This window comes from Amblyomma americanum, chromosome 1 (genome assembly GCF_052857255.1).
Source record: "Amblyomma americanum isolate KBUSLIRL-KWMA chromosome 1, ASM5285725v1, whole genome shotgun sequence".
NCBI classification, from domain to species: Eukaryota; Metazoa; Arthropoda; class Arachnida; order Ixodida; family Ixodidae; genus Amblyomma; species Amblyomma americanum.
Genome location: NC_135497.1, coordinates 401202162 through 401264770, shown reverse-complemented (window position 1 = coordinate 401264770; position 62609 = coordinate 401202162). Strand labels below are relative to the sequence as shown.

At 55.9% G+C, this 62609-nt stretch overlaps 1 protein-coding gene across 2 annotated transcripts; it reads left to right on the top strand.

Annotated features, from left to right (window-relative positions):
• Positions 1-16214: 16214 nt before the first annotated feature.
• On the top strand, positions 16215-34202 carry LOC144102354 (uncharacterized). Of its 2 annotated transcripts, none has more exons than XM_077635649.1 (5): positions 16215-16586; positions 19167-19529; positions 20750-21128; positions 29175-29413; positions 33720-34202. In XM_077635649.1, exons 1-5 carry the CDS (start codon positions 16246-16248, stop codon positions 34159-34161), a joined length of 1764 nt encoding a protein of 587 aa, XP_077491775.1. In that variant the 5' UTR covers positions 16215-16245; the 3' UTR covers positions 34162-34202. The 2 variants fall into 2 exon arrangements, with proteins under 2 accessions (XP_077491775.1, XP_077491780.1); XM_077635654.1 differs by having other exon boundaries at positions 29278-29413; positions 33720-34065.
• The last annotated feature ends 28407 nt before the right edge of the window (positions 34203-62609 follow it).

The window sequence follows — 62609 nt, the reverse complement described above, 5'->3', positions numbered from 1 at the left end:
CTGAAAGCCTCGCGCACCAGCAATCTCCCATAATGAGTCGCACCGCGACGACATTGATGCTGAGCGTCTGTGACAACGGCGAGCTCTTATTGCGATCGCGCAGCAGTGCTCTCTGTTTCTTTCTTAAACGCTGCCGCAAAGTTTGAAAAAAAAAAATACGCAGAAACTCAGCCCCGTGCGCGCTTTATTCTTAGCGCGCAGTGTACCGCCCTACTACAAGAGGCGCTCAGTGTCACGAGTGTGTCAAAGCAGCGAGTGATGACGAGGTACTGGCGCCATCTTGGCGCCGCATTCTCCCTCCGAACAATCTGTACATAGACGTGATTACCGCTGGTCTTTATCTCCATCTCTTTTTCTCTCCCTCTCTCCGAGTGTACATCGTGTGATTTAAGAGACGTGCTTTACAGTGTGCATATGTCAGATATCATATATGTATACAAACGCATGAAACATTTATGCTCCGCGATTTCTACTTGAGAGCCAGAGTCTGCTTCCGTGTGTGCTGTGAGTCTGCATAGAAAAGCGAAACAATTTCATCACCGGTTTGCGTTGTGTTGTTTTGCACCCGGAAGTTGGCGCTCGCTCTCACACCGTCACCCGCTGACGCGTGGCAGAACTGCCACCGCCAGAGTTTGTAGCTGCACTCATCATAGTGTGCGGCAGTGCCGAAAGAAGTCCGGGGGGAGGGGGGGCAGTCGACTAATGAAGCGCGGCTGCACTGTTGCGGCGGGCGTCAGCTGGTGGGGCTTGAGGCGTATCGGCTTTTATCGACGGGGAGCCTTCGGCGCTCTCACAACCGGCTCGCACTTTTCTAGCGTGAGCTACACTGGCCGAGGTTGAGCAGTTTTGCGTGGCTCCTGGAAAGCCGTGCTGCGCATGCGCGAGGAGCAGTGACGCCACACGGCGCACAGCTGGCGCGCCGGAGCCACCGCCGCCCAGCGCGCCTCGCCGGTCTGCGCATTCCAGAGGAGTGCCGTCATAGCCGCGGCAGACGCACTGGCTCCGGCGCGTGCCCAGTAGTGCGCCTCCCTTGCGCAGTAGCCATGTCTGACGCTGCGCCGGAGCTGCTTGATAGCACCTCTCATTTTGTGCGCATGCGCAGAGATTTCAGTGAGGACTTAAAACAGGGCGTTTGCAGTGTGGCATAGCCATGGAGAAGGAGAGCGAAATTGCTGGTCAGCGGCAATTGATGCTCAGCGGCTCAGCGTAGCTCACGCTACGTATATCCTGGCATAGCCGAGCTAAGCCACCGCTAATTTTTTTTATGAGGAAGGCACGCTATCGACTCGAAGTTCGCATCGACAGCGCACGTTGACGCAAACAGTGAAATGGGCCTGTTTTCAACTGCGGTACTGTCTTCATTGTATCCTCACGGTACACTGTGTGTGGTAAGCGAACAAAATTGCTACTGATCGATTTTCACTAAGGCATTGATGTCATCCAGTGATAAGCGACAGGTAATGTAGGTGCATGTCTTTTTTGTTTTTTGTTTTACTGTTCCATGAGGTGCGAGATGTCGAACATTGAGGCGCATTGTCGGAAGCGAGGCTTATTTTCACCCATGTTACTGCATAGACACAATGCACTTGTGTTACCACTGTGGAGGTGTTTCATCACTCTGTGAAGTAAAGATATATATATAATTCAAAGTTGAAAACGCTTCATTTAGCCATAGATTTATTTTGAGTCGACGTTTCGGACAGAGCCTGTCATTTCTCAAGACTGCGGTTACAGGGGTCGTCTTCCTCTTCTTTAAGATTTGGCACTGGTACACATGTACGACACATGAACAAAAGAAACAAACCGAGGCAAAAAATACTAGAAAAGATACAGATAGAAAGAAAAAAAAGGGGGACAAATAAAAAAGAAAAACGCGCTGTCCCCCGCCGCCCACCCCGCAGCCGCGGGGAGCCGACCCGGGACGAGGGGAAAAAAAAGGAAAACACGGAGCGGGAGCGGATAATGGCTACCCATCAAGGGAACAGAGCGGCGGCGTGTAAGGTGCACAGGAACAGACGGTGGCGGGATAGCCCTAGACACAAAAGTTAGAGACGCGTGCGCTCGCGTGCCCCGACCATAAAGAGTAAACAAATAAACAGAATAAAATGCAAACAGGGCCGGTGCTTCCGTCATCTGGAACCACTTCGGCAGCCAGAGCCAAGGCCGAATCAGCGGCGCCGTGAGCTTAACTAGACTAGCTATATATATATATATATATATACATATACTGTACTGAACGAAATGCCTGTAGAGTAAGACGAAATAGTGCGAGGAGTATTTTTCACGAGTTGATAAGAGCCTGGTTGTAGCTGCGCGCATGTGACGCTATAGATGAAGCATCTCAAAGGCTTGTCACGCTTAGAGTGATCGAAGACGCACCAGCTTAGCTTCACTATATATTAGCTTCACTATATTCTATATACTAGTTCTGCGCACCTTAAAGCATGGTCTCCGACTATATGGATTCTAATTTCTCACACGCGGTCGGTTCCGCTGTCGCTTCTGTTTGTCTTTCTACTAAGGAGTTCTCATCGATATCTTTCAAGAATTTTACGCCAGTTTTGGTCGCCTCTTCTTTTGTGTGTTTTATTGCGTACACGTAGTTAGCGTCTAAGCAATATGAGGTCAGTGTAGACACCTCGCTGAGGTCCTCTTAGGGCAAGCGCGTAGTGGTAGCAGCAGCGTCCTTTATTTCATCGACAACTACTGCCTCTCAATAAATACATATGGCGGGTTCCAGTATGGATGCCCGCCTCACTGTAAATGTCAAATTGTGGCGGTCTTCAGTGCCTAAAGAAGCACATCGTAGCTACCAAAGGTTAAAAAAATACCATTATATCCCTACTTTGCCAACATATTCGCCACTTGTATTTCATACTGAACCCCAGAAAAAATGTCGATAAGAACGTATATTTCTAGCCTGTTTGTAGCGCCTTCAATAAAATTTTAAAATGGACCTTCTACTATTATGGCAACGCTGCGGGCAATATGCTTATCTGAATGGAGGACGTCTGGATGATGTCCTTGATTCATTCGTTTTAACGGGTCGCGTGCTTGTGTAATAGTGTGCTTGTACCTCCGGTCACGTGACCCGAATAAAGGCACTTTTGTCGGAGTGACTGCAACAGTGCCAGTCTCTAGACAACAATCGAAACAAATTGAAACCGTCTTCATAATTTTACTGTTTTCCTCATGGCTGATGAAGCGTTCTGGGAAGGAAAGAGATAGTTTCTTAAAGGCGAATACGTCAAACCGTTAAATCCTAGGAATAAGTTAATAATGGTATTCATCAGTTGTGCCGCACTGAAGAGTCCGGTAATAAGAAACACTAAAAATTAGAAGCGTCAATTAGCAACTTAGCCGATTAGTTAATCACAATAAAGGAGGAGGAGGAGGAGGAGGAGGAGGAGGAGGAGGAAAGGCAGGGAGGTTAACCAGACGAATTGCCGGTTTGCTACCCTGGATACTGAATGCAAATGCTTTTATTCTTTGCTATATATTTCTAAATATTTCTCATTGGATAGAATGGTTGCCCGCAACTAAGGACGACCTCGTCTCAAGAGCACTAATACAACGTTTGCTGCAATGGGTGCTGCGTGTATAATGATTGCATAGGTCAAGCTCTGAATGCACAGCTGTGAATAACTGTGTCAGAACAAACATAGCGAACCTTAGTCGTAGCCTTTTCGTGTGACTTCATGTTATTTGACACCTTTTAATCTATGAATATAAATGTCTTTATTGTGGCTGTGAGATGCACGCGGCAAATATTTTTCAACTGCAAAAATATGATTTGTTGAGGACAGCTTCCAGAATGCCACGTTTGCTAACTCAGGACGTCGCCGTAGAGAGGTCTCTTGTTAGTATAGCAGCCACGAAGATGCACCTGCGGGCCATATTCAGGTGTAGCCAATGATTATAAGTGTTCCCTCTAAAACAGCGGCATTCTGCTGCAGCGCCCAAAATTTCGGCTCAAGAACCAGCCCGCGCGCACGAAGCGAGCTATATCTGGTTTGAGGGCGCATTAATGATTCACCAAAATATTTCGTGGTTCCTGTGACGCGCACATTCTTTGCGGCACAGAAGGGAAGAACAGGGTGCCTGCAGACGCTCGCAAGTTCTAGCACGCCGTATTGCGGGCCCTCCGACAGAAAGTGTGCCCCGTTCTCGTTTCATCATCTGTGAGAACATCGGTTTGTCTCCTCCAAGCATCGTTTCTTTCACTTCCCTGTGTGCAGTTGCAGCATCTCGTATTGTCGGGAGCCCTAATCGACTTGTGTACATGCGCTGTAGTCGCAGATCAGCTTCACGGGGGCTGTGAAATCGGCTTACCACGCTGCTCCCGGGCACGTGGCAGCGACTTGCGATCCACGTTCATACTTGCTGCATTGCTCTCGCTGCAGGGTCCAGCGGAATTGCTGTTCGTTGTGGCGCATTCGTGGCGACGCAGTTGAGTGAGAAATGTGGTCACGTGTGGAGTGAAAATACTGAATGTCAGAATTGATGGGTGCCGTGGTGTAGTCGCGCATGCACATTACGTTTACCGATCAGCTATGTCTGTTCTCAGACGCCTGTGTTTACTGCTGGTAGCTGCGCCTCTAACAATGTAAAGGCCGCTTGCAAGAAAACTCACATGACTGAGGACCATATTTCACTCCAGCTCCATAAACATGGAATACGTTGAGCTTGTAGACAGTTCCTAAAACGTGGGCTAGCCTGACATTGTCTAGCTTAGGTTAATTTTTTGCCGTTTTTTTTTTACTTCCTAATGTAAAACTGTTCGCGTTTCTGAAAGTATTTGTTCCCGCGCCAACGTTTTTGTGATTTCAAAAAATGAGTGAAACGCGTTTTCTCGCTCATTGGGGTTTTGAGCGAAGGAATGAATTATATGGCAGGATGGGAATGTGGCGGAGTGGCTTAATTAAGACGCGGCACATAACACACCATACGCCGTCCGAGTAAAAGTCCGCTTTGAAATAACGTCTAGCACTATGAGCGGCATGGCTACTTTTCACTATACATTGGCTGAGGTCATGCCGTCGAGAAGCGAAAAATATTTCTCGAGTTTTATGACGACATGAACGATGCGAGGACCAGCCGCGAAAACTATCACTGACGAGTGCGACACAAGCGAATAAGTCTGCCGCTCAACTGTCCTGGGTAAGCGTAGCTTGGTTTGGGCTAGTTGGTAACAGTTCTTAGAAAACAGCGCAAAAAGGACACGGACGACACAGAAGTGGACAGGACAGGCGCTATCCTGTCCACTTCTGTGTCGTCCGTGTCCTTTTTGCGCTATGTTTTCTAAGAACTGGGTAAGCGGGTCTGCGAAAACTTGCGTCAGCGCTATTAAATTATATCCCAACGGCATACAACGTGTGCACAGTGGGTAGTAATATTTGCTCCTATTTCGCCGAGTGCTGTGGCTAGCCGTGCCCCTATTTGTTACCTTGTCATTGGGCTGATAATTTCCAGAGGAAAATGACTGTACACCCGCGACGACTCTTCGGCGCCTTGCTTGCAGCGAAGTCCCATGTGAACGTGGCGTGGGCAGGAATAGCGAGGTATGCCTTTTTGTTTGTTTTTGCCTGAATATGTGACTGCATGAGGGCCAATAAAAAGAATATATCACTCAGAGCACGCCGTCCCCTTAATACCGTGGGTTGCTCATTGACTGCCTGCGTGCGGGCACTGACAACAAAGATATGCGCAGCACATGGCAACCAGGACACCATGGACAGACAGCTGGGGTATACCAAGCAAAGATAGACTACGTTGCAAACCCTTTCCTAAACCATAAATAGCGCTTCAAAGTTCGCGCGTAGGATCGCGAATAGTGTCAGTTAAGAAACTCCGACGGCTTCAGGAAATTGGAAAAGGCGCCGCAGGTTTGGAAGTCTACAGTTATTCGCATCTTTGCGCGCAAATAGGTCAACTGCTCAGTATATGGCGCCTCAAATGGCTCACGCTATAGCTGTTTCTTACCCCAAGTATTGCCTCCCCTGCAGGCCCCAACTTCCCTGAACCCTGTGCTCATCTGCAGCGTTCGCTTTTGCCTTGCTCCGTCGCCATTCTATCCCCGTTAACCACAGCCCTCTACCGTGACGTGACGGGCCTGGCTTGCCTCGAACCAGCTGGCAGGCCAACTGACCTTGGTGACTGTGGCGCAGGACATCCTCGACGCTTTGTGTAAAGTTATTTTTTCTTCCTCCCTCTCTTTCACGGTCGGTGCGCTTTGTCTGCTAACTTTAACCCTTTCAGTTGAGTGGTGTCGCTGAAGGGAGCCTTGGCTGCAATAATTAAACGTTTGTTAGGGTCAATGAAAGCTTACTCGCCGAACAGTCGTTCGTGTGTGTGTTTCGGTGGAAACAGTAGGGTGCTGCAGGTTTCAGGGCGCCGTCAAACTGACTCGTAAGTGCGTAGCGCAACTGGCATCTGTAGAGCAGCACTTTTCTGTTCGCGTTCGTGCATTTTCCTAACCTAATGCCGAAGACTTTATCCCTTTATGAAAAGCACACTGGTGCAGCAGTCGACGAATCATAAGGAAATGCTACTCAGATGCAGGAGGTTTATCCCGCTTCCCATAAGATACAACACTCAAGGTCCTACCTGTGTAAAAATAGCTACCTATAGGACACGAACACGAAGGATTGCGAGGAAACTTACTCGGTCTACGCTGGCACAGACAGATGACGCCGGTTCATACAGTCGTTATAACCTTTGAAGATCAATGAACTCCGCGACATGATTTTATGGTGGCGGGAAAGCAAACACCGAGATGCGTCTAATTTCTCTAGCACGGTGGCCACAGCAAATGTCACGGGACACGTATACCGCCAACAGACGTCTGTTTATGTGCGTGGCTATGTGCGCTGCTTGGTCGCCCTGGTGTAGATATAAGCCGGGACAGCCATTGTTCCGTCCGCCGCAGCAACGAAGAAAGTCACATCTCTCAAAATATATATAGTTATGTGACTACCAATGACTGCTAGTAGAAAATCTTTAAATGTAGTAAGGCGTCTAGTTATATTGCAGAATTGTGTAACCGGGATTTTCTACAAAAGTGCGCAAATTAGCTCCTCTCCCCCGATCTCTGACGTAGGCAGCTGCTTATCATATGCTTGCGAAGAGTCTTTCGTTTTCACAGAATCTTATTTATAAAGGTTCCTGAAAGCCTTCGCTAATACACCCTTTACAAGAACAGTGTGCACCTTTAAAGCGACGAAACCAAAACGATTGGAGATCATGCACAGTAAATGAGATATGGGAAGTGGTGCCCACGTTGACACTCGTTTTAAGCCCGACCACGAGCTGTATTCGCCATTGGAGATTGTACCAATATCGCCAATGACGAGTCATACTCGTCCGGCCCGATGTTGCGCTGCCCCCTACGCCAAAGACGAGTTGGTAAAATGTTTCGGGGAATCCCGCAAGGTGGAGTAAATTTGTAATAAGGGAGTAATTACTCATTGACATCTACCCGAACGCAGCCATACGGCTACAAAGGAAAGCTACACAGCTTTCTCAGAAACTTCGTAGTTAAAGAAAAATTATTCCTGGCCCGGGGTTCGAGCCCGGGACCACTGCATCACCGGAGCAGTCGCTCTACAAGTTGAGCTAACCGGGACGACAAGCTTATGGTAGGGCGCGAGCGAATATATCAATAACTCGAAGTGGCAACAGTGTTGGTCAAATGTTTAGGGGAATCCCCCAAGTTGGAGTAAATTTGTAATAATAATTTTCCCCTAAACATTTCACCAAGACTGTTGCCACTTCGATTTATTGATATACACGCTCTCGCCCTACCATGAGCTTGCCGTCCCGGTTAGTTGAATTGGTAAAGCGACTGCTCCGGTAAAGTGGTGGTCCCGGGTTCGAACCCCGGACCAAAACGAATTTTTCTTTAATTACGAAGTTTCTGAGAGAGCTGTATAGCTTTCCTTTGTAGCCGTATGGTTGCGTTCGGGTGGATGCCAACACCCTATTCCAAAGACGAGTTACGGCCGGAAGTTGCGTGGCTTTCAATTTTCAACACTAGAGGGTGGTACTTGCTCATGAAAAAAAGACGTTTCGTGCCTTTAGCGGGTCTTTAAGTCTGACAACAGCCATTAAATAATGCCGGAGAAGAATGCCGGTAGTGGCGATATCCAGACGAAAAGAGCTGCTTCTTGGAGCAGCTTTAACAGCATGCAGCGTTGCTGACGCTCTAGAATTTGTCTCCGCCAGTGGCTCTGTATTCGTTTGCGAGCTGGAGACGGTTTCAGATAACGACAGCGAAGGCGACACCGCCGACGGTAACACGATGGGTAGTGCAGTTTATAACTACTGATGATGAAGCCCTGTTTTTTTAGGACGAAGCAATCCTTCTACACTTTGCAGTGTGTTAGAGCGTATCGGATCAAACACGTAAGGCGCATTTGAGTGCTTTGTTACGCATTACTATGGCATGCATTGAAGAAAAGCTGCCCTCAACAGAAACTATTTCTTCTTACATTTGTTTCCTAAATTCTAACCGAAAACCAATAAGGTAATATATTTCTAGGATGACAATTTTATGGAGAAAATTATGACAGCTGAAAAAAAATTGCTGATGTTAGCACGTTTGTTGGGAATTACTTTGGCGGCATCGGCGCGCCACCGCCCACTGCACTCGCTGCGCCGCCGATGCCGACGTTTTCAAACGGCGCGATCGGCACGCCCTCTAAACATGAATAAATATATTTTCCCCGAAAAATATAGCTGCGTTTGAGATTTTGTTTTGTCTTGTTCAATTCTTTTCTCTGTCTGAGGCAGATAATCATGTCAAGGAGATGAGCAATGAAGCAACACAAAACAGACGCGAGCAACCCTGCTCTCCGCCCGTCTACTCATGCGTATCGTCACCAGACAACGCAACGTGGCATTCCGAAACTTCTTCAAAAGCGTAACATGGCGCAACGAGAAGAAACAACGCTCTCAGAACGTTGGAATCACGACTTGTGGGTAGTAGGCACTGTAGCTGCGGGTGGAATCGGCGATATGTCCGAAAACGGTGTCAACGCATCGTAGCGTATCTCAGTTGGGGAAATATTCATCTGCTGCTACTGCACAAAATACTTTTTTTATTCCTGGAAAAGGCCGTTTTAAGCAAAGTTACTTTAACCAAATACTGATCAATATTCAGAACAAGTAATTTTACTAACTGTCCAGTCGGAAATGTTTGTGTTATAAATCTGCTCATTGGTTGACAGGTAAAGGGCTGAACCGAGCGAAACTTCGTGATAGGAGAGGTCTCTTTCGTTTTTACATAAAATATAATGTATAAACACAATCTCATTCAGAACAAGTAGAAGTACGATTAACATATCGAGTTTCACGTGCATCGGTGCCGTGTTTGCTAAGTTTTAGACGAATTAATCGACTCTGCACAATGGAAAAATAACTGAGTCCTAGCAAAAAAGAAAAAAATTGCGACTACGACGCAGAAAACAAGAAAGGTTCTGCACGTTCGTGGAACAAGAAATGTATAAACAGAATCAACAGACGCGCTTGATATATGTACCTCATTTCTGTTTAAATATGGCACCTAAGAAACAAGATTTGCAGAACATTTTGCTTTTTAAATTTATGGTTTAGCTTTCCACGCCGCCACCGCCGCCGTCGAATCAGGCCAGACCAGGCGATGCACCGCCGACGCCGCCGCCGCCGACTAGAAACGACCGCCACGCCGTCGCCGTTCAAAACCGACACGGCGCATACCTCTAAAAAATAAGAATGGCTGCGCCGTCTCTAAGAACAAGCATTCAACAGCGCGTTTCCCTTGAACCAAACGGCTGCTAACGAGCGCAGTTTTCTAGCGCCACCTATGCGAGTGGCACCAAACGATGCTGAAGCAAATGCTCCGGCTGACAGCAGATGGCCTAGCGTTGCTTCCTTAGAATAGTCGATGAAACTTATCCTGCGACTCTAGCTTAGAACATGAGTGAAGACATGCCGGTATGGGCGTCCCAGCAGGGCTCGGCCTGTGAGCCCCACGCTCACGTGCTCTCGCACAGGCACACTTGTACACGCACGTACACACGGGCATGATTACCTTGTGGGCAGCGCAGAAATTCAGTATTAGCGGGCTCGTGCACAGACGGGGGCACCACCAAGGAAGGACGTCCACACCCCTCACCTCCATGAGAGCTTCTCGCAGTGAGCTGAGGGAAAGGGAGGGTAAGCTGAACACCGACTAGACCTGCAGCGCCGTAGTTTTCCCTAAGTACCGTCGCGAGGTGGAGGCGGGTGCGCGTCGCAGGCATGCGCGCATGAAGAGAGAGCGCGCGCGAATTTGCGAACCAAAGGTCGCCACATGGAGCGAGCGCGGATGAATCTGCGAAAACGTAATTCGTGGTAGCCCGGTTTTCTTGCCACTTTAGTCTCACTTTCCCGCCTGTCACGACCGCCTCCAGACAGCAGCGCGCATCAACGTGACAAATGGGAGCGCTTCAGCCTTCGAGTCGGTGCTGCGCGCACCTGCCTCCAATTCGTGACGTCATGGAGCGGTCCCTACGGCCTTGAAAGGGTAGTCGGCGTCGATCGGCTAAGAAAAATCAGTGAGCACTAGCACGAGGGACGACGGCAGAGGTGGTGAGGTGAGGGTACGTGAGGCAGGGCAACGAGCACGAAGAGCGAAGCAGGAAGTCCAGAACCAGCGCTCCACAGCCGTTGAAACTAGTGATCTCAAGGAACAACGAATATTTTATTTCTCTAAGCTTTAGCATCTCTAGCAAATGATGTCACCGGCATTGTACATCAATCATTTGCATATCGACTACTTTGTGCCGTCTCGAGAGAAATTCGTCATTTTCCATAATTGCATGCTCTTCGGGCAGGGTTGCCGCCAATTTATTAATTTCTTTAAAGCATACGCTACAGTGCCAAAGCGTTATAGCAGGAAAGCGGAATAACAGCGAGAGTACAAAACAATGCCACCAAGGAAATATAAAGAAACAGGATTTTACTAGGAGTTACAAATCGAAACAAGACATCCAAATGTTCAAAACAACGTATACAACAATGTCGCTCCAAAGTGCAAATAGAAAAAAAATAACTGTCGCGGTCATGGCTGAGAAGTAAACGGAGAGCTGCATTCTGAGGCGCGTCCAGCGAATGCATCTTAGCTGCGTCAAAATCGGTAGGTGTCGATTACAAGGACGATTGTGGTGTGAACACAGCGATGTGAAGTAGTTGGTGTGTCCGGCACGCGCAGCGTATTCTTCCATCTTCCAAACGACAAACATAAGCAGGCCGCCTGTACCATTTTTCTCTTCTATCGCACGCGTCGTTCGCGTTATCTAGCTGTTAATTTCTGAGCACATATTCACCAATAGTAACTGCGGTGCTTATGCCACCAAATACATAGGAAGCTTTCAGAGATCCTGCGTTTTTATTAGCAAACTTCCTAATACTGAAAGTTTCTTTATTCTAAAAAAACTTTATTCTTCCTCACTTCCCTATACAACCTCCATTCTCATATCAGTGCATTTTTTTACCGCGGTGCATACTTTGGAAAGCATTCCTGAAATTTTTTCTTTGCTTTTGAAACTTGCTTCGTCACTGCACGGACGATGTATTTTTAATCCACATAGCTTTTCCTTGGCATGCGGGCCCTGATTTTAAAGAACAACGACAAATCGAGAAGATCTGGGTTGTTAAGAGAGTTGGAGGCTGCAAAACATAATAACAAAGACTCCAGTGGTGAGGGCGATCGCCATGGACTGTCCATTGTCGCCGTGAAGGAGCCATTCGTTCAAGTTTGAGCAGTGATGGTGTGCTGTCAGTTGCTCAAAAACGTCATTGGGGTGTTTTATTACAGCATGCTTCGGTTGCCAGAACCTTCTCTTCATCGAATGAAGTGACGACCACAATTACGTCTTCAGCGAAGAAGAAAATGGAGCATCATTTTGATGGCGGACACACACACCCGGGTACACGCACGCACACGCACGCAATTGCAGCAAACACGCACATGGAGAAACGCACGCACAGACAAGGGCTTCTTCGCGGAATGGCGCGGACCTTTAACTTCCAATGCAGACGAGTTTCGTGCCAGGCAGGCCATGCAGCAGGGCGAGTGAACGAAGTGTCAGCGCTAAGCAGCAGCCTCCTCCGTGTGAGATTTCCGACGTAAGACGGCTCTCGCCGAATCTTTTCACTAAGCCGCAGCGTGGCTTAGCTGATAATTTTTCTCTTCCTTCAAGAGGCGAGAAGCCTAGGCAGCAGATTTTTTTGGAGTGATAGCTCTAAAAAATGCAAAACTCGAGTTCCAGTCCGGTGTGCGTATATGCCATTGAAGTGACCTTAGGACTTGGCGATTTCATAGCACCAGTCAAAGATGCCGAAGCATACTTTGATTTTGGTCAATGCAATGGTGTCTCCAAATTAGGCTCGGGTCATTTCCAAACAGTTTCCCATCCCAGGCCCCAAATTTTGCCCTCCCAACCCCCGGTGTTTGACCTTCATCGATTTGGACCGAAATCAATGACTAAGCTAATTTGAATGTGCTCGATACGATGCAAGTCTCCAAACTTAACCCTGGTCACTCCTAGTTTTGACAAACCCACGAAATTTGATCTTCGATTTGGACCGATATCGACGTCCTGTCTAATTTAACTATGGGTATCACGATGGTACTCTCCAAATTTCAGCTGGGTCGCTCCCAATATTTTCCCATCCACACCCCGAAATTTGGCCTTCTTCAATTTGGACCAAACCATGTCTAGGCTAATTTGACCTTAGTCATTCCGTTAATTTTGCCTTGCTTTGACCTTTGAGGGGGCTTGAAATTTAAACGGAATCCAAAGCATGTCGTTCAAGAATATTCGCGTGATAGTCTAGCAAGAAGAGCTATTGCGCAACCCTCAATGGAGACTCACTAATGTGTTGTCTGCAGTGTTTCTGCCTTATATCAGGATTATGAGCCAAACCAGAGGCTATCATATGATAATCCTATTGAAGGGATCAACAACTTCAGCCGAGGCCAATGCCCAAAGCCGTTTTTCGCGGTTATCACTGGTGCTAAAGTTTCCAGTCTCCATGCCAGCAAATCAGGTTTCGACAAATCTCATGGACAGTGGTTCTCTTCAAGTGAGCGTCTACCATATAAAGCATTTCACTGCTGGTAAAGGTTGATTAAAATGGCACAGAATCGCAAAAATTTTGTCTTAGTAGGTGACTGATACTGGCTTATGCACATGACGTTCACTTAGGCCCCCATTTACTCCCTCTCATCATAAGTTTAGAGCCCACGAAATTCACAAACAGGTGATATGTGGCGAAGGTAGAAACAGTCCGAAAATCGGTCCGATGCGTTGGTTCTATGTATACCATAAGTGTACATACTTTTAAAGCTCCCCTCGTAAATGCGTAACATGAAGTTAATCTTTACGTTATTAGCCATTTGGGACCGCAACCACCTTACGTAGCATGCAACATTTTTCTTGCAGCGTAACATAAAATCTTCGCGGAATGAGTTCAGAACTGTCATCCAAACAGCACATTAAGTGCTTATGAGTTTATTACTCAGCAGTGCCAGCTGATGTAGGCAGCGTGAATAAATGACAAGAAAGTTAGAGCTGCTGAAAATTAGCATGAGCACCTTAGAAGATAGGCATCTTTACCAGGTGAGATGGAAGGTGATCCTCAAGGAGGTCCAGCAAAACTTGCGAAATGAGGCCGAGGGTGAAGAAGAGACCATGTTTTGAAGACGAGAGTGAAGGAGGAGTAACAAAAATGAGGCCATTTCCCCACGTCTGCTCGTGCTTCAGCACAAGACGTGATCGCTAAACAAGCGTTTTGTTAATTTCGATTCTTGAAGCATTTTAATGAACACAAACATGCCCGCTGAACAGACTAAACTGTACCATAACCGTATAAATGAGCGCTGGTTGAATGCTGCATCCATTCTGCCTCAACGGCCTCCGTTGCCAAGATATTTTCACCAGTTCGGGCAGCAGAGAGCATTATTTCAAGCCCTTCACCACTCCACCCCCCTCCCCTCAACACACATATCATTGCTGGAGTGCCGTCCTCGGCAAGTGAAAGTTACTCTTAGACACACACATCTGCTGTGCGTGCAGGGCTCTCTCTCTCTCTTACAACACACGCACACGTCCACGTTCACGCACAGGCACAGAACAGCGAAACTGAAATGTTCTACACTGCACCCATCCTCTGTGCTACGCACGCCACGTACAGAGGATGCGAGCAGTGTAATTTAACTGGAACCTCATATCGCCATGTCGCTATTTCCGCATCGTACTTTGCTAAAGAGATCCGCACAATCAGTTGCTGCCAAAAAATTCAAATTCAAACATGCATGTTGTATTTTTAAACGCTCTGCCACCGTGGGCAGAACGTTGAGCGTGGAGTTCTCGTTGAAATATTGTCGAAGGCAATCAGCGATAAAATTGGGCGAAAAAAAGGTGTTTTTATGAAGTTGCAAGGGATTGTAAGAACCGAAACTGTTTCAAGCTGACAAACTAAGTTTTCAAGCTTCATGGGGAAAAAAAGACCTCACATAGGGGTTTTTGGGTATAAGAGAGCGAAGTTTCGGTTACAGTGGGAAACATCACTGTGCTCTGCTCCTGGGTTTCGGTTCGGATCGTGAGAACGGCCTATACGGTTTGGTGTGTAGCTCCGATGAGAATGGTGTTCTAGAAAAAATAGAAACTGGTACGGTCGTCAGCAATGCAAAGCTGCAAATCCCAAGACAAATTAGAAGCCTAACAATCGTTAAAAGCTATTAGATGTAACTCAATTAACATGTCTAAGCTGTTTTCTGGCGGCCACCTCCGGCGACAATACGTTAACGAAGAAAACGCTTTTTAAACAGAAAGAGTGTATTTTTAAAATTACCGCGGGCAGACAGGATATATTTGAATTCGACAACAGAACGACATTAATAGCAAAACCGGACTGTCAAGTTCTGAAACTTACGTAATACGAAATTGGCTTGACTTTTTCTCTTGAGTATGTTTTTTATTTTTGCTTGTTGATGGTTTATAAGGTGCTGAATTGTGCATATCTATATTTTTTTATTGCATGCTCATTTTTTCGATCCCGAAAATATTGCAACCAGGACGATATTCCTGTATTTACGTCTCTTGTTCTCTGCATCACTCGCTGTCAGATCAAAGAAGTGGCACATAGGGCCCGCCAACTTCCTTCCTGCTTTGCCCGGATCCGAGCGAAGCTGTCGCATTCCGTTCTTTCCTCGGTGCCAACTGGTTACGCCTGGCACCGCTAGCTGGCAACGAGTGAAGAGAGAAGCGTTCAAACGCACGCCGCGACACCTGAAGCAGCTAATTTATCAAGCTATCGTAAAAACCACTTAGAAGGGGTAATATTTGGCGTCATTATGCTTAAAAGTGAGCAAAGTATACTATATGAACTGGAGTACTCAATCATTCGTGCTTCTCGTTCACTCGCGGAAGAAACTGATGTGATTTGTAGCGTTATTGGGGCGTAGTGCGCGTTGAGCAATTCGCATCGATGTCATATCAGCTGATCATGTAATTAAGGCGTAACCGTGGGCGCATAGTTGGGTGAGACAGGTAAGTAATGATGCGTACTCACCGGCGGGGCTACATAGCGTCCTTCTTTCTTTTGCTGTCGTAGTGTTTTGTTTGTTTACCACAGTTAGTGCTTTCAAGACTGAAATGAACCCGCTCAATAAATGTACTTGAAGGCCACGGCAATCAGAGAGCATAGAACAGCCGCGTAAACGTAGCTTCCTCTTTAGCAGCAATTTATTTTTACCCGTTCAATCCGTTTTTGTGGTGGCCTTGCTTTCCAATCTACTTCTGCTTTCGAATTTAACGGCGCAAGCAAAACAATTTAGGCCGTTTAATGTAGTGTGCAATGGAACCACCGTGCTCAGCGACTCCCACAGCATCGCGCACAACGGCGGGCCTGCCTTCTACACAATTATTGGGGCTCTAATTATTTATGTTCGTGAAAAATCCTTAGCCCTGTACTTCGGTTACAGCAAGACAAATGAACCGTCTTATGCTCCGTTAATACTAAATCGCCGGTGTCATTTCAGCTCGGGTTAAACTTTTGAGCATTTTTCGTGAGCATAAGTAAGGAAAATGCGGGCACGCGAGACAAAAGCACAGGCTGAGGCGAGGACAAAGAAAGAGCGGCCTGCTCCGGCACGCGCCACTCCAGTCACGAGGTGCGAGTCCGTTGGCAGCGACGGCGCAGCTTTCACTTCCGTTCCCAATGGCTTCAGCTTCGCGTCGGTCGGCCCAGCCGACGTCGCTTTCCTACGCGTCGGCGCACGCATCCCAGCAGCAGCCATGCCGGAGGCCACTGCCGGGCATCCTCAAAACTACACCGGGCTTCTTCAGCTTCCCCAAGGGGTCTCCCACTACCAAGACCCTACGTTTCCAGATACCATCGCCAACACCAGGGAGCCTGGCGCAGCTGTACGCGCAGGAGGAAGCCGAGCAGGACCTCGTGTTAGCCACTGGAGAGGCCGCGACTCGAGCGAAAACAGAAAAGAGTGATTCCTCGTCGCCACCGTCTGCTGAGGAGACCTCCTATGACAAGTTCCATTTGAGGTACTGTCCGCAGTCCTGGCGGCAAATAGCAGTCAATCCAGAGCGTATAACCGATGCGTCCCACCTTCAGGAAGGGCAGTCAGTCATTATTCAGATTAGAGCAGAAACAAACTACATAAACGTTATAAAATTATTCGTATTCGTCGCAGCGGCGCAGTGTCTGAGGCACATGTGCGGATGATTGCGAGGTCGCGAGCTGGAATCCTGCCTGGTTCAGCCACATTTCATTGGCGGCGAAATATAAAAGTGCCCATATGCTGGGTGACCTTAGCGAACGTTACGGAACCCCATGTCATCAAATTAATTTGGAACCCTCCACTTCGTTGTATCTTATAGCCCATTCAGAAGCTTCGAGGCGTTAATCCTCACATTTCAGTACAGGAATTCCGTCTCATGCTCGGTAAAACCACCAGACTTTTTCTCTTGTTTTGCAGCTCAGCCTCGGTATGCATTGAGAATGTAAAGCAATTTTCCTTAACATACACAGTTAAGACAGAACTTAGCCGAGCCTAGCACGCGACTCTAGGAGAAAAAGAGAGGAAGCTTTTCATATTTAGGTATCTTCCTCATAAGGTGGAGCTCTGAGTTCAGGGACCCATTGGCTCGCGCCATGACACTTGCCAAGACAGTCGTCGTTGCTTCTGTGGGTCTGAGCTTGTCAGTCCAGTCTTTCATGATGAATTTTAGGTAGAGGATTAGGGGGTAGCCAGAGGAATGCCGCATTCCCAGGTGCAGTGGCTGACTGTGGGTTTTGCTTCTCAAAAGGGACAGGAAGGGGATATTGTGTTCAAAGGGTTTAGAGGTAGTTCAGTGTTTCTGTTGGTGCCTCGCCTGGATTGGACAGCTCTTCCGATGGTGTCCAGTCCGTCAGCTTTTGGGCTATCGCATTTACGCGTTCATTACCATGGAGAGGAGCGTGTCCCGGTGCCCTCTGTGTAACGCGATGGTGGGTGGTGATGTGAAATTGCGGTGTGTGTAGGGCGTCACTACCCTGTTTGTCGGAGTCGTTCAGGCAGATTGTGAACCAGTGACCGCTGTGATGGGCCTATCTCGTGTCAGAATGGTTCAGGCATGGATAATGGACATGGCGATAGGACCCTCCTCGGCTGTGCTACTCTCCACAGTGGTGAGCGTGGCCGATGCCCGCAAAACACCTGCACTATCGAGCACAGCTAAACACATTACACGTCTCTGCGAGTAGCGGACCGCATCGGTGTATAGAATCGGCGTGTCAGTCACCGAGGCTCTTGCCAGGGCTAGTGATCTGGCCTGTCTCCAACCTTTATGAAAATCGGGGTTGTTGGGAGCGACGATATTATTGTTGTAGTTGTTTCATGGTGGCAGTGGTAAATGCCATAACCTAGAATGCTTTTTATGCATCGGGATATGCTGAGCAGACTATTTTAAGACGCATGAAATGTAAGTGACTTTTGTAACTGGTTTAGCACTGCAAAAAAGTGGCGATATTTTAGCTTTTACTCGAGCCCTAAACATGTATACGTTGAAAATAATTCTGTTGTCTTTTTTGACGACTGTGACAGACCGGTTGCTATTTCTCGTTTCTAAAAGCTAGACTTCAAAGTTCTTAGTCATCCGCAACTCTATGCATTGCCATCGAGTGTCACGTAAACGAGACTGGCGCGACTATTGCCGTTCGTGCATGGCTGGTCATGAGAGTGCTGTCGAGTGCCTGCGAAGCAGTGCGAACATTACTACAGCGGAATGAAAAGTTAAGCTCGCAACTCGCAAGTAATCTTTGGGCTGAGACGTCTCCTTCTCATGGACAGGTCACTCTGGCAGGGTGGCAACCGATGGAACGGCCCATTGTGCCGCTCACGTGTTCTTTGGATGGAGCTGTTCTAAACATGCTCTACAACAGGCGCCGTGGCATGGTCGCACGAATAGGTGCTGCTGCACGAGAGCACTGCGCGGAGCCTCTCAGTCATGTAAATCGCATGCACAGGTTAATATAATTACGGCTATAAAATATGCAGGAGAATTAGGCTTCGCCAACTGCGTGGCAAGTTGTGCTCAGGGTGGCCCGAAGCGATTTAACCAAAGTGACACAAGCTTCCTGGCTCCTCCTACATCGCAAACATAAAGGAGGGGGGGGGTTAAAAATTCAGTAAAGATCAGTGATCTGTGATCTGTGAACAGGCCCGATACTCAGTACGCAGTGCATTCTACTTGACGATTTCATATTCGATAAGAGTTGTTGGTTGAAGCCCGCAAAGGGAGTTGATGCATTTTCCGTTTTTCAAGCATATGCATTGTCGCAATCAAAATATTACGGATCGCGCGTGCTGAGAAATAAATGATTCTTACTCTGCCTCGTAACCCAGTCGGGTGGTACTGTTGCCCACGGATAAAGCATTCGCCTCCCCTCATACTGACATATTTCCGGCGACTGGATTACGTGCCTGGCCAGAAATATTTTTCCGCATGCTAACGTCCCGTAAGCATTTCGTCGGCACAGTACGTATCAGCTGTTTTTTAGGGCGCAGCTATACGTGTATCTTCGCCAAAATCGAACAATTCGCAAGTCTCTTGCACCTTATCAGGTGGCCCTCGCGCTTCCAGGGGCCATAAGCGGCGGCGCTCACCATCTCCGAGACGCCGGTCTAGCAGCAGCGCCAGTGGAGCGGACAGCGTGGTGCCATATTGGATGCCGAAGGAGATACAGCACTACTTTCTGCACTATCCGGACGACGGGGAGGAGGGCCGCGGTGCTGCAGGTGCGCCCTGCACGAAGGAGGTCCCTTCGGCGCTGCAGTGTATCGGCAGCGAGCAGCCGCCCAGGAAAGACGAGTTGGCTGGCTGGAGGCGGCTGGCGAGTCAGCCCCGCAGCGCGCTGGCCACACTTTGTTTCATCGCCGCCTTAGCTCTCATCTTCGTGGGGACGACGACCAATGTCTACGTCGGAATGGTGCACAGAGCCAGGGGGTATGCACCTTTTTAGCCCAGCCACGCGCCATGCTCAGCCATGCATGGCGCCGTGTCAATTCAGTCTCGCGCATTACGAATGGTCGTCAAACGCTCCCGAAGTAACGGCGGAATAAGGCGGATTGGAGCGCAGTCTCTGGCGCGCCGCAATAATGTCGGCAGGCGCGATTTTGCTACCACGAACGCCCAGCCGGCGCCCGGCACTCAGCGTTGCCCTTGGCTCACCGACGCGGCTTTGCGCACACTTTCCCCCTTTCGCTGGTCTCCTTGTAGAAATAGCTAAGATGCCTTGATGTCCGCTCGTCAAGACACCGATGAAATAACGGGGTTTTAGAAATAACCACACAGACGCGCCACCTGTCGACACTGCCGCGAAAAACAATGCTGTGGCGACAAGAGGCGCAGCAGACGCGGCAACGCGGTATAGTGCAGCAACATGAAGCCGACTATATCCGCGACGCCACGGCGGACACGCGTGCTTGCAGAATAATGGGAGGTAGCTTCTAGCACCACAGACCCCGGAACAGCCGGAGCGGCGCCACGGCGGGAGGTTCCATCAACGCGAATGTCAAATCCTAGCGGCACCTATCAGATGCCCTATCAAGCTGTCGCCATCCGTACCAACTAACCCGGCTCACCATTGCTCTGACGATCAACATTCAGCAAATAGTCAGCACAACGTCTGTTGCCATCTCGATGAAAGAGCATAACCATTGCTTTGTCGTATTTTAAACAAGTTTGGGTACGCGCATGCTTCATTCGTAAAGCGTTTTCATTGGCAAACTTTTGAACTGCTGCAATAATAAGCAAAACGCCGTATTATACAAAGGCAGCTTGTACAAATGCATTCTTGAGGACATAACGATATACAAATTGCGTCTGCCTTATTAGAGATTCAAAGTCTAATAACAAACTGAGCGTATTGTGTGTGTTGCTGGTGCAATGGTGTGACGAAAGCGTTCGAGCACGAATTACCAAACGAGTGCGAGCTGCCAGACGAAGCAGACTAAAGCGGTCATCTGTAGCAGGCGAAATATATGTTCGTACCTCAAGGCAAGCAGATATGTTTCCTTGCGCGTTGTACCATCGTGTGTCCCGGCGGCTAACATATTTGATATGAACCACGACCTCTTCTCATATTTTAACGTTCTAGCATCATAGAAAGCCGTAAAAGGCACTACAAGTTGTCTCTTCCCCTCGGCTCGCGTCAACATGCGCAGGGATGGCCGAACACCAGTGGTGGCCGGGGCTGGAGCTGGCGGAGCCGACAGCGCCGGCGCAAAAAAAGAGCCCCTTGGATCCAAGGCGGTGCCGCGGTCGATGGGCGACTACCCTGATGCGCTGAAGAGACGAAGGGCAGAGACTGCCGAGCCTACGCGTCGGCACGCGGTCGCAGCTTTCGACTCAAAGGAAGAGCGTGAAGAAACGACAGGTGGGGACGCTGAGATAGAAGGCAGAAGCAGACACGATGAGGTTGGCACAGACGCCGGCGACGACTTGCCGAGGCCAGTCACCATGGACTATATGGGCACGGCACGGGATGTCGCCGAAATCGTTCACGAATTCAGTAGCAACGAGGACGACGCGCATCGAAGCCCTGTAAGTTCCATGAGCTCATTGCCCTAATCTGCCTACCTAGAGCTTCGTGCTCCGGGGCCCCAGTATCAAAACATAATTCAAGAAGCGTGAAATGGCGCGAAAAACAAGGTCGAAACAGAATATACGGTGCCAACTACCAAATGAGTTCATTTCTTTCTGAGATAACCGCCTATAGCTGCACAAAAGTGACCATAACTAAAAACAAAACTGGTGTTTACGCAAGCAAGGATTTGTCTCAGTGGAAACCTCAGCAATCATCCAGGGATTACAGAATCAGGGTGTAGAAGTGTCTTATGTGAAATTACTGGAATATGGCGCTGGTTATGGCGCTCGGCTGCAGGCCCGAAAGACGCGGGTTCGATCCCGGGCGCGGCGGACGAATTTCGATGGAGGCGAAATTATAGAGGCCCGTGTACTGTGCGATATCAGTGCACGTTAAAGAACCCCAGGTGGTGGAAATTTCCGGAGCCCTCCACTACGGCATCCCTCATAGCTTAGTTGCTTTGGGTCGTTAAACCTAAATAAACCGAACCAAACCAATATGTCTATAACGACAATACAGCTACCATAGTCCTCCATAAAGTCGGCAATAAATTTCCAACGAGGAAGGGTGTTAGGCAGGGAGACACGATCTCGCCAATGCTATTTACCGCCTGTTTGACTAAGCATTCTGAAGCTTGGATTGGGAAAATTTGGGGATAACAGTTATTGGAGAATGCCTAACTGATCAGCGATTTGCTGATGACATTGCCTTGCTAAGTGCTTCGAGAGATGAACTGGAAATCATGATCAATAATTTAGACAGGCAGAGCAGAGCTGTGGGTGTAGAATTTACCATGCAGAAAACCAAAGCAATGTTCAGTGAATAGTCTCGCAAGAGAACAGCAGTTCGCAAATGGTAGCGAGGTGCTGGAAGTGGTAAGAAAATACATTTATTTTGGGTAGCTAGTTGCAGGATAAGGCTGGGGTGGAGCGCATGTGGCAGGTTCTCTCAGGTCATGAATGGCAGTTTACCAATGTCTCTGAAACCTCTCCCTGTATCCTTTCTTACTGTCCCCTCACCTCTTTCATTTCACTTCTTCAAACTGCCTGCTATCCTTAAATTCCGCGCACAAGTTCAGGTGCCGCTGCCGCAGTGATGGCGGATGCCGGGGTTAGCAAAAATCTTCTACCTTCCTTTTTGTTTTAGTCTCCATTAAACACTTACTACTACTACTATCCCTCAAGAGAAAAATACTGTGTCTTATCGGTACTCACCTATGGGGCAGAAACATGGAGGCTAACGAAAAGAGTTCAACGCTGCAAGCTATGCAAAGGAAAATGATAGATGTACCGTTAAGAGACCGAAAGCGGGCAGAGTGGGTGAGGGAACAAACGCGGGTTAATGACATCCTAGTCGAAATCAAGATGCAGGAATGGGCTTCGGCAGGGCATGTAACGGGAAGGCAACATAACCGCGCTGCCCTTAAGGGTAACTGAGTGGATTTCAAGAGAAGGCAAGTGTAGCAGGGGGCGGCAGTAAGTTAGGTAGACTGATGAGATTAAGAAGTTTGCTGAGATAGGGTGGCTGCAGCGGGCACAGGACGAGTTTAATTGGAGAGACATGGGAGAAAACTTTGCCCTGCAGTCGGCGTAGTCAGGTTGATAATGATTGAAGGAAAGATGAGATGCACAACAAACGCAGGAAAAGGCTAAAGAGAAACACGCGGGTAACGAACCGTTCAAAAAACCAGTCTTATGATGAGCGACTTGTGGGGATGGTTTGCTCATGCAAGTGGAGCCCCTGTTCGCAGTGAAATTGGCTTCTATTTCTCTCTCTTGTCTGTCTGTTGACCGACCATTTTTTTCCAAAAAGTAGAAAATCATTTGCGACATTTTAAATTTGTGTCCATGTGGCTACTATATCCAATTTTTTTCCTGCGCCTTAGGGTCGTTTCACATGCATACGATTTTTACCTGCGACACTGCGAATTCTGTCGGTCTGCGAATGGGGATGGCCGTCGGTCTAGTCGCAGACTGCTTGCGGTCAAGTCCCATCCGGTTGGAATTCGTGCGCATCGTTGGTGTGATCGGGCTGCGACTAACCATTGGGAAGCATCACGACGTCATGTCACGTGCGGTCACGTGTTGGCAGAAGCGGAGGGAGCGGCAAACACGGTGTGTTTGGGTTGCTGTGCGCGCACGTGGGCACAGATCGTAAATGTCCGCTCCTCGTGCTCTTGAAGGCACACGGGCGCGTGTTTCGATGAGCTACTTATTGATAAAGTGGCGCGGGGGCCACTTTTGCGGACCGCAAAATCCAATGACTCGAAAGAGCATGAACAAAGCTAGACTTTGGGAAGAAGTTAGAGACGCCGTGAGAGAAATCGACCCCAAAGGTGCGTACGAGTTCTTTTCGACCATTTTTATTTTAGTTACTTACTCTACTTTGTTAAGCGCAACATCGAAGTGCTAATCACGAGTGATTGTGCGGCCCCTCATGTGAAGTAAACGACAGCCGGCTCGGAAGATCGACGCAAGCAACATGTTCAGTGCACGCTGCATCGGTACGCAGTTGCATTTGCGGATTCTCGGCGTTTTAAACAGTGGTGTTGTGCATTGTTTGTTTAACGAGAACTTAAAAATTGCCAGTAGATTGTAGTACACCGAGCGCTGCTCAGAAAAAAAGGTATCCCCGACGACGTCTTTTCCGCTCACATTTTTTTCAGGCCTTTATTTGTTTACACACTGCGGCGGCCAACCACATACACGATACGTAGGCTGTCATTTCAGTTAAATTTCTATTCCTTAAACAAGAAAATTGAAACATACAAACACTAAACTTAATGATGACCGGCCTTGTTCATGAATGGGGACTGCACGCCTGTACCCGGTTTATAGTACGTTATATTTTCCCGCTAAGCGCGAGACATATGCATCCGAGTTGGTGTTGCGGTTACCGATGGCGACGAAATTAAAAAAATAGTCGCATGCTGTGAAATATCGGTACGCTATAAAGGCACTCAAGTGACCAGAATTATTCAGGACATTTGAAATTACTGCGGCAGCGCCGTTTTGTTTCCAGCAATTTATGTTCTTAAACCAAACTCGTCCCAAAGTCGTCCTAGTTTTGTCTTGCATGTGCTGTCATTGTTTGTGGTATGCTTTTTCACTCACATAAGGGAAGGCACATTCGGGGGAATATGACTGGATATTCATTCAAGATACCAAGAGACCCAGCAGTCACCGACACTAAGAAGCGGATATGGGAATGTTTCTTAGCCATATTTAGTTCATGTTCTCTGATTTTAATGGAGTGCAGTTCTGTCCGTTTTGTTTTACACAACCAACTCGGGAACACACTAAACAATTTATGGCATGTGTTGAAGAGCGTTTCTTCTTCATTTCAGATAATTGGTTTCATTTGTAACAAATTTTTATGTATTTTCAGTTACAGTTGAATGCGAACAAAGCAGATGAATGAACCTAAAATATATCTACCGCCGAAAACTTAAGGACATTGACATATGGACACATGGTTTTTTTCGGCGTTTATTTCTCTCTCAAAATAAAACGTTTTTTTGGACTAATTTAACGGTGAAACTTCATTTTCATCAGAGGTAAGCTGCCCATCGCTCTTTTCATTGGAGTCTTTGGTGATAGTGCCGCTTATTTACGAAATACCGCAAAACCCCTTTCGCTGGTTTGCTTCCAAGTAAATGGAGAATAAGATGACCTGCCTGCACCGCTAGGATTCAGGACATCGTTGTTGGCTACGCAGCGCTCATAAAGCCCCTCTATGGCCTGCTGTCCAAGAATTTGGTTTTTGGTGGTCAACACGCGGGTTTTGTTAGCACATATGCATGCGCACAAGCATATCGTGAGAAGAGAGAAAACCTCCCTCATGGGTGGCTTGACAAACTCTCATCTCCTTATACACAGAGGCTATGACAGACACAACACAAATGATATGGGAATGCAAAGGATAGGCAAGCGCTGAATTACAGCATTAAGCCAGTAAAAGTCACTGGACAGAGAATAGATACCACTCCACAAGTGTAATATATATGCATACAAATATTCCCACAGCAAACAAGAAGTCACTCCCTTCACACATGTCAAACAAATAATGCAAACATGCATAAGTACACGTTGTACGCTACATACACAACCTCATCTACCATACACACACATAGCCAAAAATGCCGGACCAAGTGAGCTATATGTCATAACATAGTCGCTCCAGAGAAACTCTGTCCCAAGTCTTTCCGAGGTTTACAGTCGCATCATGTTTCAACATCATGGCTAGTCGCCCAGAGAATCTGTGAGGGCTTGTGTGACAGCGCTATGTAAGTTGCGTTTGAGCTGTAACTTCCGGACTTTGCAAGCAACTACTGCAGAAACCATGGTTGGAGGTTTGTTTACAACTACGGCTGCTCCAACCACTCTGTAGTTACCACAGACTTAACCCTCTGTGACAGGCTCCTGCCTAGCTACATAATAAAATCCTCCAGCAGCTCTTTCCAAAGCCTGACTCGACATTTTCCAAGGCTTTAAATTTTGTTGCTCGCATGGAAAGCGTTGTACAACTGTTAAAATTAAAGAGTGAGTACTGAGCATGCAGATGGCAACAAAGCAACCAACAGAGGTTTCACATGTGACCGCAAGGCTCAGACAAAAAGGTAGCCACGGTTGCAACTGATCATAGTCACAGCCCAAAAACATGTAAGTTCAAGAAAGCACCATGTCATTACTCCTGGTAAAAGGATCATATTGAGAAAGCGTGTACACCAGTGCTTCTCATAGCCCTTGTAACATACATGGCATTGCTTTGATTGACTGTATATTTTATAACAGATAGCCGCCGCGGTGGCTCAGTTGTTGTGGTGCTTAGCTGCTGACCCAAAAGACGTGTTGATGGAGGCGAAATTCTAGAGGCGTGTGTAATGTACGATGTCAGTGCATGTTAAAGAATCTCCGATGATAGAAATTATCTGGAGCCCTTCATTACAGCGTCCCTCATCGCCTGAGCCTCTTTGGGACGTTAAACCCCATAAACCAAACTAAACTTTACAATAGACACACACACTGAGATGGAATAACTAAACTTCACAGGAAGTGTCTGTATGCTTGTTATATATTAGTGTGTGTGTGCGCGCGTGTGCGCAATGAAGTATACAGCACGTCAAAAGCAGTCACCAAGTAGGTGAAGCCCAGATGCAAAACTGCACATGCTCTTAAGAGAAGCCCTATTATGAATCATGACCTAAGGTCCCAGTCCAGCGGACGCACGTTGCCATGGTACAGCACCCTGAGGGCTTACAAAATAAGTCGAAAAAATATCCCTGGCTTCAGCAGCTGCCCTAGAGAAATTGTGGCCAGCAGGAGGCTGCAGGTCTAGCATGGCTGAGTCCCATCAGCGTCAAAGGTGGCACGCCACTGGCCCTGTGCAACATTCCCAAAGCTGTCCTTTTGATGGGCATACGTGACATCCATGTCGAAGATATCATCCACCAAAAATTTGTGCAGAACACAGGCAGCCATCACCACAAAGTCGACATTTTCGGGCTTCATGTTATTTGCTCGACTGAAAATCCAAAACCTCGAGGCCATAACGCCAACGGCGCTTCCCACGCAACTCCTGCAAATAAGTAGCACTGAGTAATACATGTTCCGAAGAGAGTATTTTATAGCTTCGATTACCTATCCCGGTTTAGGCGGCAGTTGAAGATCTGCTTGTGGTCTTCCTGGCACCTTCCTGAATATGGTCGCCGGAAATCAGGGCGAAGCTTAAAGGCCTCGTCGTAGATGAAAACATGTGGAGCGATTGCTGTTGATCCAGGCAGCTGTGTGTGTGTGTGCGGGGGGGGGGCAGCCCGAGAAGACCTCCCTTCAGGCACTTTCCAAAACTAGGAGGCACTCATGTTTTCCCCATCACTCTGCCGACCGTAGCCGCCAAAATTAACTGCCACAAAATTCAGGTTGCTGTCTGCAAGCGCCCTCAGTACGATGGAGTATGTGCCCTGCAAGTGACCGCAACCATAAACATTGCTTCTAAAGCATGACAGAGCAAAGTTAGTACCTTGTAGTAGGAGTACACGCTTGCAGAATTTGATGGGGCCTGTATCTGTATACGTTTCCCATCAACTGCATCCACGCACTGCGGGAAATTCCACCTGTGGCGGAAGCCAACAGCCACCTTTCTTTGGTCGCTTAGATATACCCGCGGCTTTCAAGTGTCTGTGGGAAGCGACCTGACCATTGGGTGTTTGGCAATCCGACCTCAACACTGGTGAGGTGCGTCGCAGCGATCTCTCAACAGCAGGCGACCGGACCTCAGCCCTGGCTGTCATCGGCTGCGATATGCAGCCAATGATGAGGATCGGTCGCCAAACACCCAGCGGTCGGGTCGCTTCCCACAGACGCTTGAAAACCGCGGGTATATCTCAGTGACCAATGACAGAGGACCAAATGAACAATGGACAGGTTATAAAACACGACCCCTGTTGGTCATGAAAAATGCCAGTTCATGAAAGATAAAATTCTAAACGCGCTAAAAAGTCTTCACAGCAGACGCCTGCCAAGCTGAGGAGCGCCCGGTATGCAGAGGGACGCGACGCTCTGCTGTATGACTTCGTGTCCACCAGTGGACAAAAAGTATGGTGGAGCTGCCATAAAAAAAACCGTAAACTAATAAGCTCCTGCCTGTGCCACTACGTATAACATGTTTTCCACCAGTGGACAAGCGAGATTTTAAAGCCTCGCATGTGGCTGCAATGGGCAAAACCTAACAGCGGAATGCTCAGCTACCGAGGTGAAATATTGGTAGCCTTTCTTCAAGCGCCATTCGATGCCAATAGGAAGGAGGTGTACAGAAAAGAGGGAAGTCTTCGTTAGTTCACACATGTCAAGAGCGCCTGAGAACCAAACACGGACCGAAAATATAAGTGACTGGCCAATCGTTTTTATCCTTCCGGCATGTCTCGACGGATTAGGAGGACGGAGAAAGGAGCTATAAGTTGAGCACCTAGCGAATTTTAACGCAAAATTTTTGATACGTTTAATTCCATGCACTGTCGTTGCGAAAAGTAGCATCCGGGTTTCGAAGCCCGCCGCTCTATCTTCCTGTGATACTACAGTGTATATACGTGCTAGGTGACTGCAGCCAAAGTGAGATTCTCCGCAAAATGCGCTGGATTATTAGTGCGATTGCAAAAGATTTCTCGACTCTCCACGTGCCAAGTTCAGTGATCTGGTTACAGTTGACCTGCCTGTTAGTCAGGGACCGCCGGAGAGCTGCATACATTGCAAATATACGTTGGGAAAGACCTCGTGAGTCCGCGCGTAAGGCTAGACGGCGAGAATGTCACTGAGACTGAAAACACGTGACCTCTCGCAGCACAGAGTCTCCAGTTTGTCGAATGCTTAAATTTTTTTGGACATGCTCTTAGCATGTACTGCAGAGACAGCTACTTAGACAGCAGGCGGGTGTAGAGTGTCTGCAAGAAATGTACAAAGCCAAGAATCAATCTGCGTCATAGGTAAATAGCCTCGTGTGTAGTACAGTTCCATGCTATCTATATGATGGTTGTATATGCAAAAGTGTATGTTTTTATGTATACATTCGCACTTGTGTTTGTGCGTATGTGTAGAGCACCACTCGACCGGGACTGTCAGCGTCGCGTTAACAAGAAATTGCAGCTATAAATTATGACTACACCGCCGAAAATTGCATCGGTAGTCGTTCCATCTGGCGAAATACGAATGTATTCCTACGAATATTTTTTACCCCAGCCGAGATTCAGAATAATGTGTTGAATCACCCCGTAACTTCAATATGAATTCAACATGAAATCTATCCAGAAAATGTGTTGAGAATGCTCAACTCTATCACCGTGGTTACTTTTCCGTTGACATTCTACGCTGCCTCAGCATTCCACCAACGCAAGACCTTCCTGGTCTCAACATGAATTCAAGATAGCATGTTTAGTCCGCTCAGAACTTCCACACGACCTTAGTACGCTTTGTAAGCTTTGAAGAAAAGGTCTAAGCAGCAATGCTCCGCAGGCACAGATGAGGGCGTCCTGCGGAGCTCTGATGTTCTCCTACTGCCCCAGTCCCCGGATAGAGTTTTACTACAACCCTGTGACCAACGCCTGCGTGTCCACAGCGTCAGATGGGGCGGGCGTCTGCATCCGAGGCCCAAACAAGTTCCCGTCGAGGCAGACCTGCCGGCAGCGGTGCATCGAGGACGGCCGACCCGCGAAGAACTGCCGCCATAGAGCCATCTTCAAAGAATGCACCAGGTATGATGGAAGCTTCATTCGATTCAGAGCTGGTTCACGGCACTAATCCTGAAAAAGTGTCACTGGTGCCAGCGCAGTGCAGAATCAGTTCTGTGATGCAGGTGCAGCGCGTCAGCAGCGCCGCAACTTATGTGCGACATATTTCCCTCGAGCGCGTGCAGGCAGGTCTTGTTATCTGCTCGCCGTGGAGGTGCTCAGTAGTTCAGTTCTCGCGTGTATTTGTTCTGTGCGGTCGCTTTCGTCGTCCATGGGGTTGACCATGGTAGAGAACGAGGACACCACATAGTTCCTTGTTATGGAGTAGTTCTACTCTTGCGACAGTGATTACGAGGAAACCGACTCCGTGCCGTCCTTTGCCGCAACTCACTTGTTTGTTTTTCTAGCATGATGTCCCCTCCATCCTTCAACAGATCTGCTGTTACCTGATCCACCCCAGCGGCTTTTCCCCTTTTCATTGCTTCTAAGGCTTTCTTTACTTCATCTTTCGTTACTGGCGGGATGACGCATTGCTGTGCACTGCTGTCTTTCTCATTAGCGCTCTGATTACATTGGCTACTGTACAGGTCTGTGCAGAACTCTTCGGCTACGTTAACTATCTTATCCATATTGCTAATGACATTGCCCTGCTTGTCTCTTAATGCATACATCTGGTTTTTACCTATGCCTGGTTTCCTCTTCACTGTTTTTAGGCTACCTCCGTTCTTTATAGCATGCTCGATTCTCTCCATATTAAACTTCCTTATGTCGGCTACCTTGCGCTTATTTATTAACTTTGATAGCTCCGTTAGCTCTATTTTATCGGTAGTGTTAGATGCCTTCATGTTTTGGCGCTTCTTAATCAGATCTTTCGTCACCTGAGATAGCTTCCCGGTATCTTTTCGAACTGTCCTATCGCCTACTTCTACTGCGCACTCCGTAATTATCGATGTCAGGTTATCGTGCATTGAATGAACATCAAGATCATCTTCCTCAGTTAAAGCCGAATATCTGTTTTGCAGCGCTATCCTAAACTCCTGTGCTTTCCCTCTCACGGCTAACTCGTTAATGGTCTTCTTCTTCGCTAGATTCTTCCGTTCCCTCTTCAAGTCTAAGCTAATTCTAGACCTTACCATTCTATGGTCACTGCAACGCACCCTTCCGAGGACGGCCACATCCTGAATGATGCCAGGTTTAGCGCATAGTATGAAGTCGATTTCATTTTTAATCTCATCATTGGGACTCTTCCAGGTCCACTTCCTGTTTTCTCGTTTGCGGAAGAAGGTATTCATGATCCGTAAATTATTTCTATCCGCGAATTCGACTAATAACTCTCCCCTGCTATTTCTAGAGCCTATCCCATAGTCACCTACCGCGTGTTCGTCGGCCTGCTTCTTGCCCACCTTCGCACTGAAGTCGCCCATCAGTACAGTGTACTCGATTTTACTCTATTCATTGCTGATTCTACGTCCTCATAGAAAAACTAGCCACCCTGTATACGCAATGCCTTATGACCTCGACTGTACCAGAAGCTTGGAAGAATGCAGACATTAGGACTTGAAAAATTACAGGCCGATCAGCTTACTATCCGTTGCCTACAAAGTATTTACTAAGGTAATCGCTAATAGAGTCAGGGCAACGTCAGACTTTAATCAACCAAAAGATCAGGCAGGCTTTCGTAAAGAATATTCCACAATAGATCATATTCACACTATCAATCAGGTGATAGAGAAATGCTCAGAATATAACCAACCTCTCAATATAGCTTTCATTGATTACGAGAAAGCATTCGACTCAGTGGAAACCTCAGCAGTCATACAGGCATTGCCTAATCAGGAGGTAGAAGAACCTTATGTCAAAATACTGGAAGATATATACAGCGACTGCACAGCTACTATAGTCCTCCATAAAGTCAGCAATAAAATTCCAATAAGAAGGGGCGTCAGGCAAGGAGACACGATCTCGCCAATACTGTTCACCGCATGTTTGCAGGAGGTTTTTCGAGGCCTGAATTGGGAACAGTTGGGAATAAGAATAAATGGAGAATACCTAAATAATCTGCGATTTGCTGATGACATTGCCTTGCTGAGTCACTCAGGAGGTGAACTGCAAATCATGATCAACGAGTTAGACAGGCAGAGCAGATCGATGGGTCTAAAAATTAACATGCAGAAAACCAAGGTAATGTTCAACAGCGTAGCAAGAGAACAACAGTTCACAATTGGCAGCGAGAGCCTAGAAATTGTGCCGGAATACGTCTACTTTGGGCAGGTAGTGACAGCTGATCCGGATCATGAGAGGGAGATAACTAGAAGGATAAGAATGGGGTGGAGCGCATATGGAAAATTCTCGCAGATCATTAGTGGCAGTTTACCAATTTCCCTCAAGAGGAAAGTGTACAGCAGCATAATCTTACCGGTACTCACCTACGGGGCAGAAACGTGGAGGCTAACGAAAAGAGTTCAGCTTAAGTTAAGGACAACGCAGCGAGCCATGGAAAGAAAAATGATAAGTGTAACGTTAAGAGATCGGAAGCGGGCAGAGTGGGTGAGGGAACAAACACGGGTTAATGACATCCTGGTCGAAATCAAGAGAAAGAAATGGGCTTGGGCAGGGCATGTAATGCGAAGGCAAGATAACCGCTGGTCTTTAAGGGTAACGGAGCGGGTTCCAAGAGAAAGTAAGCGCAGCAGGGGGCGGCAGAAGGATAGGTGGGCGGATGAGATTAAGAAGTTTGCAGGCAAAGGGTGGATGCAGCTGGCAAAGGATAGGGTTAATTGGAGAGACATGGGAGAGGCCTTTGCCCTGCAGTGGGTGTAGTAAGGCTGATGATGATGATGATGACTTGTTTGTACCGATCGCAGCCGAATTACGAAGTACTGAAAAAGCGTGGTTGCAATTGCTGCTTAATTTCGAATTCATGAGGCTGTTCAGACTCTATAGAGAGTCGTTCGAAGAACTTTCGGAACGCTTCAAGGCCCTGCATATTTTCCGACGCCTTCGGGAAATATGCAGCTCTTTATAAGCAGTTTAAAAGCTACCTCACAGCTTAGCGTGAGCCCCGGCACCCCCGTAGCCGCCGCAGAAAGTCCAGGCAGCGGAGAACCAGCAGCATCTGCCTGTATGCTATAGCGCAGTAGGTAGAGGTACCGGCGCCGGCAAAACACGCCCGGATTCGCCCTGCCCGTATTTTTCCAACATCCCACACACCATTGTTGCGGCTTCTGAAAAAAACCTTTTGTGTGAACTCGCACGCACACGGACGGCTTAGCTATCTGTTACAAGTAGCAGGTACAACAAAAAACACAGAACGTTACCTGCTGTCGCGCATACTTCAGCGTAATTTTCTCCCAAAACGACATAGGACCCGTTGACGGCAGCGAACACCTGTCTCAATTCATCTTCAATACTTACGAGCACGTTAGCGTCGTCTGCGCGTCGTCTGGTGAAAGATGTCTGCGCATGCACGACTTTTTTCACCTCCTTGGCGGCTGGTGCCGTGGTACCTTTCACCAAAACGGCACCCAAATCAATCGCGGACGGCGGTGCAGAGGGCGCTGTGTATCGAGGGCGTTGGTGCAGCGCATCATGAACCAGTGCAGGCGGTGCAGTGAACCACAACTGAATCGAATGCAGCTAGAGTTAAAGCCCCCCCCCCCCCCGCCCCCCCAGGTCACCAGCGGCCGCCGCCGCCACTCGCTTGTCTTTACATGTTTGTGTTTGAGTAAAAGAAGTGTGCGAATGAAGCAGCTATGTGCTAGATAGCGGTACAACTAATCCAGGCGTTGCCCAGTTATCTCAAACCTAAGCTACATTGCCGACACTTGCTGGCTCCCGTATTTCAACAGCGCGTTTTAAGCGCCTCGGTAGGTCGCAAGCTGAGTGGAGGCGGGCACTAGTCTTTAGAAGCATCATGCGTCTCGCCTTGCAGTCTAAGACTTATATTCATCAGCAAGAGTCAGTTACTCGCTTGACGGAGCTATAGTATGGTCAAAAATGTTTAAGAAGAATGCAGTAATCCATTGGAAAGCTAACCACATATTTCAGTTTCTGGCAATTGTTTGCTCCAGTCAGTTGGACGGCAGAGCCCCGTGCCTATGCTGTATTTTATTTCGCGCATTTTTTTCGCTCGATCGCACATGCTATGAGACATGACCAAACCCGTTGAACAGCAAAACAATTAGGGCGCCACCCTCTCCAATTTCTTACTGCACTGCCTATATGCATTGCGTTGTCCATGGGAGCGCTCAGTTTTCTTTTTTGCGAATCTGAAATTTCTTCATTTTACCTCAAAATGTACGAGTTTTCCGCATTCTGTCTTTTCGAGCAGGCAAGACGTCTCTCAGAGCTGGTGGTATCACAGCAGCAACCGCTGTCATCGGTGGACCTTCCCTAGGGGACGCTGCCCTGCCAGCGGCAGTGACGTCTTCACGACCTTCGGGGAGTGCTGGCGCCATTGCGTCAGCGACGAGCAGCACAGCAACAGCCGTGCCAAGTTCAACGAGCTTACTGGGGGATGGTTGTTGGGCCAGAGACGTGGCCCCCGACCTTGTCGTCTCCCGAGAACTGAGGTGTGCAGAGCGGAAAGTTTAAAATACGCCTACTTCGCGGACAGCAGTCCAAGGTCGGCGGCGGCCGGCAGCCGTGGACTGCGCTGCCATTCGGTGCCCGTGGCCAACCAGCTCGGCCACCGGTGCCTCGAAGGGGCCAACCGTTTTCGCACTGCCAAGGCGTGCCGCAGGACCTGCGTTACCAACAGTGGCAGACATTAGCTCCCGCGCATGCCCATCTCGCACCCCAAATGTGAACTTTCTTGCAAGCACGCACAGGCTTGTTTTCTGTAAAAAGAAAAAGAAACAGAGGGCAAGAACTTCCAGTCAAGCGATTTCAACATTTTCTTTTATTTTCTCATTGTTGTTGTGTTCGACTGCTTTGTTTGAGTTTGTCCACCCGCGCAGCTGCAAGTTGTGTCAAATTCATCTTTGCTATTGAGACGAATGCAGTCATGCAGCTAGGGGTGTCTTATGCCGTTCGTTGAGGCTTGGCTTGTAAAATTCATCAAAACAGTCAGGGATCTTAGTTCGACAGGTGCACACCGAAAACTGGCGTTTCAGCAACGTTCAAACTGTCGAATTAAATGTTTAATTTCCAGCAGGTGTGAATTAGGAAAATGAATGTTTTGAACAGTAAATGATCAGCAATTGAGAGTTCATAGCGACGAGCGACTAGATGAGCCTTTTTTCCAGAGCACGGAGCGTTTTGCTCAGTCGACGTCGCCCATAAAACCTCAGAGGTCCAGCCTGTCTCTCAGGTGTGGCCAGTCAAACACAGGGCACATCCCTCCCACGACGGGTGCCAATCCAAACAGCACTGCAGCAGAATAAACGAAGCACGATCTTGCACAGTTGTATTCGACCAAGCGAAGACGCTCTTTGCTTGAGTCAGACATTGGGAACGGGCGAGGAGGAAATTGTGCAGTGTAGCAATGGACGCGCCAGCGGCTCTCTCCGCTAGAAAACACGCGCGGCTCGTGCGACGCCGCCGGTGTAAACTGAAACGAACGGCGAGCACTCCACTTGTGACCCGGCTCCTACCGGATGCGGGTAGCGGCTTAATGGCCCCATCCCTTTGGTTCCCGAAAGTCCACTCTTTCTTCAGTCGCGTTCCCCAGGCGTTGTCCTCCGGGAAGTCATCCTCGCCAAGCGAAGCCTGGTAAGATCCGCAGGCTCCCTCTCAGCGCGGAACTGTGATTCGAGTCTTCGGCTGTTAAGACAGCGCGGCGTCCCCACCTGTGCTCATAACACTGAAACATGTTTATGCCCATAATCATAACAATTTCCTTTTATATTAAGAGAGTCAGCTCTTAACACTCACATTCGAACGTTTCTTGTCAGCCCGATGCCGGAAATCTCGGGTCAGAGAAATGTGACCCCCTATCACGTGAATGCGCGCGCAGTCTTCGGGCCGGCACGGCGGCCGCTTTAACCGCTATGTTGCCAGGGGGAGAATCCACGAAACTGTTTGCTCTGGAGCCAGTTCGCTCCCCCCTGGCAGCCGCGTGCATGCTGCCAGAGGCAGAATCCACGAAACTGTTCGCTTTGGAACCAGTTCGCTCCCACATGACAGCCGCGCGCATGATGCCAGGGGCCAAATCCACGAAACTGTTCTCTTCGGAGCCAGTTCGCTTCCCCGCTGGCCGCCGCGCACATGCTGCCAGGGGCATAATCCACGAAACTGTTCGCTTTGGAGCCAGTTCGCTCCCACATGACCGCCGCGCGCATGCTGCCAGGAGCCGAATCCACGAAACTGTTCTCTTTGGAGCCAGTTACGCGCCGCAGTGGCTCAGTGGTTAGGGCGCCCGACTACTGATCCGGAGTTCCCGGGTTCGAACCCGACCGCGGCGGCTGCGTTTTTATGGAGGAAAAACGCTAAGGCGCCCGTGTGCTGTGCGATGTCAGTGCACGTTAAAGATCCCCAGGTGGTCGAAATTATTCCGGAGCCCTCCACTACGGCACCCCTTCTTCCTTTCTTCTTTCACTCCCTCCTTTATCCCTTTCCTTACGGCGCGGGTCAGGCGTCCAACGATATATGAGACAGATACTGCGCCCTTTCCTTTCCCCAAAAACCAATTATTATTATTATTATTGGAGCCAGTTCGCTTCCCCGCTGGCCGCCGCGCACATGCTGCCAGGGGCCGAATCCACGAAACTGTTCGCTCCCCCCTGGCCGCCGCGTGCAAGCTGCCAGGGGCAGAATCCACGAAACTGTTCGCTTTGGAGCCAGTTCGCTCCCATATGACCGCCGCGCGCATGCTGCTAGGGGCCAAATCCACGAAACTGTTCTCTTTGGAGGCAGTTCGCTTCCCCACTGGCCGCCGCGCACATGCTGCCAGGGGCCGAATCCACGAAACTGTTCGCTCCCCCCTGGCCGCCGCGTGCAAGCTGCCAGGGGCAGAATCCACGAAACTGTTCGCTTTGGAGCCAGTTCGCTCCCATATGACCGCCGCGCGCATGCTGCTAGGGGCCAAATCCACGAAACTGTTCTCTTTGGAGGCAGTTCGCTTCCCCACTGGCCGCCGCGCACATGCTGCCAGGCGCCAAATCCACGCAACTGTTCGCTTCCCCCTGGTCGCCGCGCGCATGCTGCCAGGCGCCGAATCCACGAAACTTCTCTTTGGAGCCAGTTCGCTTCCCCCTGGCCGCCGCGCACATGCTGCCAGGGGCCGAATCCACGAAACTGTTCGCTCCCCTTGGTCGCCGCGCGCATGCTGCCAGGCGCCGAATCCACGCAACTGTTCGCTTTCCCCTGGTCGCCGCGCGCATGCTGCCAGGCGCCGAATCTACGAAACTGTTCGCTTTGGAGCCAGTTCGCTCTCCCCTGGCCGCAGCGCACATGCTGCCAGGGGCCGAGTCCACGAAACTGTTCGCTCCTCCCTGGTCGCCGCGCGCATGCTGCCAGGCGCCGAATCCACGAAACTGTTCTCTTTGGAGCCAGTTCGCTTCCCCGCTGGCCGCCGCGCACATGCTGCCAGGGGCCGAATCCACGAAACTGTTCGCTTTGGAGCCAGTTCGCTCCCCCCTGGCCGCAGCGTACATGCTGCCTGGGGCCGAATCCACGAAACTGTTCTCTTTGGAGCCAGTTCGCTCCCCCCTGGCCGCAGCGTACATGCTGCCAGGGGCCGAATCCACGAAACTGTTCGCTTTGGAGCCAGTTCGCTCCCCCCTGGCCGAAGCGTACATGCTGCCTGGGGCCGAATACACGAAACTGTTCGCTTTGGAGCCAGTTCGCTTCCCCGCTAGCCGCCGCGCACATGCTGCCAGGGGTCGAATCCCCGAAACTGTTCGCTCCCCCTGGTCGCCGCGCGCATGCTGCCAGGCGCCGAATCCACGAAACTGTTCGCTTTGGAGCCAGTTCGCTCCCCCCTGGCCGCAGCGTACATGCTGCCTGGGGCCGAATCCACGAAACTGTTCTCTTTGGAGCCAGTTCGCTTCCCCGCTGGCCGCCGCGCACATGCTGCCAGGGGCCGAATCCCCGAAACTGTTCGCTCCCCCTGGTCGCCGCGCACATGCTGCCAGGGGCCGAATCCACGAAACTGTTCGCTTTGGAGCCAGTTCGCTCCCCCCTGGCCGCAGCGTACATGCTGCCTGGGGCCGAATCCACGAAACTGTTCTCTTTGGAGCCAGTTCGCTTCCCCGCTGGCCGCCGCGCACATGCTGCCAGGGGCCGAATCCACGACACTGTTCGCTTTGGAGCCAGTTCGCTCCCCCCTGGTCGCCGCGCGTATGCTGCCAGGCGCCGAATGCACGCAACTGTTTTCTTTCCCCCGGTCGCCGCGCACATGCTGCCAGGCGCCGAATCCACGAAACTGTTCGCTTCCCCCTGGTCGCCGCGCGCATGCTGCCAGGCGCCGAATCCACGCAACTGTTCGCTTCCCCCCGGTCGCCACGCACATGCTGCCAGGGGCTGAATCCACGAAACTGTTCGCTCCCCCCTGGTCGCCGCGCGCATGCTGCCAGGCGCCGAATCCACGCAACTGTTCGCTTCCCCCCGGTCGCCGCGCACATGCTGCCAGGGGCCGAATCCACGCAACTGTTCGCTTCCCCCCGGTCGCCGCGCTCATGCTGCCAGGCGCCGAATCCACGAAACTGTTCGCTTCCCCCCGGTCGCCGCGCACATGCTGCCAGGGGCTGAATCCACGTAACTGTTCACTCCCTACTGGCCGCCGCGCGCATGCTGCCAGGTGCCGAATCCACGCAACTGTTCGCTTCCCTCCCGGTCGCCGCGCGCATGCTGCCAGGGGCCGAATCCACGAAACTGTTCGCTTCCCCCCCGGTCGCCACGGACATGCTGCCAGAGGCCGAATCCACGAAACTGTTCGCTTCCCCGCTGGCCGCCGCGCACATGCTGCCAGGGTCCGAATCCACGAAACTGTTCTCTTTGTAGCCACTTCGCTTCCCCCTGGCCGCCGCGCACATGCTGCCAGGGGCCGAATCCACGAAACTGTTCGCTCCCCTCTGGTCGCCGCGCGCTTGCTGCCAGGCGCCGAATCCACGCAACTGTTCGCTTCCCCCTGGTCGCCGCGCGCATGCTGCCAGGCGCCGAATCCACGAAACTGTTCGCTTTGGAGCCAGTTCGCTCCCCCCTGGCCACCGCGCACATGCTGCCAGTGGCCGAATCCAAGAAACTGTTCGCTCCCCCCTTGTCGCCGCGCGCATGCTGCCAGGTGCCGAATCCACGCAACTGTTCGCTTCCCCCTGGTCGCCGCCCGCATGTTGCCAGGCGCCGAATCCACGAAACTGTTCGCTTTGGAGCCAGTTCGCTCTCCCCTGGCCGCCGCGCTCATGCTGACAGGGGCCGAATCCACGAAACTGTTCGCTCCCCCCTGGTTGCCGCGCGCATGCTGCCAGGCGCCGAATGCACGCAACTGTTCGCTTCCCCCCGGTCGCCGCGCACATGATGCCAGGCGCCGAATCCCCGAAACTGTTCGCTTCCCCCTGGTCGCCGCGTGCATGCTGCCAGGCGCCGAATCCACGCTACTGTTCGCTTCCCCCCGGTCGCAGCGGACATGCTGCCAGGGGCTGAATCCACGAAACTGTTCGCTCCCCCATGGTCGCCGCGCGCATGCTGCCAGGCGCCGAATCCACGCAACTGTTCGCTTCCCCCCGGTCGCCACGCACATGCTGCCAGAGGCCGAATCCACGGAACTGTTCGCTTCCCCCCCGGTCGCCGCGCTCATGCTGCCAGGGGCCGAATCCACGAAACTGTTCGCTTCCCTCCCGGTCGCCGCGCACATGCTGCCAGGGGCCGAATCCACGAAACTGTTCGCTCCCCCCTGGTCTCTGCGCGCATGCTGCCAGGCGCCGAATCCACGAAATTGTTCGCTTCCCCCCCGGTCGCCGCCCGCATGCTGCCAGGGGCCGAATCCACGAAACTGTTCGCTTTGGAGCCAATGCGCTCCCCCTGGCCGCCGCGCGCATGCTGCCAGGGTCCGAATCCACGAAAGTGTTCTCCTTGGAGCCAGTTCGCTCCCCCCTGGCCACCGCGCGCATGCTGCCAGGGGCCGAATCCACGAAGCTGTGCGCTTTGGAGCCCGTTCGCTCCCCCCTGGCCGCCGCGCCCATGCTGCCAGGGTCCGAATCCACGAAACTGTTCTCTTTGGAGCCAGTTCGCTCCCCCTGGCCGCCGCGCGCATGCTGCTAGGGTCCGAATCCACGAAACTGTTCTCTTTGGAGCCAGTTCGCTCCCCCCTGGCCGCCGTGCGCATGCTGCCAGGGGCCGAATCCACGAAAATGTGCGCTTTGGAGCCAGTTCACTCCCCCCTGGCCGCCGCGCGCATGCTGCCAGGGTCCGAATGCACGAAACTGTTCGCTTTGGAGCCAGTTCGCTCCCCCCTGGCCACCGCGCGCATGCTGCCAGGGTCCGAATGCACGAAACTGTTCTCTTTGGAGCCAGTTCGCTCCCCCTGGCCGCCGCGCGCATGCTGCTAGAGTCCGAATCCACGAAACTGTTCTCTTTGGAGCCAGTTCGCTCCCCCCTGGCCGCCGTGCGCATGCTGCCAGGGGCCGAATCCACGAAAATGTGCGCTTTGGAGCCAGTTCACTCCCCCCTGGCCGCCGCGCGCATGCTGCCAGGGTCCGAATGCACGAAACTGTTCGCTTTGGAGCCAGTTCGCTCCCCCCTGGCCGCCGCGCGCATGCTGCCAGGGGCCGAATCCACGAAACTGTTCTCTTTGGAGCCAGTTCGCTCCCCCTGGCCGCCGCGCGCATGCTGCCAGGTGCCGAATCCACGAAACTGGTCTCTTTGGAGCCAGTTCGCTCCCCCCTGGCCGCCGCGCGCATGCTGCCTGGGGCCGAATCCACGAAACTGTTCGCTTCACCCTGGCCGCCGCGTGCATGCTGCCGGGGGCAGAATCCACGAAACTGTTCGCTTTGGAGCCAGTTCGCTCCCACATGACCGCCGCGAGCATGCTGCAAGAGGCCAAATCCAGGAAACTGTTCTCCTTGGAGCCAGTTCGCTTCCCCGCTGGCCGCGGCGCACATGCTGCCAGGGGCCGAATCAACGAAACTTCGCTTTGGAGCCAGTTCGCTCCCCACTGGTCTACGCGCGCATGCTGCCAGGCGCCGAATCCACGAAACTGGTCTCTTTGGAGCCAGTTCGCTCCCCCCTGCCGCTGCGCGCAGGCTGCCAGGGTCCGAATCCACGAAACTGTTCTCTTTGGAGCCAGTACGCTTCCCCCTGGCCGCCGCGCGCATGCTGCCAGGGGCCGAATCCACGAAACTGTTTGCTTTGGAGCCAGATCGCTCCCCACCGATCTCCGCGCGCATGCGGGCAGGCGCCAAATTCACGCAACTGTTCGCTTCCCGCTGGTCGACGCGCGCCTGCTGCCAGGCGCCGAATCCACGAAACTGTTTGCTTTGGAGCCAGATCGCTCCCCCCTCATCGCCGCGCGCATGCTGCCAGGCGCCGAATCCACGAAACAGTTCGCTTTGGAGCCAGTTCGCTTCCCCGCTGGCCGCCGCGCGCATGCGGGCAGGCGCCAAATTCACGCAACTGTTCGCTTCCCCCTGGTCGACGCGCGCCTGCTGCCAGGCGCCGAATCCACGAAACCGTTCGCTCCCCCCTGGTCGCCGCGCGCATGCTGCCAGGGGCCGATTCCACGAAACTGTTCGCTTTGGAGCCAGTTCGCTTCCCCGCTGGCCGCTGCGCACATGCTGCCAGGGGCCGAATCCACGAAGCTGTTCGCTTTGGAGCCAGTTCGCTCCCTCCTGGTTGCCGCGCGCATGCTGCCAGGCGCCGAATCCACGAAACTGTTCGCTTCCCCGCCGGTCGCCGCGCACATGCTGCCAGGGTCCGAATCCACGAAACTGTTCGCTCCCCCCTGGTCGCCGCGCGCATGCTGCCAGGCGCCGAATCCACGCAACTGTTCGCTTCCCCCCCGGTCGCCGCGCACATTCTTCCAGGGGCCGAATCCACGAAACTGTTCGCTCCCCCCTGGTCGCCGCGCGCATGCTGCCAGGAGCCGAATCCACGAAACTGTTCGCTCCCCCCCCCCCCCCCCCCCGGTCGCCGCACACATGCTGCCAGGCGCCGTATCCACGAAACTGTTCGCTTTGGAGCTAGTTCGCTCCCCCATGGTCGCCGCGCGCATGCTGCCATGCGCCGAATCCACGCAACTGTTCGCTTCCCCCCAGTCGCCGCGCACGTGCTGCCAGGCGCCGAATCCACGAAACTGTTCGCTTCCCCCCGGTCACCGCGCATATGCTGCCAGGGGCCGAATCCACGAAACTGCGCTTTGGAGCCAGTTCGCTCCCACATGACCGCCGCGAGCATGCTGCCAGGGGCCAAATCCAGGAAACTCTTCTCTTTGGAGCCAGTTCGCTTCCCCACTGGCCGCCGCGCACATGCTGCCAGGGGCCGAATCCACGAAACTGTTCGCTCCCCCCTGGTCGCCGCGCGCTTGCTGCCAGGCGCCGAATCCACGCAACTGTTCTCTTCCGCCTGGCCGCCGCGTGCATGCTGCCAGGGGCAGAATCCACGAAACTGTTCGCTTTGGAGCCAGTTCGCTCCCACATGACCGCCGCGAGCATGCTGCCAGGGGCCAAATCCAGGAAACTGTTCTCTTTGGAACCAGTTCGCTTCCCCACTGGCCGCCGCGCACATGCTGCCAGAGGCCAAATCCAGGAAACTGTTCTCTTTGGAGCCAGTTCGCTTCCCCACTGGCCGCCGCGCGCTTGCTGCCAGGCGCCGAATCCACGCAACTGTTCGCTTCCGCCTGGTCGCCGCGCGCGTACTGCCAGGCGCCGAATCCACGAAATCGTTCGGTTTGGAGCCAGTTCGCTCCCCCCTGGCCGCCGCGCACATGCTGCCAGGGGCCGAATCCTCGATACTATTCGCTCCCCCCTGGACGCCGCGCCATGCTGCCAGGCGCCGAATCCACGAAACTGTTCTCTTTGGAGCCAGTTCGCTTCCACGCTGGCCGCCGAGCACATGCTGCCAGGGGCCGAATGCACGAAACTGTTCGCTTTGGAGCCAGTTCGCTCCCCCCTGGTCGCCGTGCGCATTCTGCCAGGCGCCGAATGCACGCAAATGTTCGCTTGCCCCCCCGGTCGCCGCGCACATGCTGCCAGGCGCCGAATCCACGAAACAGTTCGCTTCCCCCCGGTCGCCGCGCACATGCTGCCAGGGGCCGAATCCACGAAACTGTTCGCTCCCCCCTGGTCGCAGCGCGCATGCTGCCAGGCGCCGAATCCACGCAACAGTTCGCTTCCCCACCGGTCGCCGCGAAAATGCTGCCAGGCGCCGAATCCACGAAACTGTTCGCTTCCCCCCGGTCGCCGCGCGCATGCTGCCAGGCGCCGAATCCACGCAACTGTTCGCTTCCCCCCCCCCCCGGGTCGCCGCGCACATGCTGCCAGGCGCCGTATCCACGAAACTGTTCGCTCCGCCCCCCCCCGGTCGCCGCGCACATGCTGCCAGGCGCCGTATCCACGAAACTGTTCGCTTTGGAGCCAGTTCGCTCCCCCCTGGTCGCCGCGCGCATTCTGCCAGGCGCCGAATCCACGCAACTGTTCGCTTCCCCCTGGCCGCCGCGCACATGCTGCCAGGGGCCGAATCCACGAAACTGTTCGCTCCCCTCTGGTCGCCGCGCGCATGCTGCCAGGGGCCGAATCCACGAAACTGTTCGCTTTGGAGCCAGTTCGCACCGCCCTGGTCGCCGCGCGCATGTTGCCAGGCGCCGAATCCACGCAACTGTTCGCTTCCCCCCCGGTCGCCGCGCACATGATGCCAGGCGCCGAATCCACGAAACTGTTCGCTTCCCCCCGGTCGCCGCGCACATGCTGCCACGGGCTGAATCCACGAAACTGTGCGCTCCCCCCTGGTCGCCGCGCGCATGCTGCAAGGCGCCGAATTCACGCAACTGTTCGCTTCCCCCCAGGTCGCCGCGCACATGCGGCCAAGAGCCGAATCCACGAAACTTTTCGCTTCCCCCCTTGTTGCCGCGCGCATGCTGCCAGTCGCCGAATCCACGAAATTGTTCGCTTCCCCCCGGTCGCCGCGCGCATGCTGCCAGCTGCCGAATCCACGAAACTGTGCGCTTTGGAGCCAGTTTGCTCCCCCCTGGCCGCCGCGCGCATGCTGCCAGGGTCCGAATCCACGAAACTGTTCTCTTTGGAGCCAGTTCGCTCCCCCCTGGCCACCGCGCGCATGCTGCCAGGGGCCGAATCCACGAAACTGTGCGCTTTGGAGCCAGTTCGCTCCCCCCTGGCCGCCGCGCGCATGCTACCAGGGTCCGAATCCACGAAACTTCTCTTTGGAGCCAGTTGGCTCCCCCCTGGCCACCGCGCGCATGCTGCCAGGGTCCGAATCCACGAAACTGTTCGCTTCCCCCCGGTCGACACGCGCATGCTGCCAGGCGCCGAATCCTCGCAACTGTTCGCTTCCCCCCCCCCGGTCGCCGCGCACATGTTGCCAGGCGCCGAATCCACGAAACTGTTCGCTTCCCCCCGGTCGCCGCGCACATGCTGCCAGGGGCTGAATCCACGAAACTGTTCGCACCCCCTGGTCGCCGCGCGCATGCTGCCAGGCGCCGAATCCACGCAACTGTTCGCTTCACCCCCGGTCGCCGCGCACATGCTGCCATGGGCTGAATCCACGAAACTGTTCGCTTCCTCCCGGTCGCCGCGCACATGCTGCCAGGAGCCGAATCCTCGAAATTGTTCGCTTCCTCCCCCGTCGCCGCGCGCATGCTGATAGGCGCCGAATCCACGCAACTGTTCGCTTCCCCCTGGTCGCCGCGCGCATGCTGCCAGGCGCCGAATTCACGGAACTGTTCTCTTTGGAGCCAGTTCGCTTCCCCCTGGCCGCCGCGCACATGCTGCCAGGGGCAGAATCCACGAAACTGTTCGCTCCCCCCTGGTCGCCGCGCGCATGCTGCCAGGCGCCGAATCCACGCAACTGTTCGCTTCCTCCTGGTCGCCGCGCGCATGCTGCCAGGCGCCAAATACACGAAACTGTTCGCTCCCCTCTGGTCGCCGCGGGCATGCTGCCAGGCGCCGAATCCACGCAACTGTTCGCTTCCCCCCAGTCGCCGCGCACATTCTGCCAGGGGCCGAATCCACGAAACTGTTCGCTCCCCCCTGGTCGCCGCGCGCATGCTGCCAGGAGCCGAATCCACGAAACTGTTCGCTCTCCCCCCCGGTCGCCGCGCACATGCTGCCAGGCGCCGTATCCACGAAACTGTTCGCTTTGGAGCCAGTTCGCTCCCCCCTGGTCGCCGCGCGCATGCTGCCAGGGGCCGAATCCACGAAACTGTTCGCTTGACCCTGGCCGCCGCGTGCATGCTGCCAGGGGCAGAATCCACGAAACTGTTCGCTTTGGAGCCAGTTCGCTCCCACATGACCGCCGCGAGCATGCTGCCAGGGGCCAAATCCAGGAAACTGTTCTCTTTGGAGCCAGTTCGCTTCCCCACTGGCCGCCGCGCACATGCTGCCAAGGGCCGAATCCACGAAACTGTTCGCTCCCCCCTGGTCGCCGCGCGCTTGCTGCCAGGCGCCGAATCCACGAAACTGTTCTCTTTGGAGCCAGTTCGCTTCTCCGCTGGCCGCCGAGCACATGCTGCCAGGGGCCGAATCCACGAAACTGTTCGCTTCGGAGCCTGTTCGCTCCCCCCTGGTCGCCGTGCGCATTCTTCCAGGCGCCGACTGCACGCAAATGTTCGCTTCCCCCCGGTCGCCGCGCACATGCTGCCAGGGGCCGAATCCATGAATTTGTTCGCTTCCTCCCCCGTCGCCGCGCGCATGCTGCCAGGCGCCGAATCCACGCAACTGTTCGCTTCCCCCTGGTCGCCGCGCGCATGCTGCCAGGCGCCGAATCCACGAAACTGCTCGCTTTGGAGCCAGTTCGCTCCCCCATGGCCGCCGCGCACATGCTGCCAGGGGCCGAATCCACGAAACTGTTCGCTCCCCCCTGGTCGCCGCGCGCATGCTGCCAGGCGCCGAATCCACGCAAATGTTCGCTTCCCCCTCCGATCACCGCGCACATGCTGCCAGGAGTCGAATCCACGAAACTGTTCGCTTTCCCCCGGTCGCCGCGCACATGCTGCCAGGGGCCGAATCCACGAAATTGTTCGCTTCCTCCCCCGTCGCCGCGCGCATGCTGCCAGGCGCCGAATCCACGCAACTGTTCGCTTCCCCCTGGTCGCCGCGCGCATGCTGCCAGGCGCCGAATCCACGAAACTGTTCGCTCCCCCCTGGTGGCCGCGCGCATGCTGCCAGGCGCCGAATCCACGAAACTGTTCTCTTTGGAGCCAGTTCGCTTCCCCCTGGCCGCCGCGCACATGCTGCCAGGGGCCGAATTCACGAAACTGTTCGCTCCCCCCTGGTCGCCGCGCGCATGCTGCCAGGCGCCGAATCCACGCAGCTGTTCGCTTCCCCCTTGTCGCCGCGCGCATGCTGCCAGGCGCCGAATCCACGAAACTGTTCGCTTCCCCGCTGGCCGCCGCGCACATGCTGCCAGGGGCCGAATCCACGAAACTGTTCGCTTTGGAGCCAGTTCGCAACCCCCTGGTCGCCGCGCGCATGTTGCCAGGCGCCGAATCCACGCAACTGTTCGCTTCCCCCCCCCCCCCCCGGTCGCCGCGCACTTGCTGCCAGGCGCCGAATCCACGAAACTGTTCGCTTCCCCCCGGTCGCCGCGCACATGCTGCCAGTCGCCGAATCCACGAAACTGTGCGCTTTGGAGCCAGTTTGCTCCCCCCTGGCCGCCGCGCGCATGCTGCTAGGGTCCGAATCCACGAAGCTGTTCTCTTTGGAGCCAGTTCGCTCCCCCCTGGCCGCCGCGCGCATGCTGCCAGGGTCCGAATCCACGAAACTGTTCTCTTTGGAGTCAGTTCGCTCCCCCCTGGCCGTCGCGCGCATGCTGCTAGGGGCCGAATCCACGAAAATGTGCGCTTTGGAGCCAGTTCGCTCCCCCCTGGCCGCCGCGCGCATGCTGCCAGGGTCTGAATCCACGAAACTGTTCTCTTTGGAGCCAGTTCACTCCCCCCTGGCCACCGCGCGCATGCTGCCAGGGGCCGAATCCACGAAACTGTGCGCTTTGGAGCCAGTTCGCTCCCCCCTGGCCGCCGCGCGCATGCTGCCAGGCTCCGAGTCCACGAAACTTCTCTTTGGAGCCAGTTCGCTCCCCCTGGCCGCCGCGCGCATGCTGCCAGGGTCCGAATCCACGAAACTGTTCGCTTCCCCCCGGTCGCCGCGCACATGCTGCCAGGGGCTGAATCTACGAAACTGTTCGCACCCCCTGGTCGCCGCGCGCATGCTGCCAGGCGCCGAATCCACGCAACTGTTCACTTCACCCCCGGTCGCCGCGCACATGCTGCCATGGGCTGAATACACGAAACTGTTCGCTTCCCCCCGTTCGCCGCGCACATGCTGCCAGGGGCCGAATCCTCGAAATTGTTCGCTTCCTCCCCCGTCGCCGCGCGCATGCTGCCAGGCGCCGAATCCACGCAACTGTTCGCTTCCCCCTGGTCGCCGCGCGCATGCTGCCAGGCGCCGAATTCACGAAACTGTTCTCTTTGGAGCCAGTTCGCTTCCCCCTGGCCGCCGCGCACATGCTGCCAGGGGCAGAATCCACGAAACTGTTCGCTCCCCCCTGGTCGCGGCGCGCATGCTGCCAGGCGCCGAATCCACGCAACTGTTCGCTTCCCCCTGGTCGCCGCGTGCATGCTGCCAGGCGCCGAATCCACGAAACTGTTCGCTCCCCCCTGGTCGCCGCGCGCATGCTGCCAGGCGCCGAATCCACGCAACTGTTCGCTTCCCCCCGGTCGCCGCGCACGTGCTGCCAGGCGCCGAATCCACGAAACTGTTCGCTTCCCCCCGGTCGCCGCGCGCATGCTGTCAGGCGCCGAATCCACGAAATTGTTCGCTTCCCCCCCGGTCGCCGCGCGCATGCTGCCAGGGGCCGAATCCACGAAACTGCGCTTTGGAGCCAGTTCGCTCCCCCCTGGCCGCCGCGCGCATGCTGCCAGGGGCCGAATCCACGAAACTGTTCGCTTCACCCTGGCCGCCGCGTGCATGCTGCCAGGGGCAGAATCCACGAAACTGTTCGCTTTGGAGCCAGTTCGCTCCCACATGACCGCCGTGAGCATGCTGCCAGGGGCCAAATCCAGGAAACTGTTCTCTTTGGAGCCAGTTCGCTTCCCCACTGGCCGCCGCGCATATGCTGCCAGGGGCCGAATCCACGAAACTGTTCGCTCCCCCCTGGTCGCCGCGCTCTTGCTGCCAGGCGCCGAATCCACGATACTATTCGCTCCCCCGTGGTCGCCGCGCGCATGCTGCCAGGCGCCGAATCCACGAAACTGTTCTCTTTGGAGCCAGATCGCTTCCCCGCTGGCCGCCGAGCACATTCTGCCAGGGGCCGAATCCACGAAACTGTTCGCTTTGGAGCCTGTTCGCTCCCCCCTGGTCGCCGTGCGCATTCTGCCAGGCGCCGAATGCACGCAAATGTTCGCTTCCCCCCGGACGCCGCGCACATGCTGCCAGGGGCGGAATCCACGAAATTGTTCGCTTTGGAGCCTCTTCGCTCCCCCCTGGTCGCCGTGCGCATTCTGCCAGGCGCCGAATGCACGCAAATGTTCGCTTCCCCCCGGACGCCGCGCACATGCTGCCAGGGGCCGAATCCACGAAACTGTTCGCTTTGGAGCCTCTTCGCTCCCCCCTGGTCGCCGTGCGCATTCTGCCAGGCGCCGAATGCACGCAAATGTTCGCTTCCCCCCGGACGCCGCGCACATGCTGCCAGGGGCCGAATCCACGAAACTGTTCGCTTTGGAGCCTCTTCGCTCCCCCCTGGTCGCCGTGCGCATTCTGCCAGGCGCCGAATGCACGCAAATGTTCGCTTCCCCCCGGACGCCGCGCACATGCTGCCAGGGGCCGAATCCACGAAACTGTTCGCTTTGGAGCCTCTTCGCTCCCCCCTGGTCGCCGTGCGCATTCTGCCAGGCGCCGAATGCACGCAAATGTTCGCTTCCCCCCGGACGCCGCGCACATGCTGCCAGGGGCGGAATCCACGAAATTGTTCGCTTCCTCCCCCGCCGCCGCGCGCTAGCTGCCAGGCGCCGAATCCACGCAACTGTTCGCTTCCCCCTGGTCGCCGCGCGCATGCTGCCAGGCGCCGAATCCACGAAAGTGCTCGCTTTGGAGCCAGTTCGCTCCCCCCTGCCCGCCGCGCACATGCTGCCAGGGGCCGAATCCACGAAACTGTTCGCTCCCCCCTGGTCGCCGCGCGCATGCTGCCAGGCGCCGAATCCACGCAACTGTTCGCTTCCCCCCCCCCCCCTCGATCGCTGCGCACATGCTGCCAGGAGCCGAATCCACGAAACTGTTCGCTTCCCCCCGGTCGCCGCGCACATGTTGCCAGGGGCCGAATCCACGAAATTGTTCGCTTCCTCCCCCGTCGCCGCGCGCATTCTGCCAGGCGCCGAATCCACGCAACTGTTCGCTTCCCCCTGGTCGCCGCGCGCATGCTGCCAGGCGCCGAATCCACGAAACTGCTCGCTTTGGAGCCAGTTCGCTCCCCCCTGGCCGCCGCGCACATGCTGCCAGGGGCCGAATCCACGAAACTGTTCGCTCCCCCCTGGTCGCGGCGCGCATGCTGCCAGGCGCCGAATCCACGCAACTGTTCGCTTCCCCCTGGTCGCCGCGCGCATGCTGCCAGGCGCCGAATCCACGCAACTGCTCGCTTCCCCCCGGTCGCCGCGCACATGCTGCCAGGCGCCGAATCCACGAAACTGTTCGCTTCCCCCCGGTCGCCGCGCACGTGCTGCCAGGGGCCGAATCCACGTAGCTGTTCGCTCCCCCCTGGTCGCCGGGCGCATGCTGTCAGGCGCCGAATCCACGAAATTGTTCGCTTCCCCCCCGGTCGCCGCGCGCATGCTGCCAGGGGCCTAATCCACGAAACTGCGCTTTGGAGACAGTTCGCTCCCCCCTGGCCGCCGCGCGCATGCTGCCAGGGGCCGAATCCACGAAACTGTTCGCTTCACCCTGGCCGCCGCGTGCATGCTGCCAGGGGCAGAATCCACGAAACTGTTTGCTTTGGAGCCAGTTCGCTCCCACATGACCGCCGTGAGCATGCTGCCAGGGGCCAAATCCAGGAAACTGTTCTCTTTGGAGCCAGTTCGCTTCCCCACTGGCCGCCGCGCACATGCTGCCAGGGGCCGAATCCACGAAACTGTTCGCTTCCCCCTGGTCGCCGCGCGCTTGCTGCCAGGCGCCGAATCCACGATACTATTCGCTCCCCCCTAGTCGCCGCGCGCATGCTGCCAGGCGCCGAATCCACGAAACTGTTCTCTTTGGAGCCAGTTCGCTTCCCCGCTGGCCGCCGAGCACATGCTGCCAGGGGCCGAATCCACGAAACTGTTTGCTTTGGAGCCTGTTCGCTCCCCCCTGGTCGCCGTGCGCATTCTGCCAGGCGCCGAATGCACGCAAATGTTCGCTCCCCCCCGGTCGTAGCGCACATGCTGCCAGGGGCCGAATCCACGAAATTGTTCGCTTCCTCCCCCGTCGCCGCGCGCATGCTGCAAGGCGCCGAATCCACGCAACTGTTCGCTTCCCCCTGGTCGCCGCGCGCATGCTGCCAGGCGCCGAATCCACGAAACTGCTCGCTTTGGAGCCAGTTCGCTCCGCCCTGGCCGCCGCGCACATGCTGCCAGGGGCCGAATCCACGAAACTGTTCGCTCCCCCCTGGTCGCCGCGCGCATGCTGCCAGGCGCCGAATCCACGCAACTGTTCGCTCCCCCCCCCCCCGATCGCCGCGCACATGCTGCCAGGAGCCGAATCCACGAAACTGTTCGCTTCCCCCCGGTCGCCGCGCACATGCTGCCAGGGGCCGAATCCACGAAATTGTTCGCTTCCTCCCCCGTCGCCGCGCGCATTCTGCCAGGCGCCGAATCCACGCAACTGTTCGCTTCCCCCTGGTCGCCGCGCGCATGCTGCCAGGCGCCGAATCCACGAAACTGCTCGCTTTGGAGCCAGTTCGCTCCCCCCTGGCCGCCGCGCACATGCTGCCAGGGGCCGAATCCACGAAACTGTTCGCTCCCCCCTGGTCGCCGCGCGCATGCTGCCAGGCGCCGAATCCACGAAACTGTTCTCTTTGGAGCCAGTTCGCTTCCCCTTGGCCGCCGCGCACATGCTGCCAGGGGCCGAATCCACGAAACTGTTCGCTCCCCCCTGGTCGCCGTGCGCATGCTGCCAGGCGCCGCATCCACGCAGCTGTTCGCTTCCCCCTGGTCGCCGCGCGCATGCTGCCAGGCGCCGAATCCACGAAACTGTTCTCTTTGGAGCCAGTTCGCTTCCCCGCTGGCCGCCGCGCACATGCTGCCAGGGGCCGAATCCACGAAACTGTTCGCTTTGGAGCCAGTTCGCTCCCCCCTGGTTGCCGCGCGCATGTTGCCAGGCGCCGAATCCACGCAACTGCTCGCTTCCCCCCGGTCGCCGCGCACATGCTGCCAGGCGCCGAATCCACGAAACTGTTCGCTTCCCCCCGGTCGCCGCGCCCATGCTGCCACGGGCTGAATCCACGAAACTGTGCGCTTCCCCCCTGGTGGCCGCGCGCATGCTGCCAGTCGCCGAATCCACGAAATTGTTCGCTTCCCCCCCGGTCGCCGCGCGCATGCTGCCAGCGGCCGAATCCACGAAACTGTGCGCATTGGAGCCAGTTTGCTCCCCCCTGGCCGCCGCGCGCATGCTGCCAGGGTCCGAATCCACGAAACTGTTCTCTTTGGAGCCAGTTCGCTCCCCCCTGGCCGCCGCGCGCATGCTGCCTGGGTCCGATTCCACGAAACTGTTCTCTTTGGAGCCAGTTCGCTCCCCCCTGGCCGTCGCGCGCATGCTGCCAGGGGCCGAATCCACGAAAATGTGCTCTTTAGAGCCAGTTCGCTCCCCCCTGGCCGCCGCGCGCATGCTGCCAGGGTCTGAATCCAAGAAACTGTTCTCTTTGGAGCCAGTTCGCTCACCCTGGCCACCGCGCGCATGCTGCCAGGGGCCGAATCCACGAAACTGTGCGCTTTGGAGCCAGTTCGCTCCCCCCTGGCCGCCGCGCGCATGCTGCCAGGGTCCGAATCCACGAAACTTCTCTTTGAAGCCAGTTCGCTCCCCCCTGGCCGCCGCGCGCATGCTGCCAGGTTCCGAATCCACGAAACTGTTCGCTTCCCCCCGGTCGACGCGCACATCCTGCCAGGGGCCGAATCCACGAAACTGTTCGCTCCCCCCTGGTCACCGCGCGCATGCTGCCAGGAGTCGAATCCACGAAACTGTTCGCTTCCCCCCCCCCCCCCCCTGGTCGCCGCGCACATGCTGCCAGGCGCCGTATCCACGAAACTGTTCGTTTCGGAGCCAGTTCGCTCCCCCCTGGACGCCGCGCGCATGCTGCCAGGCGCCGAATCCTCGCAACTGTTCGCTTCCCCCCCCCCGGTCGCCGCGCACATGCTGCCAGGCGCCGAATCCACGAAACTGTTCGCTTCCCCCCGGTCGCCGCGCACATGCTGTCAGGGGCTGAATCCACGAATCTGTTCGCACCCCCTGGTCGCCGCGCGCATGCTGCCAGGCGCCGAATCCACGCAACTGTTCGCTTCACCCCCGGTCGCCGCGCACATGCTGCCATGGGCTGAATCCACGAAACTGTTCGTTTTGGAGCCAGTTCGCTCCCCCCCTGGTCGCCGCGCGCATGCTGCCAGGCGCCGAATCCACGAAACTGTTCTCTTTGGAGCCAGTTCGCTTCCCCCTGGCCGCCGCGCACATGCTGCCAGGGGCCGAATCCACGAAACTGTTCGCTCCCCCCTGGTCGCCGCGCGCATGCTGCCAGGCGCCGCATCCAGGCAGCTGTTCGCTTCCCCCTGGTCGCCGCGCGCATGCTGCCAGGCGCCGAATCCACGCAACTGTTCGCTTCCCCCCAGTCGCCGCGCACATTCTGCCAGGGGCCGAATCCACGAAACTGTTCGCTCCCCCCTGGTCGCCGCGCGCATGCTGCCAGGAGCCGAATCCACGAAACTGTTCGCTCTCCCCCCCGGTCGCCGCGCACATGCTGCCAGGCGCCGTATCCACGAAACTGTTCGCTTTGGAGCCAGTTCGCTCCCCCCTGGTCGCCGCGCGCATGCTGCCAGGGGCCGAATCCACGAAACTGTTCGCTTGACCCTGGCCGCCGCGTGCATGCTGCCAGGGGCAGAATCCACGAAACTGTTCGCTTTGGAGCCAGTTCGCTCCCACATGACCGCCGCGAGCATGCTGCCAGGGGCCAAATCCAGGAAACTGTTCTCTTTGGAGCCAGTTCGCTTCCCCACTGGCCGCCGCGCACATGCTGCCAAGGGCCGAATCCACGAAACTGTTCGCTCCCCCCTGGTCGCCGCGCGCTTGCTGCCAGGCGCCGAATCCACGAAACTGTTCTCTTTGGAGCCAGTTCGCTTCTCCGCTGGCCGCCGAGCACATGCTGCCAGGGGCCGAATCCACGAAACTGTTCGCTTCGGAGCCTGTTCGCTCCCCCCTGGTCGCCGTGCGCATTCTTCCAGGCGCCGACTGCACGCAAATGTTCGCTTCCCCCCGGTCGCCGCGCACATGCTGCCAGGGGCCGAATCCATGAATTTGTTCGCTTCCTCCCCCGTCGCCGCGCGCATGCTGCCAGGCGCCGAATCCACGCAACTGTTCGCTTCCCCCTGGTCGCCGCGCGCATGCTGCCAGGCGCCGAATCCACGAAACTGCTCGCTTTGGAGCCAGTTCGCTCCCCCATGGCCGCCGCGCACATGCTGCCAGGGGCCGAATCCACGAAACTGTTCGCTCCCCCCTGGTCGCCGCGCGCATGCTGCCAGGCGCCGAATCCACGCAAATGTTCGCTTCCCCCTCCGATCACCGCGCACATGCTGCCAGGAGTCGAATCCACGAAACTGTTCGCTTTCCCCCGGTCGCCGCGCACATGCTGCCAGGGGCCGAATCCACGAAATTGTTCGTTTCCTCCCCCGTCGCCGCGCGCATGCTGCCAGGCGCCGAATCCACGCAACTGTTCGCTTCCCCCTGGTCGCCGCGCGCATGCTGCCAGGCGCCGAATCCACGAAACTGTTCGCTCCCCCCTGGTGGCCGCGCGCATGCTGCCAGGCGCCGAATCCACGAAACTGTTCTCTTTGGAGCCAGTTCGCTTCCCCCTGGCCGCCGCGCACATGCTGCCAGGGGCCGAATTCACGAAACTGTTCGCTCCCCCCTGGTCGCCGCGCGCATGCTGCCAGGCGCCGAATCCACGAAACTGTTCGCTTCCCCGCTGGCCGCCGCGCACATGCTGCCAGGGGCCGAATCCACGAAACTGTTCGCTTTGGAGCCAGTTCGCTCCCCCCTGGTCGCCGCGCGCATGTTGCCAGGCGCCGAATCCACGCAACTGTTCGCTTCCCCCCCCCCCCGGTCGCCGCGCACTTGCTGCCAGGCGCCGAATCCACGAAACTGTTCGCTTCCCCCCGGTCGCCGCGCACATGCTGCCAGTCGCCGAATCCACGAAACTGTGCGCTTTGGAGCCAGTTTGCTCCCCCCTGGCCGCCGCGCGCATGCTGCTAGGGTCCGAATCCACGAAGCTGTTCTCTTTGGAGCCAGTTCGCTCCCCCCTGGCCGCCGCGCGCATGCTGCCAGGGTCCGAATCCACGAAACTGTTCTCTTTGGAGCCAGTTCGCTCCCCCCTGGCCGTCGCGCGCATGCTGCTAGGGGCAGAATCCACGAAAATGTGCGCTTTGGAGCCAGTTCGCTCCCCCCTGGCCGCCGCGCGCATGCTGCCAGGGTCTGAATCCACGAAACTGTTCTCTTTGGAGCCAGTTCACTCCCCCCTGGCCACCGCGCGCATGCTGCCAGGGGCCGAATCCACGAAACTGTGCGCTTTGGAGCCAGTTCGCTCCCCCCTGGCCGCCGCGCGCATGCTGCCAGGCTCCGAATCCACGAAACTTCTCTTTGGAGCCAGTTCGCTCCCCCTGGCCGCCGCGCGCATGCTGCCAGGGTCCGAATCCACGAAACTGTTCGCTTCCCCCCGGTCGACGCGCACATGCTGCCAGGGGCCAAATCCACGAAACTGTTCGCTCCCGCCTGGTCGCCGCGCGAATGCTGCCAGGCGCCGAATCCTCGCAACTGTTCGCTTCCCCCCCCCCCCCGGTCGCCGCGCACATGCTGCCAAGCGCCGAGTCCACGAAACTGTTCGCTTCCCCCCGGTCGCCGCGCACATGCTGCCAGGGGCTGAATCTACGAAACTGTTCGCACCCCCTGGTCGCCGCGCGCATGCTGCCAGGAGCCGAATCCACGCAACTGTTCACTTCACCCCCGGTCGCCGCGCACATGCTGCCATGGGCTGAATCCACGAAACTGTTCGCTTCCCCCCGTTCGCCGCGCACATGCTGCCAGGGGCCGAATCCTCGAAATTGTTCGCTTCCTCCCCCGTCGCCGCGCGCATGCTGCCAGGCGCCGAATCCACGCAACTGTTCGCTTCCCCCTGGTCGCCGCGCGCATGCTGCCAGGCGCCGAATTCACGAAACTGTTCTCTTTGGAGCCAGTTCGCTTCCCCCTGGCCGCCGCGCACATGCTGCCAGGGGCAGAATCCACGAAACTGTTCGCTCCCCCCTGGTCGCGGCGCGCATGCTGCCAGGCGCCGAATCCACGCAACTGTTCGCTTCCCCCTGGTCGCCGCGCGCATGCTGCCAGGCGCCGAATCCACGCAACTGCTCGCTTCCCCCCGGTCGCCGCGCACATGCTGCCAGGCGCCGAATCCACGAAACTGTTCGCTTCCCCCCGGTCGCCGCGCACGTGCTGCCAGGGGCCGAATCCACATAGCTGTTCGCTCCCCCCTGGTCGCCGGGCGCATGCTGTCAGGCGCCGAATCCACGAAATTGTTCGCTTCCCCCCCGGTCGCCGCGCGCATGCTGCCAGGGGCCTAATCCACGAAACTGCGCTTAGGAGACAGTTCGCTCCCCCCTGGCCGCCGCGCGCATGCTGCCAGGGGCCGAATCCACGAAACTGTTCGCTTCACCCTGGCCGCCGCGTGCATGCTGCCAGGGGCAGAATCCACGAAACTGTTCGCTTTGGAGCCAGTTCGCTCCCACATGACCGCCGTGAGCATGCTGCCAGGGGCCAAATCCAGGAAACTGTTCTCTTTGGAGCCAGTTCGCTTCCCCACTGGCCGCCGCGCACATGCTGCCAGGGGCCGAATCCACGAAACTGTTCGCTCCCCCCTGGTCGCCGCGCGCTTGCTGCCAGGCGCCGAATCCACGATACTATTCGCTCCCCCGTGGTCGCCGCGCGCATGCTGCCAGGCGCCGAATCCACGAAACTGTTCTCTTTGGAGCCAGATCGCTTCCCCGCTGGCCGCCGAGCACATTCTGCCAGGGGCCGAATCCACGAAACTGTTCGCTTTGGAGCCTGTTCGCTCCCCCCTGGTCGCCGTGCGCATTCTGCCAGGCGCCGAATGCACGCAAATGTTCGCTTCCCCCCGGTCGCCGCGCACATGCTGCCAGGGGCCGAATCCACGAAATTGTTCGCTTCCTCCCCCGTCGCCGCGCGCATGCTGCCAGGCGCCGAATCCACGCAACTGTTCGCTTCCCCCTGGTCGCCGCGCGCATGCTGCCAGGCGCCGAATCCACGAAACTGCTCGCTTTGGAGCCAGTTCGCTCCGCCCTGGCCGCCGCGCACATGCTGCCAGGGGCCGAATCCACGAAACTGTTCGCTCCCCCCTGGTCGCCGCGCGCATGCTGCCAGGCGCCGAATCCACGCAACTGTTCGCTCCCCCCCCCCCCCCGATCGCCGCGCACATGCTGCCAGGAGCCGAATCCACGAAACTGTTCGCTTCCCCCCGGTCGCCGCGCACATGCTGCCAGGGGCCGAATCCACGAAATTGTTCGCTTCCTCCCCCGTCGCCGCGCGCATTCTGCCAGGCGCCGAATCCACGCAACTGTTCGCTTCCCCCTGGTCGCCGCGCGCATGCTGCCAGGCGCCGAATCCACGAAACTGCTCGCTTTGGAGCCAGTTCGCTCCCCCCGGTCGACGCGCACATCCTGCCAGGGGCCGAATCCACGAAACTGTTCGCTCCCCCCTGGTCACCGCGCGCATGCTGCCAGGAGTCGAATCCACGAAACTGTTCGCTTCCCCCCCCCCCCCCCCGGTCGCCGCGCACATGCTGCCAGGCGCCGTATCCACGAAACTGTTCGTTTCGGAGCCAGTTCGCTCCCCCCTGGACGCCGCGCGCATGCTGCCAGGCGCCGAATCCTCGCAACTGTTCGCTTCCCCCCCCCCCCCCGGTCGCCGCGCACATGCTGCCAGGCGCCGAATCCACGAAACTGTTCGCTTCCCCCCGGTCGCCGCGCACATGCTGTCAGGGGCTGAATCCACGAATCTGTTCGCACCCCCTGGTCGCCGCGCGCATGCTGCCAGGCGCCGAATCCACGCAACTGTTCGCTTCACCCCCGGTCGCCGCGCACATGCTGCCATGGGCTGAATCCACGAAACTGTTCGTTTTGGAGCCAGTTCGCTCCCCCCCTGGTCGCCGCGCGCATGCTGCCAGGCGCCGAATCCACGAAACTGTTCTCTTTGGAGCCAGTTCGCTTCCCCCTGGCCGCCGCGCACATGCTGCCAGGGGCCGAATCCACGAAACTGTTCGCTCCCCCCTGGTCGCCGCGCGCATGCTGCCAGGCGCCGCATCCAGGCAGCTGTTCGCTTCCCCCTGGTCGCCGCGCGCATGCTGCCAGGCGCCGAATCCACGCAACTGTTCGCTTCCCCCCAGTCGCCGCGCACATTCTGCCAGGGGCCGAATCCACGAAACTGTTCGCTCCCCCCTGGTCGCCGCGCGCATGCTGCCAGGAGCCGAATCCACGAAACTGTTCGCTCTCCCCCCCGGTCGCCGCGCACATGCTGCCAGGCGCCGTATCCACGAAACTGTTCGCTTTGGAGCCAGTTCGCTCCCCCCTGGTCGCCGCGCGCATGCTGCCAGGGGCCGAATCCACGAAACTGTTCGCTTGACCCTGGCCGCCGCGTGCATGCTGCCAGGGGCAGAATCCACGAAACTGTTCGCTTTGGAGCCAGTTCGCTCCCACATGACCGCCGCGAGCATGCTGCCAGGGGCCAAATCCAGGAAACTGTTCTCTTTGGAGCCAGTTCGCTTCCCCACTGGCCGCCGCGCACATGCTGCCAAGGGCCGAATCCACGAAACTGTTCGCTCCCCCCTGGTCGCCGCGCGCTTGCTGCCAGGCGCCGAATCCACGAAACTGTTCTCTTTGGAGCCAGTTCGCTTCTCCGCTGGCCGCCGAGCACATGCTGCCAGGGGCCGAATCCACGAAACTGTTCGCTTCGGAGCCTGTTCGCTCCCCCCTGGTCGCCGTGCGCATTCTTCCAGGCGCCGACTGCACGCAAATGTTCGCTTCCCCCCGGTCGCCGCGCACATGCTGCCAGGGGCCGAATCCATGAATTTGTTCGCTTCCTCCCCCGTCGCCGCGCGCATGCTGCCAGGCGCCGAATCCACGCAACTGTTCGCTTCCCCCTGGTCGCCGCGCGCATGCTGCCAGGCGCCGAATCCACGAAACTGCTCGCTTTGGAGCCAGTTCGCTTCCCCATGGCCGCCGCGCACATGCTGCCAGGGGCCGAATCCACGAAACTGTTCGCTCCCCCCTGGTCGCCGCGCGCATGCTGCCAGGCGCCGAATCCACGCAAATGTTCGCTTCCCCCTCCGATCACCGCGCACATGCTGCCAGGAGTCGAATCCACGAAACTGTTCGCTTTCCCCCGGTCGCCGCGCACATGCTGCCAGGGGCCGAATCCACGAAATTGTTCGTTTCCTCCCCCGTCGCCGCGCGCATGCTGCCAGGCGCCGAATCCACGCAACTGTTCGCTTCCCCCTGGTCGCCGCGCGCATGCTGCCAGGCGCCGAATCCACGAAACTGTTCGCTCCCCCCTGGTGGCCGCGCGCATGCTGCCAGGCGCCGAATCCACGAAACTGTTCTCTTTGGAGCCAGTTCGCTTCCCCTGGCCGCCGCGCACATGCTGCCAGGGGCCGAATTCACGAAACTGTTCGCTCCCCCCTGGTCGCCGCGCGCATGCTGCCAGGCTCCGAATCCACGAAACTGTTCGCTTTCCCGCTGGCCGCCGCGCACATGCTGCCAGGGGCCGAATCCACGAAACTGTTCGCTTTGGAGTCAGTTCGCTCCCCCCTGGTCGCCGCGCGCATGTTGCCAGGCGCCGAATCCACGCAACTGTTCGCTTCCCCCCCCCCCCCCGGTCGCCGCGCACTTGCTGCCAGGCGCCGAATCCACGAAACTGTTCGCTTCCCCCCGGTCGCCGCGCACATGCTGCCAGTCGCCCGAATCCACGAAACTGTGCGCTTTGGAGCCAGTTTGCTCCCCCCTGGCCGCCGCGCGCATGCTGCTAGGGTCCGAATCCACGAAGCTGTTCTCTTTGGAGCCAGTTCGCTCCCCCCTGGCCGCCGCGCGCATGCTGCCAGGGTCCGAATCCACGAAACTGTTCTCTTTGGAGCCAGTTCGCTCCCCCCTGGCCGTCGCGCGCATGCTGCTAGGGGGCCGAATCCACGAAAATGTGCGCTTTGGAGCCAGTTCGCTCCCCCCTGGACGCCGCGCGCATGCTGCCAGGGTCTGAATCCACGAAACTGTTCTCTTTGGAGCCAGTTCACTCCCCCCTGGCCACCGCGCGCATGCTGCCAGGGGCCGAATCCACGAAACTGTGCGCTTTGGAGCCAGTTCGCTCCCCCCTGGCCGCCGCGCGCATGCTGCCAGGCTCCGAATCCACGAAACTTCTCTTTGGAGCCAGTTCGCTCCCCCTGGCCGCCGCGCGCATGCTGCCAGGGTCCGAATCCACGAAACTGTTCGCTTCCCCCCGGTCGACGCGCACATGCTGCCAGGGGCCAAATCCACGAAACTGTTCGCTCCCCCCTGGTCGCCGCGCGAATGCTGCCAGGCGCCGAATCCTCGCAACTGTTCGCTTCCCCCCCCCCCCGGTCGCCGCGCACATGCTGCCAAGCGCCGAGTCCACGAAACTGTTCGCTTCCCCCCCGGTCGCCGCGCACATGCTGCCAGGGGCTGAATCTACGAAACTGTTCGCACCCCCTGGTCGCCGCGCGCATGCTGCCAGGCGCCGAATCCACGCAACTGTTCACTTCACCCCCGGTCGCCGCGCACATGCTGCCATGGGCTGAATCCACGAAACTGTTCGCTTCCCCCCGTTCGCCGCGCACATGCTGCCAGGGGCCGAATCCTCGAAATTGTTCGCTTCCTCCCCCGTCGCCGCGCGCATGCTGCCAGGCGCCGAATCCACGCAACTGTTCGCTTCCCCCTGGTCGCCGCGCGCATGCTGCCAGGCGCCGAATTCACGAAACTGTTCTCTTTGGAGCCAGTTCGCTTCCCCCTGGCCGCCGCGCACATGCTGCCAGGGGCAGAATCCACGAAACTGTTCGCTCCCCCCTGGTCGCGGCGCGCATGCTGCCAGGCGCCGAATCCACGCAACTGTTCGCTTCCCCCTGGTCGCCGCGCGCATGCTGCCAGGCGCCGAATCCACGCAACTGCTCGCTTCCCCCCGGTCGCCGCGCACATGCTGCCAGGCGCCGAATCCACGAAACTGTTCGCTTCCCCCCGGTCGCCGCGCACGTGCTGCCAGGGGCCGAATCCACATAGCTGTTCGCTCCCCCCTGGTCGCCGGGCGCATGCTGTCAGGCGCCGAATCCACGAAATTGTTCGCTTCCCCCCCGGTCGCCGCGCGCATGCTGCCAGGGGCCTAATCCACGAAACTGCGCTTAGGAGACAGTTCGCTCCCCCCTGGCCGCCGCGCGCATGCTGCCAGGGGCCGAATCCACGAAACTGTTCGCTTCACCCTGGCCGCCACGTGCATGCTGCCAGGGGCAGAATCCACGAAACTGTTCGCTTTGGAGCCAGTTCGCTCCCACATGACCGCCGTGAGCATGCTGCCAGGGGCCAAATCCAGGAAACTGTTCTCTTTGGAGCCAGTTCGCTTCCCCACTGGCCGCCGCGCACATGCTGCCAGGGGCCGAATCCACGAAACTGTTCGCTCCCCCCAGGTCGCCGCGCGCTTGCTGCCAGGCGCCGAATCCAAGATACTATTCGCTCCCCCGTGGTCGCCGCGCGCATGCTGCCAGGCGCCGAATCCACGAAACTGTTCTCTTTGGAGCCAGATCGCTTCCCCGCTGGCCGCCGAGCACATTCTGCCAGGGGCCGAATCCACGAAACTGTTCGCTTTGGAGCCTGTTCGCTCCCCCCTGGTCGCCGTGCGCATTCTGCCAGGCGCCGAATGCACGCAAATGTTCGCTTCCCCCCGGTCGCCGCGCACATGCTGCCAGGGGCCGAATCCACGAAATTGTTCGCTTCCTCCCCCGTCGCCGCGCGCATGCTGCCAGGCGCCGAATCCACGCAACTGTTCGCTTCCCCCTGGTCGCCGCGCGCATGCTGCCAGGCGCCGAATCCACGAAACTGCTCGCTTTGGAGCCAGTTCGCTCCGCCCTGGCCGCCGCGCACATGCTGCCAGGGGCCGAATCCACGAAACTGTTCGCTCCCCCCTGGTCGCCGCGCGCATGCTGCCAGGCGCCGAATCCACGCAACTGTTCGCTCCCCCCCCCCCCCCCCCCCGATCGCCGCGCACATGCTGCCAGGAGCCGAATCCACGAAACTGTTCGCTTCCCCCCGGTCGCCGCGCACATGCTGCCAGGGGCCGAATCCACGAAATTGTTCGCTTCCTCCCCCGTCGCCGCGCGCATTCTGCCAGGCGCCGAATCCACGCAACTGTTCGCTTCCCCCTGGTCGCCGCGCGCATGCTGCCAGGCGCCGAATCCACGAAACTGCTCGCTTTGGAGCCAGTTCGCTCCCCCCTGGCCGCCGCGCACATGCTGCCAGGGGCCGAATCCACGAAACTGTTCGCTCCCCCCTGGTCGCCGCGCGCATGCTGCCAGGCGCCGAATCCACGAAACTGTTCTCTTTGGAGCCAGTTCGCTTCCCCTTGGCCGCCGCGCACATGCTGCCAGGGGCCGAATCCACGAAACTGTTCGCTCCCCCCTGGTCGCCGCGCGCATGCTGCCAGGCGCCGCATCCACGCAGCTGTTCGCTTCCCCCTGGTCGCCGCGCGCATGCTGCCAGGCGCCGAATCCACGAAACTGTTCTCTTTGGAGCCAGTTCGCTTCCCCGCTGGCCGCCGCGCACATGCTGCCAGGGGCCGAATCCACGAAACTGTTCGCTTTGGAGCCAGTTCGCTCCCCCCTGGTTGCCGCGCGCATGTTGCCAGGCGCCGAATCCACGCAACTGCTCGCTTCCCCCCGGTCGCCGCGCACATGCTGCCAGGCGCCGAATCCACGAAACTGTTCGCTTCCCCCCGGTCGCCGCGCACATGCTGCCACGGGCTGAATCCACGAAACTGTGCGCTTCCCCCCTGGTGGCCGCGCGCATGCTGCCAGTCGCCGAATCCACGAAATTGTTCGCTTCCCCCCCGGTCGCCGCGCGCATGCTGCCAGCGGCCGAATCCACGAAACTGTGCGCATTGGAGCCAGTTTGCTCCCCCCTGGCCGCCGCGCGCATGCTGCCAGGGTCCGAATCCACGAAACTGTTCTCTTTGGAGCCAGTTCGCTCCCCCCTGGCCGCCGCGCGCATGCTGCCTGGGTCCGATTCCACGAAACTGTTCTCTTTGGAGCCAGTTCGCTCCCCCCTGGCCGTCGCGCGCATGCTGCCAGGGGCCGAATCCACGAAAATGTGCTCTTTAGAGCCAGTTCGCTCCCCCCTGGCCGCCGCGCGCATGCTGCCAGGGTCTGAATCCAAGAAACTGTTCTCTTTGGAGCCAGTTCGCTCACCTTGGCCACCGCGCGCATGCTGCCAGGGGCCGAATCCACGAAACTGTGCGCTTTGGAGCCAGTTCGCTCCCCCCTGGCCGCCGCGCGCATGCTGCCAGGGTCCGAATCCACGAAACTTCTCTTTGAAGCCAGTTCGCTCCCCCCTGGCCGCCGCGCGCATGCTGCCAGGTTCCGAATCCACGAAACTGTTCGCTTCCCCCCGGTCGACGCGCACATCCTGCCAGGGGCCGAATCCACGAAACTGTTCGCTCCCCCCTGGTCACCGCGCGCATGCTGCCAGGAGTCGAATCCACGAAACTGTTCGCTTCCCCCCCCCCCCCCCCCCGGTCGCCGCGCACATGCTGCCAGGCGCCTTATCCACGAAACTGTTCGTTTT

Bases quoted from the DNA above. Each gene is read 5' to 3' on its own strand.
- LOC144102354 (XM_077635649.1), top strand. From the start codon at position 16,246: ATGGCTTCAGCTTCGCGTCGGTCGGCCCAGCCGACGTCGCTTTCCTAC. The intron at 19,530-20,749 runs GTATGCACCTTT...CAACATGCGCAG, and splicing joins ATGGTGCACAGAGCCAGGGG to GGATGGCCGAACACCAGTGG. The intron at 29,414-33,719 runs GTATGATGGAAG...CTTTTCGAGCAG, and splicing joins ATCTTCAAAGAATGCACCAG to GCAAGACGTCTCTCAGAGCT.